At 40.5% G+C, this 70,512-nt stretch overlaps 6 protein-coding genes across 20 annotated transcripts; all 6 read right to left on the reverse strand.

Annotated features, from left to right (window-relative positions):
• Positions 1-261: 261 nt before the first annotated feature.
• On the reverse strand, positions 262-927 carry LOC131416731 (keratin-associated protein 4-8-like). Of its 4 annotated transcripts, XM_058559395.1 has the most exons (3): positions 842-927; positions 516-751; positions 262-395 (listed from the first exon to the last, which is right to left on the reverse strand). In XM_058559395.1, exons 1-3 carry the CDS (start codon positions 925-927, stop codon positions 262-264), a joined length of 456 nt encoding a protein of 151 aa, XP_058415378.1. The 4 variants fall into 4 exon arrangements, with proteins under 4 accessions (XP_058415378.1, XP_058415375.1, XP_058415376.1 ...); XM_058559392.1 differs by having other exon boundaries at positions 262-796; XM_058559393.1 differs by having other exon boundaries at positions 262-412; positions 488-927.
• An 11,526-nt stretch (positions 928-12,453) lies between these two features.
• On the reverse strand, positions 12,454-13,028 carry LOC131416732 (keratin-associated protein 4-8-like). The gene has a single exon (XM_058559396.1). The coding sequence runs from the start codon at positions 12,952-12,954 to the stop codon at positions 12,454-12,456; it is 501 nt and encodes a 166-aa protein (XP_058415379.1). The 5' UTR covers positions 12,955-13,028.
• A 7,921-nt stretch (positions 13,029-20,949) lies between these two features.
• Positions 20,950-21,645, reverse strand: LOC131416733 (keratin-associated protein 4-12-like). 6 transcript variants are annotated; one of them, XM_058559397.1, is made up of 2 exons: positions 21,566-21,645; positions 20,950-21,505 (listed from the first exon to the last, which is right to left on the reverse strand). In XM_058559397.1, exons 1-2 carry the CDS (start codon positions 21,643-21,645, stop codon positions 20,950-20,952), a joined length of 636 nt encoding a protein of 211 aa, XP_058415380.1. The 6 variants fall into 6 exon arrangements, with proteins under 6 accessions (XP_058415380.1, XP_058415385.1, XP_058415383.1 ...); XM_058559402.1 differs by having other exon boundaries at positions 20,950-21,379; positions 21,560-21,645; XM_058559400.1 differs by having other exon boundaries at positions 20,950-21,469; positions 21,560-21,645.
• Positions 21,646-33,021: 11,376 nt separating this feature from the next.
• Positions 33,022-33,621, reverse strand: LOC131416735 (keratin-associated protein 4-6-like). Of its 4 annotated transcripts, none has more exons than XM_058559410.1 (2): positions 33,573-33,621; positions 33,022-33,443 (listed from the first exon to the last, which is right to left on the reverse strand). In XM_058559410.1, exons 1-2 carry the CDS (start codon positions 33,619-33,621, stop codon positions 33,022-33,024), a joined length of 471 nt encoding a protein of 156 aa, XP_058415393.1. The 4 variants fall into 4 exon arrangements, with proteins under 4 accessions (XP_058415393.1, XP_058415391.1, XP_058415392.1 ...); XM_058559408.1 differs by having other exon boundaries at positions 33,022-33,467; positions 33,570-33,621; XM_058559409.1 differs by having other exon boundaries at positions 33,022-33,429; positions 33,535-33,621.
• A 6,074-nt stretch (positions 33,622-39,695) lies between these two features.
• On the reverse strand, positions 39,696-48,500 carry LOC131416734 (keratin-associated protein 4-7-like). 3 transcript variants are annotated; one of them, XM_058559404.1, is made up of 2 exons: positions 48,211-48,497; positions 39,696-40,041 (listed from the first exon to the last, which is right to left on the reverse strand). In XM_058559404.1, exons 1-2 carry the CDS (start codon positions 48,495-48,497, stop codon positions 39,696-39,698), a joined length of 633 nt encoding a protein of 210 aa, XP_058415387.1. The 3 variants fall into 3 exon arrangements, with proteins under 3 accessions (XP_058415387.1, XP_058415388.1, XP_058415389.1); XM_058559405.1 differs by lacking the exon at positions 39,696-40,041 and adding an exon at positions 48,015-48,112 and having other exon boundaries at positions 48,170-48,497; XM_058559406.1 differs by lacking the exon at positions 39,696-40,041 and having other exon boundaries at positions 48,015-48,500.
• Positions 48,501-60,024: 11,524 nt separating this feature from the next.
• On the reverse strand, positions 60,025-67,037 carry LOC131417473 (keratin-associated protein 4-2-like). Of its 2 annotated transcripts, XM_058560941.1 has the most exons (2): positions 66,815-67,037; positions 60,025-60,451 (listed from the first exon to the last, which is right to left on the reverse strand). In XM_058560941.1, the coding sequence occupies exons 1-2, from the start codon at positions 67,035-67,037 to the stop codon at positions 60,090-60,092; spliced, it is 585 nt and encodes a 194-aa protein (XP_058416924.1). In that variant the 3' UTR covers positions 60,025-60,089. The 2 variants fall into 2 exon arrangements, with proteins under 2 accessions (XP_058416924.1, XP_058416925.1); XM_058560942.1 differs by lacking the exon at positions 66,815-67,037 and having other exon boundaries at positions 60,025-60,711.
• Between the last annotated feature and the right edge of the window lie 3,475 nt (positions 67,038-70,512).

Genomic DNA, 70,512 nt, shown 5'->3' on the forward strand with positions numbered 1-70,512 from the left:
CAGAAAATTCCTAGAAAAAAGAAGTTAGGGGAATGATTTCACCAATGGTTGGGGTGAAGGGTGAAATCTGTTGTGTATAAGTGCTCCGGGCCATGTCCGTCTTCTGCGACAGCAAGACCTGGCTCCCCGATGGAATCATGAGACCACATTCAGCTGAGTGACATCGACCGGGCTCCGTGTGACCTAACGGCCAGCACAAAAGGAGAGTCTACATCTGTGGGGACAGAGGTAAACAGAGATGGTGATCACGGGGCAGGGGGCTCAGCAGCAAGGGGAGGGGCAGCACACAGGGCGGGGGCAGGTGGAGATGACACACGTGGGGCGATAGCAAGTGGTGTGGCAGGAGACCCGACCACCGACTGGGCGCAGGCAGCAGGAGGGGCGGCAGCAGCTGGAGCCACAGCAGCTAGAACCACAGCAAGAGGGCCGGCAGCAGCTAGAAATGGAGCAGCTGGGGCGGCAGCAGCTGGAGCCGCAGTTAGAGGGCTGGCAGCAGCTGGAGAGGCAGCAACTAGGGCGACAGCAGGTGGGCTGGCAACACACAGATTGGCTGCAGCTGGGGCGGCAGCAGCTGGAGATGCAGCACTGGGGCCTGCAGCAGCTGGACACACTGCAGCTGGGGGGAGAGCAGGTGGTCCTGCAGCAGGTGGGCTGGCAGCAGCTGGGACGGCAGCAGCTGGAGATGCGGCACTGGGGCCTGCAGCAGCTGGACACACTGTAGCTGGGGCGAGAGCAGGTGGGCTGGCAGCAGCTGGGGCGGCAGCAGCTGGAGAGGCAGCACTGGGGCCTGCAGCAGCTGGACACGCTGCAGCCAGAGGGAGAGCAGGTGGGCTGGCCGCACACAGGCTGGCAGCAGCTTGGGCGGCAGCAGGTCTCCTGGCCACAGCCCTGCTCAGAGCAGATGGAGCCACAACAGGAGCTGACCATGGTGTCAACTGACGGAGCAGGGTCCACAAGTGGGTAGCAGTGGGTTTCACAAGAGTGGTTTTTTGAGTTTGAGTGTCTCCTTAACCCTGTCCCCTTTTATACTCTGCTGAGTAGCTGATGTTACTGTGAGCAACACTCTTTCCTTGTTGTTTTTCCTTCTGGGAAGTCAATTAATATTACTAAGTAAGTTACTAATTGTGTTTATCAGGTTAAATATGCCAATATCTAAGAAAAGCATCATTTCCTTCTACAGTGTTATGATTCATTGAATCTTGTTAATCCAGGTGAAACCACTTTCCTGTTTCTTCCTCTTCCTAATGTGTCTTCCAAGTGGGAATATATGATATTCTACTCCTGAGTTCTTACATGTATCACTTTTTTCCTTTTCTGTGTATGACTCTATGACAATACTTTGAAGGATGGCTATCACAGAGCCATGTCTCTTTTTTTTTTAAACTATGACTGAGTCCATCAATTTCTTTTTTTTTTTTAATTTTTTGTTTATTGCAGTAACATTGGTGTATAACATTGTATAAGTTTCAGGTGTACATCATTATACTTCTATTTCTGCATAGATTACATCATGTTCACCACCGAAATACTAATTACAACCCATCACCACACACTTGTGCCATATTATCCCTTTCGCCCTCCTCCCCACTCCCTTCCCCTCTGGTAACCACCAATCCAATCTCTGTCTGTATGTCTTTGTTTATTGTTGTTGTTATCTACTACTTAATGAGGGAAATCATACGGTATTTGACCTTCTCCCTCTGACTTATTTCACTATGCATAATACCCTCAATGTCCATCCGTGTTGTCACAAATGGCTGGATTTCATCGTTTCTTATGGCTGAGTAGTATTCCATTGTGTATATATACCACATCTTCTTTATCCATTTGTCCCTTGATGGGCACTTAGGTTGATTCCAAATCTTGGCTATTGTGAATAACGCTGCAATGAACACAGGGGTGCATGTATCTTTACGCATTGGTGTTTTCAAGTTCTTTGGATAAATACCCAGCAGTGGAATAGCTGGATCATATGGTAGTTCTATCCTTAATTTTTTGAGGAATCTCCATACTGTTTTCCATAGTGGCTGCACCAGTTTGCACTCCCACCAGCAGTGTATGAGAGTTCCCTTCTCTCCACATCCTCTCCAACACATGTTGTTTCCTGTCTTGTTAATTATAGCCATTCTGACGGGTGTTAGGTGATATCTCATTGTAGTTTTGATTTGCATTTCCCTCATAGTTAATGACTTTGAACATCCTTTCATGTGTCTGTTGGCCATCTGTGTATCTTCTTTGGAGAAATGTCTGTTCAGGTCTTTTGCTCATTTTTTAATTGGGTTGTTAGTTTTTTGTTGTTGAGATGCATGAGTTCTTTATATATTTTGGAGATTAACCCCTTATCCGATGTATGGTTTGCAAATATCTTCTCCCAATTGTTAGGTTGTCTTTTCGTTTTGTTGATGGTTTCCTTTGCTGTGCAGAAGCTTTTTAGTTTGATGTAGTCCCATTTGTTTATTTTTTCTATTGTTTCTCTTGCCCGGTCAGACACGATGCTTAAAAATATGTTGCTAAGACCGATGTCGAAGAGCGTACTGCCTATGTTTTCTTCTAGAAGTTTCATAATTTCAGGTCTTACATTCAAGTCTTTAATCCATTTGGAGTTAATTTTTGCGTATGGTGTAAGGTAAGGGTCTACTTTCATTTTTTTGCATATGGCTATCCAGTTTTCCCAACACCATTTGTTGAAGAGACTTTCTTTTCTCCAGTATGTTCTTGGCTCTTTTGTCAAAGATTAGCTGTCCGTAGGTGTGTGGGTTTATTTCTGGGCTTTTGATTCTATTCCATTGATCTGTGTATCTGTTTTTGTGCCAGTACCATGCTGTTTTGGTTACTATAGCTTTGTAGTATTATTTTGAAATCAGGGAGTGTGATACCTCCAGCTTTGCTCTTTTTTCTCAGGATTCCTTTAGCTATTCGGGGTCTTTTGTTCTTCAATATAAATTTTAGGATTCTTTGTTCTATTTCTGTGAAAAATGTTGTTGGAACTTTGATAGGGATTGCATTGAATCTATAGATGGCTTTAGGAAGCATGGACATCTTAACTATGTTAATTCTTCCAATCCAAGAGCACGGAATATCTTTCCATTTCTGTGTGTCTTCTTCAATTTCTTTCAGCAATATTTTATAGTTTTTGGTGTACAGATCTTTCACCTCTTTGGTTAAGTTTATTCCTAGGTATTTTATTCTTTTTGTTGCAATTGTAAATGGGATTGTATTCTTAATTTCTCTTCTTGCTGCTTCCTTGTTAGTGTATAGAAATGCAACTGATTTTTGTATGCTGATTTTGTATCCTGCAACTTTACCATATTCGTTTATTACTTCTAAAAGTTTTGGTGGGTTCTTTAGGGTTTTCTATATACAAAATCATGTCATCTGCAAATAGTGACAGTTTCACTTCTTCCTTTCCAATTTGGATCCCTTTTTTTTTTTCTTTTTCTTGCCTGATTGCTCTTGTTAGGACTTCCAGTACTATGTTAAATAGGAGTGGTGAGAGTGGGCATCCTTGTCTGATTCCTGTTCTTAGAGGGATAACTTTCACTTTTTCACCATTGAGGATGATATTAGCTGTGGGTTTGTCATATATGGCCTGTATTATGTTGAGGTACTTTCCTTCTATACCCATTTTATTCAGAGTTTTTATCATAAATGGATGCTGGATGCTGTATCTTGTGAAATGCTTTCTCTGCATCTACTGAGATGATCATGTGATTTTTATTCTTCATTTTATTAATGTGGTGTATTACGTTGATTGATTTGCGAATGTTGAACCATCCCTACATTCCTGAAATAAATCCCACTTGATCATGGTGTATAATCTTTTTAACGTATTGTTGTATGCGATTTACTAGTATTTTGTTGAGGATTTTCGCATCGATGTTCATCAGTGATATTGGCCTGTAATTGTCTCTTTTTTTTGTGTTGTACTTGTCTGGTTTTGGTATCAGGGTAATGTCAGCTTCGTAGAATGAGTTAGGGAGCTTTCCCCCCTCCTCAATTGTTTGGAAGAGTTTGAGAAGGATAGGTATTAAGTCTTCTTTGAATGTTTGGTAGAATTCACCAGGGAAGCCGTCTGGTCCTGGACTTTTATTTTGGGGGAGGTTTTTGATTACTGTTTCGATCTCCTTACTGGTGATTGGTCTATTCAAATTCTCTACTTCTTCTTGATCCAGTTTTGGAAGGTTGTATGATTCTAAGAATTTATCCATTTCTTCCAGATTGTCAAATTTTTTGGCACATAGTTTTTCATAGTATTTTCTTACAATCTTTTGTATTTCTGAGTGTCTGTTGTAATTTCTCCTCTTTCATTTCTTTTTTTTGTGTGTGTGTGTGTGAGGAAGATCAGTCCTGAGCTAACATCCATGCTAATCCTCCTCTTTTTGCTGAGGAAGACCGGCTCTGAGCTAAAATCTATTGCCAATCCTCCTCCATTTTTTCTTTTCCTCAAAGCCCCAGTAGATAGTTGTATGTCATAGTTGCACATCCGTCTAGTTGCTGTATGTGGGACGCGGCCTCAGCGTGGCCGGAGAAGCGGTGCGTCGGTGCGTGCCCGGGATCGGAACCCGGGCTGCCAGTATCGGAGCACACGCACTTAACTGCTAAGCCACGGGGCCGGCCCTCCTCTTTCATTTCTGATTTTACTTATTTGTGCCTTCTCTCTTTTTTTCTTGGTGAGTCTAGCTAAAAGTTTGTCAATTTTGTTGATCTTTTCAAAGAACCAGCTCTTGGTTTTATTAATTTTTTCTATTATTTTTTAGTCTCCATTTCATTTATTTTTATTATTTTTTTATTTTATTTTTTATTTTTTTTATTATTTATTTTTTCATTATTTATTTATTTTTATTTTCTATTATTTTTAGTCTCTATTTCATTTATTTTTATTATTTTTTTATTATTTTATTATTTTATTATTATTTTCTGATTTTTATTATTTCCCTTCTTCGACTGATTTTGGGCTTTGTTTGTTCTTCTTTTTCCAGTTCCTTTAGGTGCATTGTTAGATTGTTTACTTGAGATTTTTCTGTTTGTTGAGATAGGCCTGTACTGCTATAAACTTCCCTCTTAGAAACGCTTTTGCTGTATCCCATAAATTCTGGCATGTCGTATTTTCATTTTCATTTGTCTCCAGGTATTTTTTGATTTCTCCTTTGATTTCTTCGTTGACCCAATGGTTGTTCAGTAGCATTTTGTTTAATCTCCACGTATCTGTGGCTTTTCTGATTTTCTTCCTATAGTTGATTTCCAGTTTCATACCATTGTGGTCAGAAAACAAGCTTGGTATTATTTCAATCTTCTTAAATTTATGGATACTTGTTTTGTGACCTAATATGTGATCAATCCTGGAGAATGTTCCATGCGCATTTGAAAAGAATGTGTATTCTTCAGTTTTTGGATGGAATGCTCTGTATATATCTACTAGGTCCATCTGTTCAAGTGTGTCATTTAAGGCCAATGTTTCCTTATTGATCTTCTGTTTGGATGATCTATCCATTGGTGTAAGTGGAGTGTTAAAATCCCCTACTATTATTGTGTTACTGTGTATTTCTGTTTTTATGTTTGTTAATAATTGCTTTATATATTTAGGTGCACCTACATTGGGTGCATAGATATTTACAAGTGTTATATCCTCTTGTTGGATTGTTCCCTCGATCATTACGTAATGTCCTTCTTTGTCTCTTTTTACAGTTTTTGTTTTAAAGTCTCTTTTGTCTGATATGAGTATTGCTACCCCAGCTTTCTTTTCATTGCCATTTGCGTGGAGTATCTTTTTCCATCCCTTCACTTTCAGTTTGTGAGTGTCTTTAGGTCTGAAGTGTGTCTCTTGTATGCAGTATATATATGGGTCTTGTTGTTTTATCCAATCAGCCACCCTATGCCTTTTAATTGGAGCATTTAGTCCATTGACGTTTAAAGTAGCTATTGATAAGTATATACTTACTGCCATTTTTTAACTTTTTTTTTCTCAGTGTTTTAGTAGTCCTCTGTTCCTTTCTCCTTCTATACAGAATTGATGGTCTCTTTAGTTTGACCTCTGTCTGAAAGCTCTACTCTTTAACTCCCCTCCTCCCTCATTTTATGTTTTTGATATCACATCTAACCTCTTTTTGTGCATTTGTATCCATTACCCTCTTATCATGGAAATAGATAATTTTTCCTATTTGCGGTCTTCTTTTTTCCCTGTAAATCAGTACCTTTAACATTTCTTGTAGCACTGGTTTCTTGTTGACAAACTCCTTTAATTTTTGCTTGTCTGAGAAATTTTTGATCTCTCCTTCCGTTTTGAATGATAACCTTGCTGGGTAGAGTATTCTTGGCTGTAAGTTTTTTTCCTTTTAGCACTTTAAATATATTGTGCCACTCTCTTCTAGCCTGTAAGGTTTCTGCTGAGAAGTCAGCTGATAGCCTTATGGGGTTTCCTTTGTATATAACTTGTCTTTCTCTTGTAGCTTTTAGGATTCTCTCTTTATCTTTAATTCTGGACATTTTGGTTATGATGTGTCTTGGTGTGGGCCTCTTTGGGTTTATCTTGTTTGGGGCTCTCTTTGCTTCCTGTACCTGGATGTCTGTTTCCTTCCTTAGGTTAGGGAAGTTTTCATCTATTATTTCTTGAAATAGATTCTCTGCCCCTTTGTCTCGCTCTTCTCCTTCTGGGACACCTATAACACAGATGTTAGTGCACTTAATGTTGTCCCAGAGGTCCCTTAGACTGTCCTCATTTTTTAATTCTTTTTTCTTTTAGCTGTTCAGCTTGAGTAATTTCTTCTAGTCTTTCGTCCAGCTTGCAGATCCGTTCTTCTGTATCCTCTACTCTGCTTTTGAGTCCCTCTAGTGAATTTTTCATTTCCAGTATTGTATTCTTCATTTCTGATTCATTCTTTTTTATATCTTCCATTTCTTTGTTGACATTCTCACTGAGCTCATCTATTCTTCTCCCCAGATCAGTGAGCATCCTTAACACTCTTTGTTTGAGCTCTCTGTCATGTAGGTTTCTCATTTCTGTTTCACTTAGTTCCTTTTCTCGGGTTTTGTCCTGTTCCCTTACTTGGAATGTATTCCTTTGCCTCCTCATTTTGCCTCTTTCCCTGTGCTTGTGTCTACGTATTAGGTAGGTCAGTTACATCTCCTGCTCTTGGATAGGTGACCTTATATAAGTGGCCTGATAAGCCAGATAAGCCATACTCTTTGTCCTATAGGCACTTAAATTACATATATTAAAAAGCGTGATTTGGGAAAATATTCAAAGCATCAAAGGAACAGGGTCTAAAACAAGCATTAGGTATATAATCCAAGTATTTAAGTCCCATGTACTTTCAGTGAAAAGTGAGTTAATATAGACAGCTACTGTTTGTGAGTGCTTGCCACGTGCCAGATATTCTGCTGAATGTTTTATAATTATTGTCTTGATCTTTCCTCTCAAAGAGCGATGAGGTACTCATTATTCTCTAAGAGTCATACAGAAGTGAGTTAAGGTTGTTAGATCTTGTAATAGTCTACAGTGTAAGCAATACTACTTCCACACCTTTGATTGTGCTCTTATACCTCCTTAGAGCCTTCCTTCTCCCACATCAACTCAGCAATTTCTTGCTTTTCCTTAAGTTCCAGCCCAGATGCCTCCTCCTCTCTTCTGTTTTCCATGACATACGTTTTATTTTATTATTATTATTTTTTTTTTTGGTGAGGATGATTAGTCTTCAGCTAACATCTGCTGCCAATCCTCCTCTTTTTGCTGAGGACGATTGGCCCAGGGCTAACATCCTGCCCATTTCCTCTACTTTATATGGGACACTGCAACAGCATGGCCTGACAAGAGGAGCATATGTCTGCGTCCAGCATCCAAACCCCCGAACCCCGGGCTGCTGAAGTGGAGCATGGGAACTTAACCACTACACCACGGGGCTGGCCCCATCACATAGATCCTTTTAAACCTCGTCTGTTCCTCCTTCATGCCTGATGTCACATTGTGGAACACTCAGACTTCACACATCCGACTCGACTCTAAATGTATTTGTCTGTGGGTCTCCAGCTGGATGGTAAACACCTGAGGTGGACTCTTGAACCATCTCTTGTTATCATCATGCGTGGAATGGAATACTCCATCGCTGTTTTCTTTTTATTTCTAGGAATCTCTTCTTACATTTAAATTTTCTTTTGTAATTATGCAAAGTATTTATGGTTCCAGAATAAATTCTGCAAAGTGAAGCGTCTTTAAGGAAGTCTTGCTTCTACTCCTGTTCCTTCCGTGTGTGCCCTCCCTCCCCCACAGATAGTCGACTTTATCTAAGGTTTTCCTTCCAACCGCTATTTTAAATATAAATGTATTTGTGTTTGCATATTTGTAGCTCTTTTTTTCTTAGATAAATGGTTGTATACTAACACACTTTGCTCCAATTTGCTTTTTTTCACTCAACAGTTGATCCCAGAGCTCACTTCACAGCAGGGTGTTCAGATAGTCTTCATTCCATTTTCAGCCACAAAGAAGTCCACTCTGTGGACGTAATATAGCTTGTTCAGCCAGTCCTCTATCGATGGACATTCGGGTTGTTTCCAGGCTTTCACTATTAAAATAATATCGTGCACTTGAAAACAAGGAGTTTTTTTTTTCGAAGAGGGGTTGCGCGTTTGATGCGTGTCTATAAGATCTACCTTATTGATTTTGTTTAGTTATTTCATACTCTTATTAATTTTTCTCCACATGTTCTCTCTTTAAATACAAAGTGCGTTCAAGTCTTCAGTTATTGGTTTGTTTCTTTTTTATTCTCGCATCACCTGTAGGTTCCCTTTCTGAAGTTTAGCTGTGCCGTTATATTTTCATGGTGGCCTTTACCATAATAAACTATCCCACCCTGTCTCCTGTAATCTTTGTGTGTGACTCTAACTTGTTTGATATCAAAATTGTGGCCCCTGCTTTCTTTCGTTTGCATTTTGTATGATGTATCTTCCTCTATCTTTTTTTTTTTTTTTTGGTAGGGAATAGTAGCCCTCAGCTAACATCTGTTGCCAATCCTACTCTTTTTGCTGAGGATGATGGGCCCTGGGTTAACATCCGTGCCCATCTTCCTCTACTTTGTATGGGACACCTGCCACAGCATGGCTTGATAAGCGGTGTGTAGGTCCGTGCCCAAGATCTGAACCCGTGAACCCCGGGCCGCCGAATCACAGCACACGAGCTTAACCATACACCAGCGGCTGACCCCTGTCTTCCTCTCTTCTTTTACATTTAACTCTCTGAAGCTTGTTGTTTTAGTTGTATCTCTTGTCTACAGCATAGTATTGGGTGTTTACTTTTTAGCCAATCGGAAATCGTTTTCTTTTTGCCTGTGAGTTGAGCCTATTATGTGTGTTGCTATGATCATTGATCAATATGTTTGGCTTTATTCATGTAGTTTTATTGTATATATAGTGATATACATATATAATATAATAAACAGTGATATATATAATAAATTGTGATATACAACATATAGTGAATTATATACTATAATATACATGTTAAATACATCTCTATCTCTGTATCTCTGTATCTAACCTTTCACTATTTGTTTTAGTCCCTCTCTCTTTCTCTCTCTCTCAGTGTGTCTTTTGATATATAGAAAGATTTGTATTTTGTACTAACGGTTACCTTCATATAAATATCTGTATATAATACCCCGTGAGTCTGATTTTTTGGCTATTGTCAGCTGATTCTCTACTTTCAGAAACATTGAAATCACCTAGTTACTTCTTCATCCCCTGCTCCTTCAGCATCAGATTTGAACCCCCAATTAATACCCAGAGGCAGTCAGCAAAATTTTTCCACTTTATGTATTCTCTCTCATTTTCCTCCATTTTTTGATAATTGTACTACATCTACGTGGTCAGTATGTAGCCGTTACACATCATATTGCCTGTCTCATGTTCATCACTCATTTTTACTTCTACAAATAATCCGTATGTACATCATGTGTATGTACATATACAAATGTACATCTATCGAATGCCCTCTGCTAGTCCTCGTGTAGATGTCCCTCCAGTATCTTCACTCATTTAGGTTGTTGTAGCTCGTTCACTAGTAAATTCCTCAGGACAGGCCATGGGGAGAATATTCACTGAGGTCTTCCATATTCACAGTGGTTTATCTGTGGCCTTTATACCTGGAGTTCAGTTTGGCTGGATATCAAATCCTTGGCTCCCATTTTCCTTCTTCAGTGTCTTTAAAATGTTAGTCCATTGACTTCTGACACAAAGTGTTGCCATCAAAATGTGTGAACACAATCCAGTTCCCTTTTCCTTATAACTGACATGGGTTATTTGCCTAGATCTTCAATGATTTTTTTTTCTTTTTCTTCAAAATCCAGTAGTTTTAAAACCCTGTGTCTCAATTTTGAGCATTGTGGGCTGATTTTTCCAGATGTATCCAAGTGAACCTTTATTTCAATTACAGTTCTTAGTCTTCATTGTGTTTCATAGTTTTGTTTTTCTTCCTTGAATATCTATTATAAATACTCTCTGCCTATTTTGTATGTCACATTTTCCTGCAAAACCCTTTACTTCTTTCTTCATTTCATTAACAAGATTGCTTTGGAAATTCAGGGTCCTTTGGATTTCCATATAAATTTTAAAATCAGCTCAAAGCATCTATTGAAAAGTGTCCAGGGATTTTGATCAAGATTGCATTGAGTCTTTAGATTGTTTGAGGGAGAATTGCCATCTTAACAAGATTGAGCCTACCAATCCAGGAATGTGGCATATATCTCCATTTATTTAGATCTTCTTTAATTTCTCTTCATAAAAGTTTGCAGCTTTAGGGGAAGAGGTCTTCCACATTTTTCTGAGTTTTTTTCTCCCAGCATCCTATGTTTTTGATGCTTTTGTAAATGGAATTGCTCTCATTAAAATTCAATTATGTCGTTTTTTGTTGCTAGTATGTAAAATACAGTTAATTATGTACACGGACCTTATATCTCATGTCCTTGTTAAATTCACTTATTGGTTTCAGGGGTTGTTTTGTAGTGTGGAATCCAACTTTCTGGTAAGTTCTCACTCCAAGTGAGTAACTCATGCTTTATCTCCATTCTCTTTCTCATCAGTAAGCCTGCCCCCTAGCTCCCTCTCTAAACTTTGGCTTCAGTGGGGCTCTGGGTTTGAGGGGTAGAGTACATCTTAGTAAAACTGTCCTTTAGGGGACGTGTCCCCATTTGAACCACAGATACCGGCATCTAAAGAAAAGCTCCATGGGTTCAATCTTATTCATATAAATAAAAGCACAGGGGAAAATATTGTGTACAACCCAGAGTGCACAAATGTGTAGAAAAATACTGAAAACTAAACATATCAAACAGAGAGTTTTGTTGAGAAACTCCTCTAGAATGTCGGCTCCACTAGTGCAGAGAGTTTTGGGTGTGTTGGTCTCCACTGTCACCCCAGCGCCTTGAACAGTGTCTCCCAGGTAATAAATGCTCAATAAATACTTTTCAATTGAATGAATGAAGAGATGGGCACTTGGGAGGATGAATGAAAGCAGACTCACTTTTCAGTGAACACATTGGGCCCCCATTTCCGCATAGACACAACCGACGGGAGCTCAATACTGCTCGCTGACGTGGTCATGCAGCGTGTAATTCGCCACGGTTTCCACCCAACACGTTGTCTTATCAAGGATGCTTCACTCGTCTAGATAACCTGCCTGCCCTTTGAGTGCACGCGGATTTGAAACCTCCTATTGAAAGAAAAACTGAGACGGAACTGAGGTCCTGTTGTAAATAGGGGGCAGAATCAGCGCACACTTGGTTGCTCGTGGATGACCCCACGTCGTGGAGAGCAGGTCTGATAGAAACCTGCAGACTGTGCTGAACAGCACTTTGCGTAGCTATGACAGCTGATGCGACACATGGAGCGTGTGTTGTGTTCTTTCTGCTTTTATATACGTGGAGTCCTCCAAACTCCTAGTTTTCACTTTTGTGTTCTTCGCCTGGGACGGATTCATACTCTTAGGTGATTTGCTCGTGAAATAAGAAGGCATCTAGGAAAGAATCAGGCACTAAAAAATGGAACCTTTTATGGAGAAGTGACAAGAACTTGTTGTGTGTCCTGCAGGTGTAGGTCAGATACACTTGTCTAGGAACTAAAGACAAAATCTTAAGGGAGCGACAATCACACTGAATTTTTAATGCAGGAAAGTGTAACTTTATTTCAGTAGAGAAATAGGTTAGGTTACAGAAAATTCCTAGAAAAAAGAAGTTAGGGGAATGATTTCACCAATGGTCGGGATGAAGGGTGAAATCTGTTGTGTATAAGTGCTCCGGGCCATGTCCGTCTTCTGCGACAGCAAGACCTGGCTCCCCGATGGAATCATGACACCACATTCAACTGAGTAACATCGACCGCACTCCATGTGACCTAACGGCCAGCACAAAAGGAGAGTCTACATCTGTGGGGACAGAGGTAAACAGAGATGGTGATCACGGGGCAGGGGGCTCAGCAGCAAGGGGAGGGGCAGCACATGGGGCGGGGGCAGGTGGAGATGACACACGTGGGGTGATAGCAAGTGGTGTGGCAGGAGACGCGGCCACAGACTGGGCGCAGGCAGCAGGAGGGGCGGCAGCAGCTGGAGCCACAGCTAGAGGGCTGGCAGCAGCTGGAGAGGCAGCAACTAGGGCGACAGCAGGTGGGCTGGCAACACACAGATTGGCTGCAGCTGGGGCGACAGCAGCTGGAAATGCAGCACTGGGGCCTGCAGCAGCTGGACACACTGCAGCTGGGGGGAGAGCAGGTGGTCCTGCAGCAGGTGGGCTGGCAGCAGCTGGGACGGCCGCAGCTGGAGATGCGGCACTGGGGCCTGCAGCAGCTGGACACACTGTAGCTGGGGCGAGAGCAGGTGGGCTGGCCGCACACAGGCTGGCAGCAGCTGGGGCGGCAGCAGGTCTCCTGGCCACAGCCCTGCTCAGAGCAGACGGAGCCACAACAGGAGCTGACCATGGTGTCAACGGAAGGAGCGGGGTCCTCAAATGGGTAGCAGTGGGTTTCACAAAAGTGGTTTCTTGAGTTTGAGTGTCTCCTTACCCCTGTCCCCTTTTATACTCTGCTGAGTAGCTGATGTTACTGTGAGCAACACTCTTTCCTTGTTGTTTTTCCTTCTGGGAATTCAATTAACATTATTAAGTTACTAATTGTGTTTATCAGGTTAAACATGCCAATATCTAAGAAAAGCATCATTTCCTTCTACAGTGTTATGATTCATTGAATCTTGTTAATCCAGGTGAAACCACTTTCCTGTTTCTTCCTCTGCCTAATGTGTCTTCCAAGTTGGGGCTATCATATGATATTCTATTACTGAGTTTTTACATGTGTCACTTTTTTCCTTTTCTTTTATATGACTCTGTGACAATACTTTGAGGATGGATATCACAAGGCCAAGTCTATTTTTAAGCCAAAGTGGAAAAATGCATGCTACTGTCAGGTGGAGTGCTGATAAGGAAATGGGAGGAAACACTCATCATTGGGGTTACATACATACAATGGGGGGATCTGCGATATGGGGGGACTTGTGGACATTATACTTTTGTACAATGAGGAGAGACTGGGATCTGTTTCCTGGATGATCAGAGAGTCAGGAGGTTACAAAAGACGTTCCAATCTCATTGTATCCACTCTATCTCAAGAGTTTGTTTCTGTTTGCTTGTTTTTTGCTGAGGAAGATTTGCCCTGAGCCACCATCCGTGCCAGTCTTCCTCTATTTTTTAGCATGTGGGCCACCAGCACAGCATGGCCACTTTATCCCCCAGGAATCTTCACATATAATATGCTAAAGGTGAGTGGGTTTGACCTATCTTTTGATAGGCCAACATATGCAACGCATTCTGCGTTATATAGAAGATTTCATTTAAACCATCTTTCTCTTGTACACTTTCAATAATCTGAATTCAAGTCATTCTGCTTAGATGAAGAGGATATAAACAGAGCACGTACTATGTCCTATAGGCACTTAAATAAGATATATTAACAGCCAAGATTTTGGCAAATATTCAAAGCATCAAGAGATTAGGGTCCAAAACCAGCATTATGTATTTAAGTCCCACGTACTTTCAGTGAAAAATGAGATAATATAGACAGCTGCTATTTGTGAATGCTTGCCACATGCCAGATATCTGCTGAATGCTTTGTAATTATTGTCTTGATCTTTCTTCTCAAAGAACAACGAGGTACTCCTTGTTCTCTTAGAGTCACATGGAAATGAGTTAAGGTTGTTAGATCCTGTAATAGTCTGTGAAGTGTGAGCAGTACTAACTGCTCTCCTTTGATTGTGCTCTTATATCTCCTTAGATCGTTCCTTTTCTCACATCAGCTCAGCAATTTCTTATTTTTCCTTTAAGTTCCAGCCCAGATGCCTCCTCGTCTCTTCTGTTGTCCTTGACATACCTTTATTTAAACCTCGTCTGCTCCTCCTTCATGCCTGATATCACATTGTGGAACACTCAGACTTCACACATCAGACTCGACTCTAAATGCATTTGTCTGTGGGTCTCCAGCTGAATGGTAAACACCTGAGGTGGACTCTTGAACCATATCTTGTTATCATGCATGGAGTGGAATACTCCATCGGTGTTTTCTTTTTATTTCTAGGAATGTCTTCTTAAATTTAAATTTTTGAATTATGCAAAGTATTTATGGTTCCAGAATAAATTCTACAAAGTGAAGCGTCTTTAAGGAAGTATTGCTTCTACTTCTGTTCCTTCCGTGTGTGCCCTCCCTCCCCCACAGATAGTCGACTTTATAATCTAAGGTTCTCCTTCCCATTGCTATTTTAAATACAAATGTATTTGTGTTTGCATATTTGCAGCTCTTTTGTTTCTTAGATAAACGGTTGTATACTAACACACTTTGCTCCAACTTGCTTTTTTTCACTCAACAGTTGATGCCAGAGCTCACTTCACAGCAGGGTGTTCAGATAGTCTTCATTCCATTTTCAGCCACAAAGAAGTCCACTCTGTGGACGTAATATAGCTTCTTCAGCCAGTCCCCTATCGATGGACATTCGGGTTGTTTCCAGGCTTTCACTATTAAAATAGTATTGTGCCCTGAAAACAAGCAAGTGTTTTTTTTTTTTTTTTTTGAGGCAGGTGGTGGTTGAGAGTTCAATGCACATCTATAAGATCTACTTTATTGATTTTTGTTTAGGTATTTCATATTCATTAATTTTCTCCACATGTTCTCTCTTTAAATACAAAGTGTGTTCAAGTCTTCAGTTATTTGTTTGTTTCTTTTTTATTCTCACATCATCTGTAGTTTCTGTTTCTGAAGTTCAGCTGTGCAGTTATATTTTCATGGTGGTCTTTACCATAATAAACTATCCCACCCTGTCTCCCGTAATGCTTTGTGTGTGACTCTGACTTGTTTGATATCAAAATTGTGGCCCCTGCTTTCTTTCATTTGCATTTTCTATGATGTATCTTCCTCTATTATTTTTTTTTTGCTGAGGAAGATTGACCCTGGGCTAACATCCATGCCCATCTTCCTCTACTTTATGTATGGGAAACCTGCCACAGAACGGCTTGATAAGCGGTGCATAGGTCTGCACCCAGGATCGGAACGCGTGTAGCCCAGGCTGCCGAATTGGAGCACGAGAGCTTAACCATACGCCACCGGGCTGGCCCTTATCTTCCTCTCTTGTTTTACTTTTAACCTTCTGAAGCTTGTTGTTTTGGTTGTTTCTGTTGTTTAGAGCATAGCGTTGGGTGTTTACGTTTTAGCCTATCTGAAAAATCTTTTTCTTTTTCCCTGTGAGTTGAGCCTATTATGTGTATTGCTACGATCATTGATCAATATTTTTGGCTTTAAGTTTTATTATATATATAGTGATACACATATATAATATAATAAACAGTGATATATATAATGAATAATGATATGCAACATATAGTGAATTATGTATATTATAACATACATGTTAAATTATTCCATTTCTGGCTCTGTTTCTAATATTTCCCTATTTATTTTATTCTCTCTCTCTTTCTCTCTCTCTCTCAGTGTGTCTTTTGATGTATAGAAAGGTTTGTATTTTGTACTACCGGTTACCTTCATATAAATTTCTTTATATAATACACTATGAGTCTGATATTTTGGCTATTGTCAGCTGATTCTCTACTTTCAGAAACATTGAAATTACCTAGTTACTTCTTCATCCCCTGCTCCTTCAGCATCAGATTTGAACCCCCAATTAATACCCAGAGCTAATCAGCAAAATTTTTCCACTTTATGTATTCTCTCTCCTTTTCCTCCAATTTTTGATAATTGTACTACATCTACGTGGTCAGTACATAGCCGTTACACATCATATTGCCTGTCTCATGTTCATCACTCATTTTAGATCTACAAATAATCCGTATGTACATTGTGTATACACACATATATACCTATGTATGTCTATAGAATGCCCTCTGCTAGTCCTCGTGTGGATGTCCCTCCAGTATCTTCAGTCATTTAGGTTCTTGTTCTCGTTCACTAGTAAATTCCTCAGGACCGGCCATGGGCGAATATTCACTGAGGTCTGTCATGTTCACAGCAGTTTATCTGTGGCCTTTATACCTGGAGTTCAGTTTGGCTGGATATCAAATCCTTGGCTCACATTTTCTTTCTTCAGTGTCTTTAAAATGGAAGACTTCTGACATAAAGTGTTGCCATCAAAATGTGTGAACACAATCCAGTTCTGTTTTCCTTACAACTGACGTGGATTTTTTGCCTACAACTTCAATGACTTTTTTCCTTTTTCTTTAAAATCCAGTAGTTTTAAAACACTGTGTCTCAATTTTGAGCATTGTGGGCTGATTTTTCCAGGTGTATCCACATGAACCTTTGTTTGAATTACAGTTCTAGGTCTTCATTATGTTTCATAGCTTTGTTTTTCTTCTTTGAATATCTATTATAAATATTCTCTGCCTATTTTCTATGTCACTTTTTCCTGCAAAACCCTTTACGTCTTTCTTCATTTCATTTTTCAAGATTGCTTTGAAAAACTGAAAGCTATCTCTCTAAGAACAGGAACCAGACAAGGAGGCCCACTCTCACCACTGCTATTTAACATAGTATTGGAAGTCCTAGCCAGAGCAATCAGGCAAGAAAAAGAAATAAAAGGGATCCACATTGGAAAGGAGGAAGTGAAACTGTCACTTTTGCAGATGACATGATTTTATATATAGAAAACCCTAAAGAATCCACCAACAACTTTTTCAAGTAATAATTGAATAGGTAAAGTTACAGGATAAAAAATCAACATATAAAAATCAGTTGCATTTCTATACACTAACAACGAAACAGCAAGAAGAGAAATTAAGAATACAATCCCATTTACAATTGCAACAAAAAGAACAAAATACCTAGGAATAAACTTAACCAAAGAGGTGAAAGATCTGTACACTGAAAACTATAAAACATTGCTGAAAGAAATTGAAGAAGACACAAAGAAATGGAAAGATATTCTGTGCTCTTGAACTGGAAGGATTAACATAGTTAAGATGTCCATGCTTCCTAAAGCCATCTACAGATTCAATGCAATCCCTATCAAAGTTCCAACAACATTTTTCACAGAAGTAGAACAAAGAGTCCTAAAATTTATATGGAACAACAAAAGACCCTGAGTAGCCAAAGAAATCCGAAGAAAAAAGAACAAAGTTGGAGGTATCACACTCCCTGATTTCAAAATATGCTACAAGCTATAGTAACCAAAACAGCATGGTACTGGCACAAAAACAGACACACAGATCAATGGTATAGAATCAAAAGCCCAGAAATAAACCCACACATCTATGGACAGCTAGTTTTCAACAAAGGAGGCAACAACATACAATGGAGAAAGGAAAGTCTCTTCAACAAGAGGTGTTTGGAAAACTGGAAAGCCACACGCAAAAGAATGAAAGTAGACCATTATCTTACACCATACACAAAAATTAACTCAAATGGATTAAAGACTTGAATATAAGACCTGAAACCACGAAAGTTCTAGAAGAAAACATAGGCAGTATGCTCTTCGACGTCAGTCTTAGCAACATTTTTTCAAGTACCATGTCTGACCAGGCAAGAGAAACAAAAGAAAAAATAAACAAATGGGACTACATCAAACTAAAAAGCTTCTGCACAGCAAAGCAAACCATCAACAAAAGGAAAAGACAACCTAACAATTGGGAGAAGATATTTTCAAACCGTATATCTGATAAGGGGTTAATCTCCAAAATGTATAAAGAACTCATACATCTCAACAACAAGAAAAGCAACAACCCAATTAAAAAATGGGCAAAAGTCCTGAACAGACATTTCTCCAAAGAAGATACACAGATGGCCAACAGACACATGAAAAAATGTTCAACATCATTAACTATCAAGGAAATGCATATCAAAATACAATGAGATATCACCTCAAGCCCATCAGAATGGCTATAATTGACAAAACAGGAAACAACAAGTGTTGGAGAGGATGTGGAGAGAAGGAAACTCTCATACACTGCTGGTGGGAGTGCAAACTGGTGCAGCCACTATGGAAAACAGTATGGAGATTCCTCAAAAAATTAAGGATAGAACTACCATACGATCCAGCTATTCCACTCCTGGGTATTTATCTAAAGATCACTAAACACCAATGAGTAAAGATACACACACTCCTGTGTTCACTGCAGCATTATTCACAATAGCCAAGACTTGGAAGCAACTTAAGTGCCCATCAAGGGATGAATGGATGAAGAAGCTGTGGTATATATACACAATAGAATACTACTCAGCCATAAGAAACTATGATCCAGCCATTTGTGACAACATGGATGGACATTGAGGGTATTATGCACAGTGAAATAAGTCAGAGGGAGAAAGTAAAATACCGTATGATCTCCCTCATAAGTAGTAGATAATAACAACAACAAACGAACACAGAGAGACAGAGATTGGATGGGTGGTAACCAGAGGGGAAGTGGGGAGGGAGGAGGGCGAAAGGGATGATTAAGCACGTGTGTGGTGATGGATTGTAGTTAGTATTTGGGTGGTGACCATGAAAACATGATGTAATCTATGCAGAAATAGAAGTATAATGATGTACACCTGAAATTTATACAATGTTGTAAACCAATGTTACCACAATAAAAAAATTAAAAAAAAAATGATTGCTCTGGAAATCCTAGGTCCTTTCCAGGTCTATATAAATTTTAAAATCAGCTCTAAGCATCTACTAAATAGTGTCCTAGGATTTTGATCAAGATTGCATTGAGTCTTTAGATTGATTGAAAGAAAATTGCCGTCTTAACAATATTGACCCTACCAATCCAGGAATGTGGCATATATCTCCATTTATTTAGATTTTCTTTAACTTCTCTTCATAAAATGTTGCAGCTTTAGGGGCAGAGGTCTTCCACGTTTTTGTGTTTTTTTCGATCAGCATCTTATATTTTTGATGCTTTTGTAAATGGACTTGCTCTCATTTAAATTTAATCATGTCGTTGTTTGTCAGTAGTGTATAAAATACAGATAATTATGTACACGGACCTTATATCTCATGTCCTTGTTAATTCAGGAGTTGGTTTGTAGTGAGGGAGCCCAACTTTCTGGTTAGTTCTCGCCCCAAGTGAGTAACTGATGTTCTATCACCATTCTCTTTCTCATCAGTAAGCCTGCCCTCTAGCTCCCTCTCCAAAATTGTGGCTTCAGTGGGGCTCTGGGGTTGAGGGGTAGAGTACATGTTAGTAAAACCGTCCTTTAGGTGACGTGTCCCCATTTGAACCACAGATACCTGCCTCCAAAGAAAAGCTCCAGAGCTCAATCTTATTCACATAAATAAAAGCACAGGGGAAAATATTGTGTACAACCCTGAGTGCACAAATGTAGAGAAAAATATTGAAAACTAAACACATCAAAGAGGGAGTTTTGTTGAGAAACTCCTCTAGAAATTCGGCTCCACTAGTGCAGAGAGTTTTGGGTGTGTTGGTCTCCACTGTTATGCCCGCACCTTGAACAGTGTCTCCCAGGTAATAAATGCTCAATAAATACTTTTCAATTGAATGAATGAAGAGATGGGCACTTGGGAGGATGAATGAAAGCAGACTCACTTTTCAGTGAACACATTGGACCCCCATTTCTGCATAGACACAACCGACAGGAGCTCAATACTGCTCGGTGACGTGGTCATGCAGCCTGCAATTCGCCACGATTTCCACCCAACACGTTGTCTTATCAAACCTCCTATTGAAAGAAAAACTGAGATGGAACTGAGGTCCTGTTGTAAATAGGGGGCAGAATCAGCGCACACTTGGTTGCTCGTGGATGACCCCATATCGTGGAGAGCTAGTCTGATAGAAACCTGCAGACTGTGCCAAACAGCACTTTGCGTAGCTAAGACAGCTGATGCGACACATGAAGCGTGTGTGGTGTTCTTTCTGCTTTTATATACATGGAGTCCTCCAAACTCCTAGTTTTCACTTTTGTGTTCTTTGCCTGGGACGGATTCATACTCTTAGGTGATTTGCTCCTGAAATAAGAAGGCATCTAGGAAAGAATCAGGCACTGAAGAATGGAACCTTTTATGGAGAAGTGACAAGACCTTGTTGTGTGTCCTGCAGGTGTAGGTCAGACACACTTGTCTAGGAACTGAAGACAAAATCTTAAGGGAGCGACAATCACACTGAATTTTTAATGCAGGGAAGTGTAACTTTATTTCGGTAGAGAAATAGGTTAGGTTACAGAAAATTCCTAGACAAAAGAAGTTAGGGGAATGATTTCACTAATGGTCGGGTGAAGGGTGAAATCTGTTGTGTATAAGTGCTCCGGGCCATGTCCGTCTTCTGCGACAGCAAGACCTGGCTCCTCAATGGAATCATGACACCACATTCAGCTGAGTGACATCGACCGCGCTCCGTGGGTGACCTAACCGCCAGCACAAAAGGAGAGTCTACATCCGTGGGGACAGAGGTAAACAGAGACGGTGATCACGGGGCAGGGGGCTCAGCAGCAAGGGGAGGGGCAGCACACGGGGCGGGGGCAGGTGGAGATGACACACGTGGGGCGATAGCAAGTGGTGTGGCAGGAGACCCGGCCACCGACTGGGCGCAGGCAGCAGGAGGGGCGGCAGCAGCTGGAGCCACAGCAGCTGGAGCCACAGCAGCTAGAACCACAGCAAGAGGGCCGACAGCAGCTAGAAATGGAGCAGCTGGGGCGGCAGCAGCTGGAGCCACAGCTAGAGGGCTGGCAGCAGCTGGAGAGGCAGCAACTAGGGCGACAGCAGGTGGGCTGGCAACACACAGATTGGCTGCAGCTGGGGCGACAGCAGCTGGAAATGCAGCACTGGGGCCTGCAGCAGCTGGACACACTGCAGCTGGGGGGAGAGCAGGTGGTCCTGCAGCAGGTGGGCTGGCAGCAGGTGGGCTGGCAGCAGCTGGGACGGCAGCAGCTGGAGATGCGGCACTGGGGCCTGCAGCAGCTGGACACACTGTAGCTGGGGCGAGAGCAGGTGGGCTGGCAGCAGCTGGGGCGGCAGCAGCTGGAGAGGCAGCACTGGGGCCTGCAGCAGCTGGACACGCTGCAGCCAGAGGGAGAGCAGGTGGGCTGGCCGCACACAGGCTGGCAGCAGCTTGGGCGGCAGCAGGTCTCCTGGCCACAGCCCTGCTCAGAGCAGACGGAGCCACAACAGGAGCTGACCATGGTGTCAACGGAAGGAGCGGGGTCCACAAGTGGGTAGCAGTGGGTTTCACAAGAGTGGTTTCTTGAGTTTGAGTGTCTCCTTACCCCTGTCCCCTTTTATACTCTGCTGAGTAGCTGATGCTACTGTGAGCAACACTCTTTCCTTGTTGTTTTTCCTTCTGGGAAGTCAATTAATATTACTAAGTAAGTTACTAATTGTGTTTATCAGGTTAAATATGCCAATATCTAAGAAAAGCATCATTTCCTTCTACAGTGCTATGATTCATCGAATCTTGTTAATCCAGGTGGAACCACTTTCCTGTTTCTTCCTCTTCCTAATGTGTCTTCCAAGTGGGAATATATGATATTCTACTCCTGAGTTTTTACATGTATCACTTTTTTCCTTTTCTGTGCATGACTCTACGACAATACTTTGAAGGATGGCTATCATAGAGCCATGTCTCTTTTTTTTTTAAACTAAGACTGGGTCCATCAGTTTCTTTTTTTTTTTTTAATTTTTTGTTTATTGCAGTAACATTGGTTTATAACATTGTATAAGTTTCAGGTGTACATCATTATACTTCTATTTCTGCATAGATTACATCATGTTCACCACCAAAATACTAATTACAACCCCTCACCACACACTTGTGCCAAATTATCCCTTTCGCCCTCCTCCCCACCCCCTTCCCCTCTGGTAACCACCAATCCAATCTCTGCCTCTATGTCTTTGTTTATTGTTGTTATTATCTACTACTTAATGAGGGAAATCATATGGTATTTGACCTTCTCCATCTGACTTATTTCACTTTGCCTTATACCCTCAATGTCCATCCATGTTCTCCCAAATGGCTGGATTTCATCATTTCTTCTGGCTGAGTAGTATTCCATTGTGTATATATACCACATCTTCTTTATCCATTTGTCCCTTGATGGGCACTTAGGTTGATTCCAAATCTTGGCTATTGTGAATAACGCTGCAATGAACACAGGGGTGCATGTATCTTTACGCATTGGTGTTTTCAAGCTCTTTGAATAAATACCCAGCAGTGGAATAGCTGGATCATATGGTAGTTCTATCCTTGATTTTTTGAGGAATCTCCATACTATTTTCCATAGTGGCTACACCAGTTTGCACTCCCACCAGTAGTGTGTGAGAGTTCCCTTCTCTCCATCCTCTCCAACACATGTTGTTTCCTGTCTTGTTGATTATAGCCATTCTGACGGGCGTGAGGTGATATCTCATTGTAGTTTTGATTTGCATTTCCCTCATAGTTAATGACTTTGAACATCTTTTCATGTGTCTGTTGGCCATCTGTATATCTTCTTTGGAGAAATGTCTGTTCAAGTCTTTTGCCCATTTTTTAATTGGGTTGTTAGTTTTTTGTTGAGATGCATGAGTTCTCTATATATTTTGGAGATTAACCCCTTATCCGATGTATGGTTTGCAAATATCTTCTCCCAATTGTTAGGTTGTCTTTTTGTTTTGTTGATGGTTTCCTTTGCTGTGCAGAAGCTTTTTAGTTTGATGTAGTCCCATTTGTTTATTTTTTCTATTGTTTCTCTTGCCCGGTCAGACATGGTGCTTGAAAATATGTTGCTAAGACCGATGTCGAAGAGCGTACTGCCTATGTTTTCTTCTAGAAGTTTCATAGTTTCAGGTCTTACATTCAAGTCTTTAATCCATTTGGAGTTAATTTTTGCGTATGGTGTAAGGTAAGGGTCTACTTTCATTTTTTTGCATATGACTATCCAGTTTTCCCAACACCATTTGTTGAAGAGACTTTCTTTTCTCCAGTATGTTCTTGGCTCTTTTGTCAAAGATTAGCTGTCCATAGATGTGTGGGTTTATTTCTGGGCTTTTGATTCTATTCCATTGATCTGTGTGTCTGTTTTTGTGCCAGTACCATGCTGTTTTGGTTACTATAGCTTTGTAGTATATTTTGAAATCAGGGAGTGTGATACCTCCAGGTTTGTTCTTTTTTCTCAGGATTCCTTTAGCTATTCGGGGTCTTTTGTTCTTCAATATAAATTTTAGGATTCTTTGTTCTATTTCTGTGAAAAATGTTGTTGGAACTTTGATAGGGATTGCATTGAATCTATAGATGGCTTTAGGAAGCATGGACATCTTAACTATGTTAATTCTTCCAATCCAAGAGCACGGAATATCTTTCCATTTCTTTATATCTTCTTCAATTTCTTTCAGCAATATTTTATAGTTTTTGGTGTACAGATCTTTCACCTCTTTGGTTAAGTTTGTTCCTAGGTATTTTATTCTTTTTGTTGCAATTGTAAATGGGATTGTATTCTTAATTTCTCTTCTTGCTGCTTCCTTGTTAGTGTATAGAAATGCAACTGATTTTTGTATGTTGATTTTGTATCCTGCAACTTCACCATATTCGTTCATTACTTCTAAAAGATTTTGGTGGATTCTTTAGGGTTTTCTATATACAAAATCATGTCATCTGCAAATAGTGACAATTTCACTTCTTCCTTTCCAATTTGGATCCCTTTTATTTCTTTTTCTTGCCTGATTGCTCTGGTTAGGACTTCCAGTACTATGTTAAATAGGAGTGGTGAGAGTGGGCATCCTTGTCTGGTTCCTGTTCTTAGAGGGATAGCTTTCAGTTTTACACCATTGAGGATGATATTAGCTGTGGGTTTGTCATATATGGCCTTTATTATGTTGAGGTACTTTCCTTCTATACCCATTTTATTCAGAGTTTTTATCATAAATGGATGCTGTATCTTGTCAAATGATTTCTCTGCATCTACTGAGATGATCATGTGATTTTTATTCTTCATTTTATTAATGTGGTGTATTACGTTGATTGATTTGCGAATGTTGAACCATCCCTACATACCTGGAATAAATCCCACTTGATCGTGGTGTATAATCTTTTTAACGTATTGTTGTATGCGATTTGCTAGTATTTTGTTGAGTTTTTTGCATCGATGTTCATCAATGATATTGACCTGTACTTGACTTTTTTTGTGTTGTCCTTGTCTGGTTTTGGTATCAGGGTAATGTCGGCTTCGTAGAATGAGTTAGGGAGCTTCCCTCACTCCTCAATTTTTTGGAAGAGATTGAGAAGGATAGGTATTAAGTCTTCTTTGAATGTTTGGTAGAATTCACCAAGGAAGTCGTGTGGTCCTGGACTTTTATTTTTGGGGAGGTTTTTGATTACTGTTTCGATCTCTTTACTGGTGATTGGTCTATTCAAATTCTCTATTTCTTCTTGATCCAGTTTTGGAAGGCTGTATGATTCTAAGATTTTATCCATTTCTTCCAGATTGTCAAATTTGTTGGCACATAGTTTTTCATAGTATTCTCTTATAATCTTTTGTATTTCTGTGGTGTCTGTTGTAATTTCTCCTCTTTCATTTCTTTTTTGTTGTTGTTGTTGTGAGGAAGATCAGCCCTTAGCTAACATCCATGCTAATCCTCCTCTTTTTGCTGAGGAAGACCGGCTCTGAGCTAACATCTATTGCCAATCCTCCTCCTTTTTTTTTCCCCCAAAGCCACCGTAGATAGTTGTATGTCATAGTTGCACATCCTTCTAGTTGCTGTATGTGGGACACGGCCTCAGCATGGCTGGAGAAGCGGCGCGTCGGTGCATGCCCGGGATCCAAACCCAGGCTGTTAGTAGTGGAGCGCGCGCACTTAACTGCTAAGCCACGGGGCTGGCCCTCCTCTTTCATTTCTGATTTTACTTATTTGTGCCTTCTCTCTTTTTTTCTTGGTGAGTCTAGCTAAAGTTTTCTCAATTTTGTTGATCTTTTCAAAGAAGCAGCTCTTGGTTTTATTAATTTTTTCTATTATATTTTAGTCTCTATTTCATTTATTTCTGCTCTGATTTTTATTATTTCCCTTCTTCGACTGATTTGGGGCTTTGTTTGTTCTTCTTTTTCCAGTTCCTTTAGGTGCATTGTTAGATTGTTTATTTGAAATTTTTCTGTTTGTTGAGATAGGCCTGTATTGCTATAAACTTCCCTCTTAGAACCGCTTTTGCTGTATCGCATAAATTCTGGCATGTCATATTTTCATTTTCATTTGTCTCCAGGTATTTTTTGATTTCTCCTTTGATTTCTTCGTTGACCCAATGGTTGTTCAGTAGCATTTTGTTTAATCTCCACGTATCTGTGGCTTTTCTGATTTTCTTCCTATAGTTGATTTCCAGTTTCACACCATTTTGGTCAGAAAACATGCTTGGTATTATTTCAGTCTTCTTAAATTTATGGATACTTGTTTTGTGACCTAATATGTGATCAATCCTGGAGAATGTTCCATGTGCATTTGAAAAGAACGTGTATTCTTCGGTTTTTGGATGGAATGCTCTGTATATATCTACTAGGTCCATCTGTTCAAGTGTGTCATTTAAGCTCAATGTTTCCTTATTGATCTTCTGTTTGGATGATCTATCCGTTGGTGTAAGTGGAGTGTTAAAGTCCCCTACTATAATTGTGTTACTGTGTATTTCTGTTTTTATGTTTGCTAATAATTGCTTTATATATTTAGGTGCACCTACATTGGGTGCGTAGATATTTACAAGTGTTATATCCTCTTGTTGGATTGTTCCCTCGATCATTACGTAATGTCCTTCTTTGTCTCTTTTTACAGTTTTTGTTTTAAAGTCTATTTTGTCTGATATGAGTATTGCTACCCCAGCTTTCTTTTCATTGCCATTTGCGTGGAGTATCTTTTTCCATCCCTTCACTTTCAGTTTGTGAGTGTCTTTAGGTCTGAAGTGTGTCTCTTGTATGCAGTATATATATGGGTCTTGTTGTTTTATCCAATCAGCCAGCCTATGCCTTTTAATTGGAGTATTTAGTCCATTGACGTTTAAAGTAGCTATTGATAAGTACATACTTACTGCCATTTTTTAACTTTTTTTTCCCTCAGTGTTTTAGTAGTCCTTCTCTGTTCCTTTCTCCTTCTATACAGAATTGATGGTCTCTTTAGTTTGACCTCTGTCTGAAAGCTCTACTCTTTAACTCCCCTCCTCCCTCATTTTATGTTTTTGATATCATATCTAACCTCTTTTTGTGCATTTGTATCCATTACCCTCTTATCATGGAAATTGATAATTTTTCCTATTTGCGGTCTTCTTTTTTCCCTGTAAATCAGTACCTTTAACATTTCTTGTAGCACTGGTTTCTTGTTGACAAACTCCTTTAATTTTTGCTTGTCTGGGAAATTTTTGATCTCTCCTTCCATTTTGAATGATAACCTTGCTGGGTAGAGTATTCTTGGCTGTAAGTTTTTTCCTTTTAGCACTTTAAATATATCGTGCCACTCTCTTCTAGCCCGTAAGGTTTCCGCTGAGAAGTCAACTGATAGCCTTATGGGGTTTCCTTTGTATATAACTTGTCTTTCTCTTGTAGCTTTTAGGATTCTCTCTTTATCTTTAACTCTGGACATTTTGATTATGATGTGTCTTGGTGTGGGCCTCTTTGGGTTTATCTTGTTTGGGGCTCTCTTTGCTTCCTGTACCTGGATGTCTGTTTCCTTCCTTAGGTTAGGGAAGTTTTCATCTATTATTTCTTGAAATAGATTCTCTGCCCCTTTGTCTCGCTCTTCTCCTTCTGGGACACCTATAACACAGATGTTAGTGCACTTAATGTTGTCCCAGAGGTCCCTTAGACTGTCCTCATTCTTTAATTCTTTTTTCTTTTAGCTGTTCAGCTTGAGTAATTTCTTCTAGTCTTTCGTCCAGCTTGCAGATCTGCTCTTCGGTATCCTCTACTCTGCTTTTGAGTCCCTCTAGTGAATTTTTCGTTTCCAGTATTGTATTTTTCATTTCTGATTAGTTCTTTTTTATAATTTCCATTTCTTTGTTGACATTCTCACTGAGCTCATCTATTCTTCTCCCCAGATCAGTGAGCATCCTTAACACTCTTTGTTTGAACTCTCTGTCGGGTAGGTTGCTCATTTCTGTTTCACTTAGTTCCTTTTCTCGGGTTTTGTCCTGTTCCCTTACTTGGAATGTATTCCTTTGCCTCCTCATTTTGCCTCTTTCCCTGTGCTTGTGTCTACGTATTAGGTAGGTCAGTTACATCTCCTGCTCTTGGATAGGTGACCTTATATAAGTGGCCTGATAAGCCAGATAAGCCATACTCTTTGTCCTATAGGCACTTAAATTACATATATTAAAAAGCGTGATTTGGGAAAATATTCAAAGCATCAAAGGAACAGGGTCTAAAACAAGCATTAGGTATATAATCCAAGTATTTAAGTCCCATGTACTTTCAGTGAAAAGTGAGTTAATATAGACAGCTACTGTTTGTGAGTGCTTGCCACGTGCCAGATATTCTGCTGAATGTTTTATAATTATTGTCTTGATCTTTCCTCTCAAAGAGCGATGAGGTACTCATTATTCTCTAAGAGTCATACAGAAGTGAGTTAAGGTTGTTAGATCTTGTAATAGTCTACAGTGTAAGCAATACTACTTCCACACCTTTGATTGTGCTCTTATACCTCCTTAGAGCCTTCCTTCTCCCACATCAACTCAGCAATTTCTTGCTTTTCCTTAAGTTCCAGCCCAGATGCCTCCTCCTCTCTTCTGTTTTCCACGACATACGTTTTATTTTATTATTATTATTTTTTTTGGTGAGGATGATTAGTCCTCAGCTAACATCTGCTGCCAATCCTCCTCTTTTTGCTGAGGACGATTGGCCCAGGGCTAACATCCTGCCCATTTCCTCTACTTTATATGGGACACTGCAACAGCATGACCTGACAAGCAGAGCATATGTCTGTGTCAGGCATCCAAACCCCCGAACCCCGGGCTGCTGAAGTGGACCATGGGAACTTAACCACTACACCACGGGGCTGGCCCCATCACATAGATCCTTTTAAACCTCGTCTGTTCCTCCTTCATGCCTGATGTCACATTGTGGAACACTCAGACTTCACACATCCGACTCGACTCTAAATGTATTTGTCTGTGGGTCTCCAGCTGGATGGTAAACACCTGAGGTGGACTCTTGAACCATCTCTTGTTATCATCATGCGTGGAATGGAATACTCCATCGGTGTTTTCTTTTTATTTCTAGGAATCTCTTCTTACATTTAAATTTTCTTTTGTAATTATGCAAAGTATTTATGGTTCCAGAATAAATTCTGCAAAGTGAAGCGTCTTTAAGGAAGTCTTGCTTCTACTCCTGTGCCTTCCTTGTGTGCCCTCCCTCCCCCACAGAGAGTCGACTTTATAATCTAAGGTTTTCCTTCCAACCGCTATTTTAAATATAAATGTATTTGTGTTTGTATATTTGTAGCTCTTTTGTTTCTTAGATAAATGGTTGTATACTAACACACTTTGCTCCAACTTGCTTTTTTTCACTCAACAGTTGATCCCAGAGCTCACCTCACAGCAGGGTGTTCAGATAGTCTTCATTCCGTTTTCAGCCACAAAGAAGTCCACTCTGTGGACGTAATATAGCTTGTTCAGCCAGTCCCCTATCGATGGACATTCGGGTTGTTTCCAGGCTTTCACTATTAAAATAATATTGTGCACTTGAAAACAAGGAGTTTTTTTTTCGAAGAGGGGTGGAGCGTTTGATGCGTGTCTATAAGATCTACCTTATTGATTTTGTTTAGTTATTTCATACTCTCATTAATTTTTCTCCACATGTTCTCTCTTTAAATACAAAGTGTGTTCAAGTCTTCAGTTATTGGTTTGTTTCTTTTTTATTCTCGCGTCACCTGTAGGTTCTGTTTCTGAAGTTTAGCTGTGCAGTTATATTTTCATGGTGGCCTTTACCATAATAAACTATCCCACCCTGTCTCCTGTAATGATTTGTGTATGACTCTAACTTGTTTGATATCAAAATTGTGGCCCCTGCTTTCTTTCATTTGCATTTTGTATGATGTATCTTCCTCTATCTTTTTTTTTTTTTTTTTTGGTAGGGAATAGTAGCCCTCAGCTAACATCTGTTGCCAATCCTACTCTTTTTGCTGAGGAAGATTGGCCCTGGGTTAACATCCGTGCCCATCTTCCTCTACTTTGTATGGGAAACCTGCCACAGCATGGCTTGATAAGCGGTGTGTAGGTCCGTGCCCAAGATCTGAACCTGTGAATCCCGGGCCGCCGAATCACACCACACGAGCTTAACCATACGCCAGCGGCTGGCCCCTATCTTCCTCTCTTCTTTTACGTTTAACTCTCTGATTCTTGTTGTTTTAGTTGTATCTCTTGTCTACAGCATAGTATTGGGTGTTCACTTTTTAGCCAATCGGAAAATCGTTTTCTTTTTGCCTGTGAGTTGAGCCTATTATGTGTGTTGCTATGATCACTGATCAATATGTTTGGCTTTATTCATGTAGTTTTATTATGTATATAGTGATATACATATATAATATAATAAACAGTGATATATATAATAAATAGTGATATACAACATATAGTGAATTATATACTATAATATACATGTTAAATACACCTCTATCTCTGTATCCCTGTATGTAACCTTTCACTATTTGTTTTAGTCCCTCTCTCTTTCTCTCTCTCTCTCAGTGTGTCTTTTGATATATAGAAAGATTTGTATTTTGTACTAATGGTTACCTTCATATAAATATCTTTATATAATACCCCGTGAGTCTGATTTTTTGGCTATTGTCAGCTGATTCTCTACTTTCAGAAACATTGAAATCACCTAGTTACTTCTTCATCCCCTGCTCCTTCAGCATCAGATTTGAACCCCCAATTAATACCCAGAGGCAATCAGCAAAATTTTTCCACTTTATGTATTCTCTCTCATTTTCCTCCATTTTTTGAAAATTGTACTACATCTACGTGGTCAGTATGTAGCCGTTACACATCATATTGCCTGTCTCGTGTTCATCACTCATTTTTACTTCTACAAATAATCCGTATGTACATCATGTGTATGTACATATACAAATGTACGTCTATCGAATGCCCTCTGCTAGTCCTCGTGTAGATGTCCCTCCAGTATCTTCACTCATTTAGGTTGTTGTAGCTCGTTCACTAGTAAATTCCTCAGGACAGGCCATGGGGAGAATATTCACTGAGGTCTTCCATGTTCACAGTAGTTTACCTGTGGCCTTTATACCTGGAGTTCAGTTTGGCTGGATGTCAAATCCTTAGCTCACATTTTCCTTCTTCAGTGTCTTTAGAATGTTAGTCCGTTGACCTCTGACACAAAGTGTTGCCATCAAAATGTGTGAACACAATCCAGTTCCCTTTTCCTTATAACTGACATGGGTTATTTGCCTAGATCTTCAATGATTTTTTTTTCTTTTTCTTTAAAATCCAGTAGTTTTAAAACCCTATGTCTCAATTTTGAGCATTGTGGGCTGATTTTTCCAGGAGTATCCAAGTGAACCTTTATTTGAATTACAGTTCTTAGTCTTCATTGTGTTTCATAGTTTTGTTTTTCTTCTTTGAGTATCTATTATAAATACTCTCTGCCTATTTTGTATGTCACATTTTCCTGCAAAACCCTTTACTTCTTTCTTCATTTCATTAACAAGATTGCTTTGGAAATTCAGGGTCCTTTGGATTTCCATATAAATTTTAAAATCAGCTCAAAGCATCTACTGAAAAGTGTCCAGGGATTTTGATCAAGATTGCATTGAGTCTTTAGATTGTTTGAGGGAGAATTGCCATCTTAACAAGATTGAGCCTACCAATCCAGGAATGTGGCATATATCTCCATTTATTTAGATCTTCTTTAATTTCTCTTCATAAAAGTTTGCAGCTTTAGGGGAAGAGGTCCTCCACATTTTTCTGAGTTTTTCTCTCAGCATCCTATGTTTTTGATGCTTTTGTAAATGGAATTGCTCTCATTTAAATTCAATTATGTCGTAGTTTGTTGCTAGTATGTAAAATACAGTTAATTATGTACATGGACCTTATATCTCATGTCCTTGTTAAATTCACTTATTGGTTTCAGGGGTTGTTTTGTAGTGAGGGAGCCCAACTTTCTGGTAAGTTCTCACTCCAAGTGAGTAACTGATGCTTTATCTCCATTCTCTTTCTCATCAGTAAGCCTGCCCCCTAGCTCCCTCTCTAAACTTTGGCTTCAGTGGGGCTCTGTGTTTGAGGGGTAGAGTACATCTTAGTAAAACCGTCCTTTAGGGGACGTGTCCTCATTTGAACCACAGATACCTGTATCCAAAGAAAAGCTCCAGAGCTCAATCTTATTCATATACATAAAAGCACAGGGGAAAATATTGTGTACAACCCTGAGTGCACAAATGTATAGAAAAATATTGAAAACTAAACACATCAAACAGGGAGTTTTGTTGAGAAACTCCTCTAGAATGTTGGCTCCACTAGTGCAGAGAGTTTTGGGTGTGTTGATCTCCACTGTTACGCCCGCACCTTGAACAGTGTCTCCCACGTAATAAATGCTCAATAAATACTTTTCAGTTGAATGAATGAAGAGATGGGCACTTGGGAGAATGAATGAAAGCAGACTCACATTTCAGTGAACACATTGGGCCCCCATTTCTGCATAGACACAACCGACAGGAGCTCAATACTGCTCGGTGACGTGGTCATGCAGCCTGCAATTCGCCACGGTTTCCACCCAACACGTTGTCTTAGCAAGGATGCTTCACTCGTCTAGGTTACCTGCCTGCCCTTTGAGTGCGTGCGGATTCGAAACCTCCTATTGAAAGAAAAACTGAGACGGAACTGAGGTCCTGTTGTAAATAGGGGGCAGAATCAGCGCACACTTGGTTGCTCGTGGATGACACCCATGTCGTGGAGAGCAAGTCTGATAGAAACCTGCAGACTGTGCTAAACAGCACTTTGCGTAGCTAAGACAGCTCATGCAACACATGAAGCGTGTGTGGTGTTCTTTCTGTTTTTATATACACGGAGTCCTCCAAACTCCTAGTTTTCACTTTTGTGTTCTTTGCCTGGGACGGATTCATACTCTTAGGTGATTTGCTCCTGAAATAAGGAGACGTCTAGGAAAGAGTCAGGCACTGAAGAATGGAACCTTTTATGGAGAAGTGACACGACTTTGTTGTGTGTCCTGCAGGTGTAGGTCAGACACACTCGTCTAGGAACTGAAGACAAAATCTTAAGGGAGCGACAATCACACTGAATTTTTAATGCAGGGAAGTGTAACTTTATTTCGGTAGAGAAATAGGTTAGGTTACAGAAAATTCCTAGAAAAAAGAAGTTAGGGGAATGATTTCACCAATGGTTGGGGTGAAGGGTGAAATCTGTTGTGTATAAGTGCTCCGGGCCATGTCCGTCTTCTGCGACAGCAAGACCTGGCTCCTCAATGGAATCATGACACCACATTTAGCTGAGTGACATCGACCGCGCTCCGTGTGACCTAACGGCCAGCACGAAAGGAGAGTCTACATCTGTGGGGACAGAGGTAAACAGAGATGGTGATCACGGGGCAGGGGGCTCAGCAGCAAGGGGAGGGGCAGCACACGGGGCGGGGGCAGGTGGAGATGACACACGTGGGGCGATAGCAAGTGGTGTGGCAGGAGACCCGGCCACAGACTGGGCGCAGGCAGCAGGAGGGGCGGCAGCAGCTGGAGCCACAGCAGCTAGAACCACAGCAAGAGGGCCGGCAGCAGCTAGAAATGGAGCAGCTGGGGCGGCAGCAGCTGGAGCCACAGCTAAAGGGCTGGCAGCAGCTGGAGAGGCAGCAACTAGGGCGACAGCAGGTGGGCTGGCAACACACAGATTGGCTGCAGCTGGGGCGGCAGCAGCTGGAGATGCAGCACTGGGGCCTGCAGCAGCTGGACACACTGCAGCTGGGGGGAGAGCAGGTGGTCCTGCAGCAGGTGGGCTGGCAGCAGCTGGGGCGGTAGCAGCTGGAAATACAGCAAGAGGGACGACTGCAACTAGAAATGCAGCAGCTGGAACCACAGCTATTGGAGCCACAGTAAGAAGCGTGGCCGCAGTTAGAGATGCAGCAGGGGTGACAGCATATCTCCTGGCTGAGGCCACGGCCACAGCTGTGGTCACAGCAGATGGAGCCACAACAGGAGCTGACCATTTTGTCAGAGGGTGGAGGTTACTACGAGAGTGAGGTTAGCGAATGTGAAAAGCCCTCTGCTGCTTGTCCTCTTTTATACTCTGCTGAGGCTGCTGCAGCCATGGCTTACACTACTTCCTAGTTTATTTTCCTAAAGAAATATGAGTCATTAAATTAGATCATTATGTTTTTCTCGTTGAATATTCTAAGATGAAGAAAAATAAGATTTCCTTTTCCTGGTGTGTTAAGATTTTCCATCTGGTCCTTCCCAGAATTACCTTTCCTATTTCCTAGTTTGTCAAGAGGGCCCATCACGTGGCCTCAGTCACTGGTATTTACCTACGATCTGTGTATCACTCCACGATGCTGTTTGCATGAATTGTTCTCTCAACGCCGAGATCTCTTTCGATCTCAAACGAGAGGCAGAATTATAGTAGGCAAATAGAAAGAAAAATGATCATCTTTGTGAGTTACCTGTGTGCCATGAGGAAGACATCTGTGAGTCATGAATGCTCATTAGACAGTGAGCTCTCTGGCCGCTTCAAAGTACGCGCTAAGTGCTACTTCCTGTGCTTAATTTGAGACCCTTATCCATGACTTATTGTTTTTAAATACTAAAAGGCATTTGGAGTGATCTTGAAGGGACTCTCCCTTGCCCAATATGGGCCAACTCGAGCACCAAAATGAATACTGGCCGTAACAGATTTTAACCTATTAAATTAAAAAAGAATCCGTGAGTCCATTCTGAGAATAATTAAATAAAGAAATTAAAAAAGATGAAAAATTTATCCATGACAGTAGAATGTCAACTAAGAAATGTAGAAGGAAAAATGGAGTTACAAAATCACCATTTACAACCCTTATAATAAAATTTGATTCAAGTAAATAGCATCATGATGCTATAACTATTGGGTGAAAGTTTGATGGGGAACAGGGTATTTGCACACTTTCAAAATATTTCCGCATTGATTATTTATTAATTTCCAAAGGAAACATCCTAACTTGACTGTGGAGAAACTTAAGAACACAGCCTTAACCATGGGATCGATGTTCACATCATTAATAGTGGGACAAACTGACGTGTGTCTTCTTAAGTCAGACACTGAAATCACACATCAATAGTGTAGTATTCCTATCAAAATGTGTCTTCTGAATCTAATTATGAGGAAACATCAGACAGACACAGACTAAGAAATATTCCACATGACTGGCCTGTTTTCTTAAAAAATATCAGAATCATCTATTATAAAGACAGACGGAGGAAGTGTTTCAGATTTAAGGTGATTAGAGACATAGTATCTAAATGCAATACATGGATATGGATAAAAATTTCTCTGTAGGACATTATTGTTACAACTGGCAACATTTAGATATGAAATATATGTTAGATAATAGTAATGCATCAACATTTAATTCAATTAATATCTATACTGTGGTCATGCAAGAAAATGTCCTTAGTCTTAGGATATAAGTCTATCATCTCTCTCTCTCTCTCTCTTTCTCTCTCTCTCCCCCCCCAACTCCCATGACCTATATCTATCTATTGAAATAAAACAAAATATGGCAAAATGTTGAATCTAGGTGAAAGCTATATGGTATAAGGGAGTACTTTGTATTACTCTTGGAACTATTCTGTAAGTTTGACATTATTTTTAAAAATACACAAAGGGATTGAGATTGAAAAAATCTTTTTCTACAGTGTTTAGTATATTAAGAGCGAGTAGTTTGTGTCTTCGGGGAGAAATACTAAAGTATATGATAAATTTTACTTTATAGGAGCTTCTACTATAGGAACTCTTTTTTTTTTTTTTTTTTTTTGTGAGGAGATCAGCCCTGTGCTAACATCTGCCAATCCTCCTCTTTTTTTGCTGAGGAAGACGGCCCTGGGCTAACATCTGTGCCCATCTTCCTCCACTTTATATGGGACGCCGCCACAGCATGGCTTGCCAAGCAGTGCGTCGGTGCGCGCCCGGGATCTGAACCAGCGAACTCCAGGCCGCCGCAGCAGAGCGCGCGCACTTAACCGCTTGCACCACCGGGCCGGCCCCTATAGGAACTCTTTTTTATATTTCTAACTAATGCAGTAAATCTTTCATCTTTCCTAGATCCCTGACAATAAAGTACTTCTGGTAACATGGCTGGTTAAGGTAATATGGACAAATATACCTTCTGGTACAAGCAAATCGAAACGTTTGAGAAATATTTTTTAGGTATTTAATTTACATAGCTGAACTTGGAAAAAGAGAAGAAAAAATATCATTTTCCAGAAACAAAAAGGAATCTCAAACTGAAAACAGTAGCTGATGTCCTGTGGCCTATGAAGGTTTGGTATCTAGAAGCAGGCTCTCAGAATTGGAGGCTGGTAGATAAAACCCAGGCAGAGGCAAGAAATGGGACCTCAAGCTGTCACAAGGCAGGGTCCAGGAAGGGAGATCTCTGTATAAAGTTTACGTTCTTAAAGTGGCACCTTGTGAGTAAAATGGGGACAAGAAAACCTTGGTCTCCTCACAAGGGATTGCAAGTGGTAATCAAGGCTCTTGGGAACATCTAAACTACAGCAACATCACCAAACTTTTTCATTTACACTATATGCATAGTGAAGGAATCTCAAGGTGAGAAACTGACTATTACAAAATAGTGAATGTCCTTGAAATCATCAGAAACAAAAGCAAAAATCATAGCACACAGGAATAACTTCCATTAGAGAAAAACTCAAAATAAAAAAGCATTAACCATGAAGAGATATAAATCTCTAAGAAACCAAAATAGACTGCATGGGATGTCCACAGGAGAAAATGTTATAAAATATACAAGAAAATAATCCATCATGAGTGGCACAGTAACTATAGGAAAAGGAAATATAACCCCAAGAACTTAGATAATTGAAGATTCTGAAGGAGAGTAAATAAATTGGGGTTCAAAGAGGTTCTTGAATCTGTAGCTTGAAGTCTGTCATCAGTTTTGTCAAATTGCCCACCAGTGTCTCATTCTTTATAGCTTCTGCCCTCTTCTCTCTTCTCTCATCCTGGGACTCCCATGTATGTGTATGTTGGACCTTTTCACTGTGCTGCATATGTGTCTTATCCTCTTGTCTTTACCTTTTTTTCTCTGTATTTCAACGTGGATATTTTCTACTTCCAATTTACTCTTCCTCTCTTCTATTCTGTCTAATCTGTTAAATCCATATATTGAATTTGGAATTTCAGTTTTTCAGTTCTAGGTTTTTCAGTGGCTTTTTGTTTTTACAGATTCCAGTTCTCTGATGAAATTCAACCTTTTTAAATCTATTATTTCAAACATATTAATCATAATTATTCTAAAGTTAGTGTTAACACCTATATATGGATCATCTTTTGTCTACTTGTATTGTCTTTTTCTTGTTTTTAGTAATTTTTTTGGTTCTTTTCTTCTGACATACTTGGTAATTTTTTTTGTATTGAATGCCAGACATTGTATATATGAAAAACTGTAGAGGCTTGGGTAATTTCTTCTTCCACCTGAAAGGATTTCATCTTCTTCTTAGATCGGGGGCCCTCAAATCCTGCCCGCACAGGTCAATTCCTAATGCTTACCAACAACTATTTTCCTACTTTTATCCAATTCTCAGTTGTCCTAATTGAGAGGTTTGGTCTGATACTAGCTGTTTGTCATTCCTGGAAGCAGAATTCTGTCCTTTAATTTTTCAAGTGGCCACTCTCTTTTGGACCCTGCCCTCAACTGGTTGTCTTCCTACTTCTCTGGCTATTCCTTCTAGTCTCTTGTGGTTGATGCTGCTCCTCTTTCAACTCACAAATGTTGGAGTGTCCCACAGCTCAGGTCACAGATGTCTTCTTTTTAGATACTTAATGTCCAATGACCCGGGAAACCATATACAGTCCCACAGCATTAAAACCCATTTTAGATTTGTAAGCACCTCTCTCACATATTGTGTTTGGTAACCTATAAGATGACCCCCAGTGATCCCTGCCTCCTGGTACTCATGTCCTTGTGTAATCCGCTCCCCTTGAGTATGAGCTAGACATTGTGATTCACTTTGAATGAATGGAATACAGCAGTGGCAAAGGTATGTCACTTTCAAGATTAGGTTTATATAGGAAGACTGTGCCTTCCATCTTTGGATTTCTTTCTATTTCTCTCACTTTCTCAGATCACTCACTCTGGGGGAAGCCAGCTGCCGTGTTGTGTTAGCAGTCCACAAGGTGAATAACTGAGGCCTCCTGCCAACAGCTGTGTGAGTAAGCTTGGAAGTGGACTTTCTTCCCTTCATATGAATGTAGCCCTGTCCAACAACTTGCCTGCAAGCTCATGAGAGAACCTGACATGCCTCTTCTGGATTTCTAACCCTCAGAAAGTGTGTGAGAGAATAAGCTGATAAATTTGAGGATAACTTGTTACACAACCTTAGGTAACTAATATACACACCAATTCCATATATGTGAAATTCTCCTGGATTTTCCATGAAGGCAATCATATTATCTGCAAATAATGACAGTGGTTTTTTGGTCATTTTCTTTCCAATTTTTCCACTTATATTATTTTTCTTTAAATCTTTATTGTGAAAAAAAGCACTGATAGAGCCCCTCCCCCCACCAAAAGAAAAAAAAAGAAAACAAAAAATTTTTTATGCTGAGACCAACTGAAGGTGCAATCAATTCTCATCTACCATCTCAGATCCATTAGGAGCTCTGTGCATTGAGTGGGGTTAAGGAATAATTCCCCTACACAAGTGAAATTACTTTCTCCTTAATCATTATTATTCATGTAGTAGAATTCATGGAAGTTAAAGATATTCATGATTCAATACCACTGTACTACTTAGTAGCCCTACGACTCTTCGAATATGTGTTTAGTACAAAGCTTTCTAAATATTTCTCCTATTTTCACTAGCGTGAATTCATCAGAAATTTATTTTTACATTTTTTTACCCTAAGACCGAGTTCATAGGAATCTGGGAGTGTTCTGAGTCTACCTAAGAACAAAACTAGTTCATTAATTGGTTTCTTGTCAGTCCCCACATTCCTCAAAGAATTTATTGACAAAGTGCTCCAGACCATGCTAAATACACATCCCAGAAAAAGTCATTCAGATAGGAGAATATTAAAATTTGGATATTTTGCATTTCCTGCTATCCCTAAATTTCTCAGGAAGGTTGATATTCCCAAAAGATAATTATTTTGTTGTCAATGGATGGAGATGAAATTAGAGAAGCTGAGAATGTAATAAATCGAGTTACGTGAGAGACGAATAAACTCTAAGGTGGACCCTCTGGTTTTCCAAGAAAAAGAGACAAGGGAAGAATAAGAGATGGGTGAGGGAGGAAGAAAGAGAGAGGGAAGGAGAATGGAGGGATGAGGCAACTAAGAGAGGAGTGAACTGTAGAGAAAGATAGGCTTCTAAAATATTTAAGAAAGGTTTGTTGTGGGATATAGCCCTTCTCCTTCATACTCCTAAAGATTTTAAATTAAAATCTTTATTATTCTTCAATGCATTTGGAGACATCTATGTATTGTTGTTATTTATGGGTTTGTTTGTTTGTTTAAGTGTTGCCACGTGTTGAGATTTTCCTGAAGGTGAGAGCAGGAATTGGAAAGTCTGATTCAATTGTATGAGGGATGTAATTTCCCAGGAAATGAGGACAATCCTTACAAAGCAGCAGAAACAAGAACATGGTATTTCTAGGCCAGGAAAGAGGAGCTTTATTCAGAAGCAGCAACAATAAGATACAGCAATCTCCCTGTAAAAGAAGATAGAGAATGGAGCCCCCAGACTTTCAGATCTGAGGTTGTGACATCAGTACCCCTACAGGCCCTGCAGGAATTTCCCTGTTTGGGACAGGATGACCTGGCACTCAGAAGTCAAAAGGTCTGATGTTGAATTTGGGCGATTCTATTAATTTCTTGCTATAAATACCACCTAATTTCACACTCTGGGTCCACATGGAGAAAAGGTCAACAAAGGAGAGAGTTTGGCCTGAGGTCACGATGTGGACACACAGTTGGCGGGAATGGCTTCTCTTAGGGCATCTATGAGGTGCATCTATGTCTGCTTCTGTGATGAGTGAGACAAAGGGGAGAAGGTGGGTTCAGGGCAGGAGTTCAGCAGCAGGAAGAGGTGCAGCATGTGGGTTGGGGGCAGGTGGAGATGACACAGGTGGGGCGATAGCAAGTGGTGTGGCAGGAGACCTGGCCACAGACTGGGCGTAGGCAGCAGGAGGGGCGGCAGCAGCTGGAACCCCAGCTGCTGGAGCCACAGCAAGAGGGCCGGCAGCAGCTAGAAATGCAGCAACTGGGGTGACTGCAGGTGGGCTGGCAGCACACAGATTGGCAGCAGCTGGGGCGGCGGCAGCTGGAGATGCAGCACTGGGGCCTGCAGCAGCTGGACACACTGTAGCTGGGGCGGCAGCAGGTGGGCTGGCAGCAGCTGGGATGACAACAGGTAGTTCTGCAGCAGGTGATCTGGCAGCAGTGGGGGCGACAGCAGGTCTCCTGGCCACAGCTGTGCTCAGAGCAGACAGAGCCACAACAGGAGCTGACCATGGTGTCAGAGGGTGGAGGTTCTGGGTGGGTTTCCAGGAGAGTGAGGTTCTTGAGTTTGGAAGTCTCTTTGTGACACATCCCCTTTTATACTCAGCTGAGGGACTTCTGTGATTATGAAAAGACTGTTTCCTTCTTTTTGTTTATGTGACTACAAATGCAATTAGTAAATGATATCACTGTATTTTTCTAGTAAAAACTCTCAATGTATAGAAAATAATTACTTCCCTTTTCTCAAGTTCCCCAGTGTTCGCACGTGAATCTCCTCTTCTGTTTCTTCCTTTGTTTGCAGTGTCACGTGTCTTCAATCCCTGGGTATCATTTGACACAGGTGGGTCACTGTCTCTTGTCTGTTTCTCACCTTGATATGATGTTGGGAGACCTTCCGATGGGATTAGGATCCCTACTGGAAAAGTCACGTTTCAATCAGATGGAATTCTAATAGGAAAAAAGGAAGTAAGCTCCTCTTCTTGAGTGTGAGAAATGAGGAAACTTATGATTCGCTGTGCAGATACCAGGAGTCATTTAGCTAACGAAATTCCTAGGACATTCCAAGCTGTGTTATTTCTCATCATCCTGGTGCACTTTGAAACAGTTAGCAGCAACTCAGTGTTTTTAAGTAGCCAAGAGTCATCTGGGGTTAATCAGTGTTGATCTTCAGAAATGTCTTCTAGGCTGGGAAAGAGTACACTGGGACAATAGTTTTTGATCTGCCTTTTGAAATATCAAAATACGTCGTGGTTGTGCTTTATGGATGTTTTATTAAAATATTTTTCAAATATTCTGAGCTAAAACATCTAGAAGTTCTTATAGTAGTACCACTTATGTTTAAGATTTTCTTAGAAGCATTAAGGGGAATATAAATGACATATTCATTATCTTATGTATACTTACATAGAAATTGCATCCATAAAGTGTTTTATAACCAAAGCCACATATGATTATGCTCCTAAATAAGAGGTCTTCTTTAGTGCCACAGGCATTCAGGAGAAAAAAATATTCAAGGAAAGAACAAATTACCTTCACGACATTCAGTCTTCCTGCAGTCTCTTGTGAGCTCAGCATTCTCCTGGTTAACTTTTACTGGTTAAGTTCAAATGCCATCTTCCTCCAGTATCTTCCATAGCGTCACTCAGAGTAAAGACCTTCCTCCATTGCACTTCCTTTGTGCTTTGTATATGCACGGGCTCTATCATATTATTCTCTACCAGAAATGCATCTATGTGTCTGGCTCCCTCTACAATATAAACTCCATTAGAGCAGGGACTATGCTTTATTCATCTTTGTACCCCCAAGGGCTGAAATAGAATGAGTTTTTGATAAAGGAGATGTCTGTTTAATGAGTAAAGATTTTGTCTAGGTCATCAAAGAGGACACGGTGACCTTGAGAACACATTATTCACACAGATGGACGGAAAGAGGATTCAAAAGAAAGAACAACAATTGAGATTGGGAAGAACCCTGGCTTATGATGATGAAAAGGATATGTCTGCAAGGTCTATTTTAAGAAGTAGTGAGAGAGAAATTGAGATTGCTAGAATGAGGAGAGATTGTGTGTGGAGATCTTTTAAAAGCCTTTAAGCAGGGATGTAATATAATATATATGCCCTATACAATTTATTTTAATGTATGATCTGCCTTTATAAATGCCAAAATACACTTGGATTTCTGAGAGAAACATTGTTTAAAGGTTGAAATGGGGCAGGGTGAGAAGTGTGCTGGATGGTAATGAGCATAGCAGTCATTTCAAAGAAAGAATCAGCAGAGACTTGGACCAAACTGAAAACAGAGTTATAAGGAAGATCTTTCATAAAATTTATAAAACATACCTCAATCTATTTTTTATATGTTTCATAACTTTTATGTGTATAATTTATGCCCTCTACCTCCTAAAAGCCAATAATTTAAAACTTTTAAAGGATAAATAAGTCAGACAGGACTTGTGCTAAAAAAGAAGAACTAAAGCCATTTAGAGATAAGGAAGAGATATTTGCATCAAAAGACAAGAATGGGATATTTGGCACAATTATGCACTAAATATATCCATTGTCCTCAGGAGACTAAGCAAATGAAAACGTAATGGATGATGGAATTCCTGATTTTCTTTCCTTCCTTCTCCAAACCTGAGTGCTGTACGCTGAACACTTTGCTGGATGCTGGAAGAATGACCAGCATGTTATACAGTCGTCCTAGTGCTTTACACACATTAGCTTGTTTACTCGTCTCAACAACCCAGTGCAGCAAGTTTCATTATAATCCCTCCTTTACAGACGAGGAAACTGAAGCACAGGGAGGATTAAAACCAGTAAGCAAGGAAGCTGTGATTTGATCCCAGCCAGCCCAGCACTGGAGTCCACGTTTTTAACCGCTACGCACACTGCCTCTCTGAAAAATCAGATGTGAAACAAATTGTCTTTATCTTCATGTTGCTCCAGGTTATCAGAGCAGCGTGTGTTATTAACATACAAATACGGTGCATGAAACTTACACCGAGTCTTTCAACACCCCACTGTCAGCAAATGTCTGTGGACCTGTATTCTGGGGAACTGCAGTCAAATTCCCTTTCATGGGCCTAAGGACCCCTTGACATTCACTATTCATATCTTTTCCTATTTGTTTTTGGAAATTAGCTATGACAGTTGTGTATTTTTCTTAAATAATTCAAACTAAAATCCGTAGTCCCTTTCAGATGGTAAGTTATTTATGTTGCAATGAAGCAGAAGAACATAGAACACTTAAACAATTCCCTTGTTTAAGGCCCCCAACATGCTTGCTCGCTATTTAATTTCTCTCTAAGAGCATAAAGAAAGTACATGCTTAATAAAGCTACCTCAAACGAGGTAATTGAATTATGATTTGATGCCACCATAGCCCACCGTTTTTCCCAAGGGTCTAGAAACCTTTTCTCCATCCCAAGTCTCCCCACTGTTTGGATCAGCCCTCTGGTCACGCTCACTGAGCTGGGCTGTGGGTTGCAGCCAATCCCTCGGTGTCCACCCCTGTGTCCATATGTGCTGCAGCAGGACCACTATCGCTAAGATATGAAAAGAAAAGAATCCCCTTTGGAAGGAGTGCAGGAAAAGTTTGAATGTTGCTCAGCATTGTCTTGGATAGGGAAGAAGTGGAGAGTAAAAATGAAACAAAATAGTCTCTGGAGAGAGGTTTTTATATTTTGCATCTTTTATATATATTTTTTTAATTTTATTTATTTGGTTTTTTCCCCCCAAAGCCCCAGTATATAGCTGTATGTCATAGCTGCACATCCTTCTAGTTGCTGTATGTGGGACGCGGCCTCAGCATGACCGGAGAAGCGGTGCGTCGGTGCGCGCCCGGGATCCGAACCCGGGCCGCCAGCAGCAGAGCGTGCGCACTTAACCACTAAGCCAAGGGGCCGGCCCCGCATCTTTTATATTTTAAATTTTAATTTAAATGTTTTGAATATCATCTATATTCACATGTTAAAAAGTCAAAAGACAAAGTGAAAGATATCCCTCCCACCTTTCTTCACAGTCACCCAGGTCGCCTCCTCGAAGGCAGCCAGACTTGACAGTTTCTGTGAATCCTTCTGGAGATATATAGCACACAAGAAACAAATAGTAAGATTTACCCACTTCTTTCCTTTCGACAAGTAGTGGCATCCCAGCCATGCTCTTCCAGCTTTGCTGCTTTCGCTTGAAGCATTCAGAGAGCGTCTACACAGCTTTGCTATTCTTTTTCATTTATAGTTGCACAGTATTCAATTTATGAATGTGCCATAATTTATTTAACTAATCTCCCATTACTGGGCTTAGTTAGTTTCCAATCTTTTGATATTATGTGCAACGCTGCAATGAAGAAGCCTGTTTATACATAATTCCACACACGTGAACATTTTCTATAGGATAAATTCCCACAGATACAGAACTGCTGAATCAAAGAGTATGCACTTATTTATAATATTTGTTAGATAACGCCAACTTCACCTTCCACAGAGATTGTACCAATTTACATTTCCATCAGTAATGAGTGAATGCTTGTTTTTCCCCATTTTTGTTGACACAATGATACACATGTTACACGGATACATAGACACATATGTAGACATGTGTTGATATATATAGACATCTATCTATCCTAGTCAGTATGACAGAGAGTTGAAAGTTTCTCCATGTGATTTTAATTTGCATTTCTCTCATTGTAAATGAGATTGAACAGCTCTTCAGATGTTTAAGAGCTATTAATATTTCCTTTTCTGTAAAGAAAATTATAGGAAATTTTCTGTGTTATCTGTAATTTGTATTTTTATGTTTTCCTACTGGGTTTAGCCCTTATACATTGATTTTTATAAAAGCTCTTTATATATTATAAAAATTAGCCTTTTTATATAATGTGAATTTCAAATATTTTTCCTAGTTAGTCTTCCTTCTTTGACTTTGCTTATGTGGTTTTTGCCCCACAGGTGTTTACTTCTGGTACAGTCAAATTTATTAATCTTTTCTTTTATGGCCTCTGAGGTTGGTGTCATACTTTGAAAGGCCTTTCCGGTTGTAAATTTGCATAAACATTGTCCCACAGTTTCTTCTAAGTTCAAAGTTTCATGTTTTATATTTTCAAATGTCTGATCCATTATGAATTTACAAAGATATATGATATGCAGTTTAAATATTTTTAAATCTGATATGAACAGAGCCCATCACCATTTATTAAACAATACATTTTTCCCCCACTGATTTAAAATGCTACCTTTTCATTTACTAAATTCCTTTATGTATTTGAGTCAATTTCTGGACTTGCTTTTTTAATTCATTGATGATTTCTCATGCACTGGTACCATAGTCATCAATGTATAATATTGACTTGCTCTTAATGGTTACAAGTCCAAGGCCACCTCACTAGATGAAGGCAATATGCTAGTGAACTCAAATATCTGTGTGTCAAAACAGTACATGTATACCAGGCTCCCCGCCATGAGAAAGTAAATTGTACTTGGCTGGACCCTCAAACTGGCGTTGTAAAGAATGCGTTAGCCGAGTTTGGAATGGCATACCAGTCTTGCTATGCTTGTTGCACTTCCTATAAAGTTCTTATATATTAGTTACAGCTGAAGCGATCAGAGGCTTGATCTTGTTTAATGACTGAGAGTCCGCTGTTAACCTCTGGGAACTGTCTTCCCACATACCGGCCAGACAGGACTGTTAAAAGGGAGTTTGTAGGAAATAAAACACTTGCTTCAGCTATTTCCTTAATAAGAACAGTCCTGTCTTGTTGCTTTTATGGAATTCTATATTGCTTAGTGTTTGCTACCCAGGAGAGCGTGAGCAATTCCGAAGGTATATGTTGAGCATGGCCAAATAAAACTGAGTGAAGGCAGACTTAGTTGATGCTCCGTTCACTTAAAATCCAGCCCAGCTATGCATTCAGGTGAAGTTGATGGGACCACAGAATAATCACTCCAGTCCCCCTTTGCCATTCATAACTTTATCTCTACCACGGTTTTCTCTACCACAATATCCCCTGTATCACTTTTGGAAGTTTTAGAGCACTGTTACTCTCCCTGATGGCAATTACTGTCCATGGAGTGCCTGCATGCAGGAATCCTAAGAGGTTGTGCATGCCACCATCTGGTTACTTCACCCAAACCACTGCATAGGCCTCAGGCCTAGGAGTAACTGTTCCTCACTATTGTGAACCCTGGATACTGAACGATCCCTCATTGCTTTCCCTAAACTCTATCCATATCTTTGTAAATAGTCCTTTTTTCACCCAGATTCAATGTGCCATCTCGTTCCTGCTGTGACTCAGTTCTTGTTGTAAAAACAGGAAATTATAAGCTTCATATACTTTAATGCTGAAAAAGACAATATAGAACCTATATACTTTGATTTAGCTCTGGCTAATAAAGCGTAATGTTAAAACCAGAGCCTGCATCCTATAATTAACAGTTATTAAAGAAGAACCTACGGGAGGATAAAAGACATGTTAATTCTAGTGTATAAAAGACAAGGCTATATCCTGTAGAACATTTCAGAGCATAGTGAAAAAGGTAAAGCTGAAGATGTCTGTGAGACATTTCTATGACAAGAATGTAAAACCCAACCTGTGTCGGGGTGAAACCCACTTTATATGCAGTTTGTGTCTTGACACTTTCAAACTTTTCGGGGGGTGGGGCCGGCCCAGTGGCACAAGTGGTTAGGTGAGTGTGCTCCACTTTGGCGGCCCGGGGTTCGTGGGTTTGGATCCTGGGTGTGCACCGACACACTGCTTGTCAAGCCATGCTGTGGTAGCATCCCATATAAAGTAGAAGAAGATGGGCACAGATGTTAGCTCAGGTCCAATCTTCCTCAGCAAAAAAAAGAGGAGGATTTGCATCGGATGTTAGCTCAGTGCTGATCTTCCTCACAAAAAAAAAAAACAACTTTTTTTTAAATTTTAGAAATAACAACTGACTCTTAGTTACACTTTAAGTTATTTGGAAATATAACACAGCTAATATGTAATATTTTACTTTGAATTTAAAATGTTTCTAATATACTTCAAATTATGAGCCAAAACTTATAGACCTTTATATTTGTATAAACGTGATGTTATTGTATATATTGTGACACATTTTCACAGCTAAAGAGGATCATTCTTACCAGAGAGAACTAAGTCTTATGGTCTCTTAAGACCAAGCCAGGTGATGAAAGCCTAAAATGGGAGAGTAAAACCATCAGGAAGATGGAGAAATCTCAGTAATATGAAGGGCTAAAATTATGACGGAGTTTCAGTCTGGGAATACTAAAATTTTCAGCATTGATTAATAAAAAGTTTAAAAATTTTTTATGGAAAAGTTGCCACAGACTTCATAAATTGCCAGAAGTCTGGATTTAGAAGGTACACTTAGTATTCTGAAAGAGAGTATTACATTTAGAGAGGAAAGAAGGGGGAAGGAAGGAAGGAAGGAGGGAAGAAAGGAAGAAAGAGAAGGAAGGAAGAAGGGAGTGAGAGAGAGGAAAAAGTACCTGAGCACAGTAGAACACCCAAAATTTACACAACTAATAATAGAACGTACTGGAAGTAGAAATATAGTCAAGTGAAATTTAGATGACTTTATGATGTTCAACTCACTGGAGTTTTTAAGGGACATTTGAAACATACATCAAAACTTAATTTTGAGTTATAGCGGGCAGTGAAAAAATTATACACACTTTCTTTGCTGTTCTGTCAAAGGGAACACTACGCTAATTTAATATTCTAGCCAAGGGTAGTGTTTCAATAACAATAACAATAAAATGATATTTATTGAGCGCTTACATTATGCACCCAACTCTGTGCTAAGTGCCTTATGTGGAGTCTGTCTTTGGACCTTTGAAGAACATAATGTATTACCCTCATTTCACAGAGAAGAAAACTGAGGCTTGAAGAGGTAAAGTAACTTTGCCCATGCCATACAACTAATGTCTAGTGGAGTCTCGATTCCAACATAAGCAGCTGCTCTTGAATATGCCCCGCTGCATTTGAAGCAAGATGGTCCTTGGTGTGAAGTGATAGGTAAAGACACATACACACATGTACACGTGCATGTACACACCAAATCATTAACAAATCAGGGGATTTCAGTAGCAGGGGAAATGGCTGTTTATTAAGAACACATGGAAACAACGTCATACGAGATCATCACAATCAGTGTATACTTAGGATGAAGACATTGCTGGTCTGAAAATAGATGCATTTGGGCCTGGGTTAAAATCATTTGACAAATGTGTTTTCATCCATCATTTCCTAGAACTGAACACCAACTCTGAATGCCAAATCAGAAGGGTTGGCAGCTAAGAGTCCATTCCCCAATCACTGTTTGGCTCCAACACATTTTATATGGCTTGTGTGGACATCCATAGTGTGACAAAGATTACAGGCAGAGATTCAGCAGCAGGAAGAGGCACAGCACGCAGGACGGGGGCAGGTGGAGATGACACAGGTGGGGGGGTAGCAAGTGATGTGGCAGGAGACCTGGCCACGGACTGGACGTAGGCAGCAGGAAGGGCAGCAGCAGCTGGAACCACAGCTACTGGAGCCACAGCAAGAGGAAAGACAGCAGCTAGAAATGCAGCAGGTGGGCTGGCAGCACTCAGACTGGCAGCACTGGGGCCTGCAGCAGCTGAAACCACAGCAGGAGGGGCGGCAACAACTAGAAATGCAGCAGCTGGGGCGGCAGCAGGTGGGCTGGCAGGACACAGACTGGCAGCAGCTGGGGTGGCAGCAGCTGGACACACTGCAGCTGGGGTGGCAGCAGGTGGTCCTGCAGCTGGTGGTCTGGCAGCAGCTGGGGTGGTAGCAGGTCTCCTGGCAGATGCCTTGGCCACAGCTGTGCTCAGAGCAGACGGAGCCACAACAGGAGCTGACCATGGTGTCAGAGGGTGGATGTTCTGGGTGAGTTTCCAGGAGAGTGCGGTTCTTGAGGTTAGAAGTCTCCTTGTGCTACTGCCTCTTATATACTGCTGGAAGAGGGTGAGTTGTCAACGCAATTTCTTTGTTTTTCTTTACTTAACATTTAAGTAATTATCAGATTACACAATAATGTTTATCTAGTTAGTGGTTTAAACTTGGAAACAAAATTTTCTTTTCCAGATGTGATAAATTCTACCTGATCTGCTTTTCCTCCTGATTCTCATCTGCTGGCATCTTCTAGACCACACTCTCCTCATCTTCCTCCACAGTGGGCTGTCATGTGATATTCGGCATTTGGAATTGCATTTCTTACTCTCCCCTCCTGTATCCCCTACCAGGAAGCAACTCAGGCAGGCATATTTCTGGTTGTGCATTTCTTCCAGTGGCCAATGGGGAAGAAATCCCATCAGCATAGTATGGCATCTGGCATGGACAAGAGGAAAAGGCCCTACTTTGTGGGTCATTTTTGAGCAATGAGGAAGGGGACAGCTGTAGGTGTAAGGGACACTGGTGACCTCTACACCACTGGAAGGGATTTCCTCGGATGTTTCAAACTTTGGATCATGTTCCATATTCTAAAACCTTGGCAGGCAATTTATCTGTATGATTCCTGTTACTATATCTCATAGTTTTAAGCTGTTACTTTGCTGTCTTATATATTAGATCTTTCCACTGGTCTCTTAGATTCTGGAAGACATAGCCTCATTTTTATTCCTTATTTCATTCTTAATTAAAAATATTTCCTCAATGGAGAAGAAAAAGTTGAATAATCAGAATGTGCCTCTTTTCAGAACTAGGAAATCTACAGAACAAATTTTTTGGGTAAATTTGAAATGTGAATGGATTTTAGTAAATTCAACCTTATTTAATTACTATTTCTACGTATTCTCTATTTATGATAGTCCAACTTGAGCATACATCAGATTCATCTGGAGGGCCTGTTAAAAATGCTTGGAAGTGCTCCCAGAGTTTCTGATTGCAAGTTGGAGCTTGAGGTTCTGTATTTCTAACAAGTACCCAAATGACGTTGATGTGGAAGATCCAAGGACCACACTTGGAGACCTACTGCTTTATTCTGTTCAATCGAGCTTTGAAGAAGTGCCTATAGTAAGTTCCTGCCTTATTTATAAAGCAGATTTGTTGAGTGGATAATCTGAGAGACACACGTTGCCAGTCACTGGAGTTACAAATGTGGTGTAGAGTCTCTTCTTGAGGAATTTACAGTTTAGTGGGAAGACCACACACACACATACACACACAAACTGTAACACAATGTGGTAAAGCAACATCAAAGAGCTCATAGCAGTGTAATTTAACTAAAAGAATTGCTCTTAAGGTAAATTAGCCAACATGACAATTTGGTAAAGACATAGATTTATTCATAAATAAATATTTCTAGTCACTGTTTTTAATTTAATTTTTATAATTTATTTTACATTTTAGGTAAAATTTACATACATTGAAATGCACAAATTCTAAGTGTCCTATTTGATGAGTTCTGATAAGTGAATACATCCATGTAACCCCGCCCCTATCAAGACAGGAACATTTCCATTATACCAGAAGTTTCCCATGTGTCACCCCAATAAACTCCCCACCACCATAAAGGCAACCACTATTTTAACATTTTTTTCACCATAGATTCGTTTTGATCTAGAACTTCAAACAAGTGATACATGGTATAATTTCTTTTCTGCCTTGCACCTTTAGCTTGGCACATGTCTGTGAGAATTGCTAAAGTTGATGTGTGTATCACTAGTTCATTCACAGCTGCACTAATGAAGTACCAAGGCTTAATTTTAACTGTTACCAATCAATTTCATGGTAGGGTGACCAGCCATCCCTGTTTGCCCACAACTGAGGACTCCCAGTGTTAAAATTAGGAAAGTCCCAGGTGAACAGAGACAAACTGATCACCCTCTGATGACATCCTTACATGTCTTAATTAGGACCATTTAAAGAGCAAACCCCTGTGATATTTTTATCACAATCACTTGCTTAGCAAACACTCGATTTACATGTTTTTATTTTATAGGCTTGCATTTGCAGAGCTAAAGAACATGAGACATTTAAACAATTATACTGTGAGGCAATGTGGTGTCTTGAGGGGAGAGATTTTCACTTGATTTGCTGTATAGGAGATGCTGAGGAAAAAATATACACATTAAAAGAGTTTTTGATTATTAGGAGCAAGTTTTCTATATAAATTCAGGAAGATTAAGAAAACCCTTTGGCAACAGCTGCAATGGTAGAGTACATTCTTGTTATAGAGAAGTGTATAGAGAATCAGTCCCTAGACCAGTGGTTCACAAAGTTGGCTGCATATTTGGAATCAAACTGGTGCCTGCATCCCGCCCACGAAAATTCTGATTTGACTGGCTTGGTATATAGCCTGGGTGTCACAATTTTTTAAAGCTCCTCTCAGGTAACCTTAATGCACAGACAAGTTTGAGACCCACCTCCTTAAATGTCTCTATGAATTTGTATAATATTAAATTAGGAACGGAAGTAGCTAAAATAATAAAATAGAGTTGTAACATCTAAATAGTAAAGAAAATGATCCTGAATTTGAAGCGCTGAACTTTAAGCAATTTCTGACTGGAACATGATAATTCTCTTTACTCTTTTAGATCACTCTAACACCAAGACCACAGTCTTACCTGGATGAGAATGGAAAAATGGGGCATGAACCATGGCAGGAAATTACTATAGACTGTGCGCTGAATTTTTTTAAAACGAAAATTAAAACCAGGAGAGAAATCACTCTGTGTGCTCCTTGCAAAAATTCTTACCCATCGTCTGGTGAAGTAGAATTGATAGTTAACATCAGGGCCATACACACAAATTATGCAGTGTCTATGTAACATATACCTCTTTTATTACATAGAGTAGATGAAGTGTAATTTTTTTCTTTTGTGTATGTTTTTTCTTTTTAAACTAATTGTTTTGCTGTCTTTTAGAATTCCATAATGAAAACCTCAGTTAGATAAACATCAAGGAAATTTGAATGAAGTGGACTCAAGTGATATTTACAATCACCATTGAGGAAACTGCGTTGTGTCTCACAGGGAAACTGGGCACGTCATGTTAATTTATCCTTTAAAAATGGGATGAAAAAAGGCTTTTTTTTTTATCAGGAATGACATACGTTACCTTAGTACTCATCATCGCTTTTATAAATACCTGGTATGTATTTTATCTTTAGCTATGTACTACCACTAAGTGAATTATAGTGACTTAGTTATAATATGATCTAAATAAAGACACTTGTAACAGGCATGGCTAAATGATAGAGAATTTAACATATTTCCATTTAATTAGTTCCTTTATAATAAAAATTAAACTCTATTAAAATATTTGAATACTGGAATACTCATGTGTTTGGATGCTCTTGGATAGCAGATCTGAGGTGACACTGAGAGCTGGATACCCCAAAATGCCAACATGGCCCCCCATTTGAATACATTAATCCAGATCCACTGAAGGGAAATGACACAAATCAACCGGAAAGAGAAACACCAGGTTGACTGAAAAGAGAACACATCAAATCAATTACTTTATATCAAATCAGTTATTTACAATATCCACGCCCCACTGCCGGGAGAGCCCTGTCAATCGATGCGGCTGGGCAAGGATCACACGTCCTGGGCAAGGTGTCCCTTCCACAGGTGGAACTCTCACCAGGTCTCAGCTTCCAACAGTTTATATAAGCAGTTACAGAGTTTACAGAGCAAGCATCTAGTGTTTCCATGCACAAAATAGTTATCAGTGGCGTACGTGCATTGAGCCCCTTGGCTAACGTCCCAGCCCAGTAGTTGTGTACGTGCATTGTTTTCTTTGGTTATCATCCTAGCCCGGCACAGATGGCCAGTCCATCCCGTGCTGCGACGCTCCAAGAGCCTTGAACTGTTACAACTTGCAACTCTCTCCGTGGGAGAAAGGCCAGTTCCCGGGAAAAGGCCAGTTCCCACCACACAGAAAGCAGCTTTGTATTTCTTTGTGTGCTGGTGGCTATAGGTCAATGGAGCGGCCAAACATGGCTGTACTCATGTCAAGACATATTCGGCCGTGGCCGCCTCCATTAACCATAAGACACCATATGCACAGACAATGAACTTCGTACACAAGTACATAAGGCACATCCAAGAATCCAAAATCCAATGACTACAATAATTATAAAACTATCTCGCAATAAAGGACCCAAACCCCAAGGTAACCAATCAAATAACCCCTTAGAATATGAAATGTTATTAACTTGATCTTGCAAATCATGTACAGTATCAAAGGTAACATTAGATAAGGTAACACTTAGGCATAACAAACTAGCTTGTAGAAGTCCAGACCAGCCCCCATCACGGAGGGTAACAGAAGGCAGGGTAATAGAGAAATTATAACTAGTTTTGCGTGACTGATCAGATATAGGCTTGTACCGAGAGATTGCTTGATGTTTCTGAGACCAAATTTCTCGGCCATTCATAGTTCAGGTTATAGGTCCCACTGGTGTAGAGCAGTTGGTCTAACAGTAGAGGGTCAAATGTTGTCCTACAGAGGCATTAGTTTGTGTGTAGGTCAGCAGCAGACATGGAGCTGCAGCACAGCATAGCGAACACAACAGGAGTATCTATTCACGCAAAGAAACAGAATTTTTAGGAACATGATATAACTGTTTATTTCCTGGATATATAACTATGAGTGTTGCAGTGGGCCCTTGGGCCACTACTTCTGCGGCACGGGGAGCCGCATTGGGTGAATGTGTCACCCACACTTTTGCTCCAGGTTTCCATCCATCTGTAGACCCAAATCCTTGCATTCCTCTTTTAGTTAATTCACTTGGAGGCTGTCCTTGTGACACATTTGGAGTCAAGAGGGGAAGCACCAATAGTTGTCCCATTTGTTTCCCAGACTCTACAGTTAGTACTGTGTCACTACCATTATATAATATAAATTTTATTTTTCCTTGGTAATCTGGATCAATGACTCCTCCTAGTACATCAATACCTTTTGCTGCCAGTCCAGAGCGTCCTTTTAACAAACCAAAGGTATTTTTGGGAAATTGTACCCCTATCCCAGTAGGGACTATAGATTGCTTCTTAGGGGGCAATTGAATAGGATGAACAGTAGATAAATGCAATCCAGCCGCTTCGGCCGTGGCACGAAAAGGCGGTTTAGCAGACTGAGTCAGGGGCCAATAGGTTAAGGTCATAAGCTCATGGGTGGCGGTTGCTACTTCTGTAATCTTTGCCGGTAACAACCTTGACAGAGGAGTCTCATTAGGGCCTAGTGGCCTGTTATTTAACACATTTAGAGCAGTACTTAGATGGTTGTGCCACCCCTTTAATGAGCCATGACCAAGTTTCCTCAATTGTTGTTTAAGCAATCCATTCATTTGTTTTATGAGGCCTGCAGCTTGGGGATAATAAGGTATATGATAAATCCATTCTATATAATTTTCCTTGGTATAGGTTTGAATCAACTTACCTGTAAAGTGGGAACCATTGTCACTCTGAATTTGCCTTGGTGTTTCATAATATAACTTAATTGTATCTAATAATTTTATGGCACTCTGTTGGGTGGCCACTTTAGCTGGCATAGCCAATAAATAACCAGAATATGTATCAACAGCAGTGTAGGCATAAGTATATCCACAAGAATTTGGCAATGGTCCAATAAAATCTATTTGCCAGGTATGGGTGGGAAATAATCCCTTTTGGATATGACCTTGGTAGGGGTGTGGAACTCCCCGTTTATTTAACTGTTGGCGTAACTGACATTGTTGTACTGCAGTGGCAATATCATCATGGGTGACAAGGATTCCCCTTTGTTGTGCCCACCTGTATGAAGCTTGTTCTCCCAAGTGTCCACTCTTTTTGTGGACCCATTGTGCTAAGCCTGGGTTGTGCGTTGCACGAATCTGCACCAGCTGATCAGCATGAGAATTATGCTTTTGTTTTGCAGAAATTAAAGAACTGTGAGCATCAACATGAAATACAGTAACAATCGTGTTTTGACACCATAACCATATGTCTTTCCATAATTTCTTTCCCCATATTTCTTTATCATTAATTTTTCAATCATGTTTTTTCCATTGTGGCATCCACGTTGCCAAACTTTGTGCCACTGCCCATGAATCAGTATACATATGACATTGTTGCCCCTGTTCTTGTTGAAGTGCCTGATACACCGCATAAAGTTTAGCATATTGGCTACTCATATTATCTCCTGTGGTGACAATTGTTTGTTGGGTGGATGGGTTATAGGCAACTGCTTTCCATTTCCGTGAGCCCGATATCATTTTGGCAGAACCATCCGTAAACCAGGTATGTTTTTGTTGTTTTTCAGTCAATTGGTCATATGAGACACCCCATTTAACAGGAGATTCTGTTATATCAGTAATCAAATCAGGGACGGCCGCTTGAATAGCCGGAGTCACTTTGTTTAGCTCTCTGTAATCTACAGTCATTTTCCATGTCCCACCACTTTTTTTAACAGGCCAGATAGGATTATTCCAGGCTGTAGTTACTCTGCGAAGGACTTTTACAGCCAAATAATCTTCTATGGTCTCAGATATTTCTTGCTGTCCTCCAGGGATGCGATATTGTCTTTGATTGACCACTTGCGTGGCAGGTGGAATTTCTACTTCATGATGCAAACATCCCACAATTACAGCATTAATATGAAAAGACAAAGCTCTAATAGCAAATTGGTATTGTCCATCAGCCAAATTTAATGTCAATCCTTTTAGAATATCAATCCCAATTATATATTCTGGTATTGGCACAATCATAACTACATACGTGCACCGGGGTAGTTGCCCAATTTGCATAGAAAGATTAGTGGTAACTGCCTGGATTTCTTTTCCTCCCAATCCAGTTATCAGAATCGATGTTTCTTGAAACTTAGTTGGATTCCCATAGATAAGGGTGGCCTCCGCCCCTGTATCTATAAGTGCCTGCACACTAGTTGTAGATCCATTCTTCCAAAATATTTTAATTGGTACATGTGGTCTAATATCTTTTCTTATAGTGGCACTAATCGATACAGAGGTTTGGCCTTCCCCTCAATCACATAAGTCAGCAAGAAGAGGATCCGAGGGAGGAGGCGATGCACTAGGTGCAGTAGGCACTGGGTTGGAAGCATTCTCTATATTGTCCCTTCTATTCACTTGGTTTACATTCAGCCCTTTTTCTTTATATAGTTTCCATAATTCTTTAGTGTCAACTCCATCAATCTGGTCTTTGGGTACTCCTGCCCGGAGTAGGGCCAAAAACATATCACCTCGAATCATTTTATCCTTTTTAAAGAATGTTTCTCTTTTTTCCCTTCCTGGAGAGTTTTTAGTTGTCTGCCGGTCTCCCAAGTCTGCTAGCTGCATAATCTTATCTGCAAGTGTTGCTATAGGGTTTTCAGTTTCATTCATGAGAAGGGTTGTAATTATTTGTTTGTATGCCGGAGGTGTAGTTTTTATCAACTTGTTTCGCACCTGGACACTTAAAGTCATTTCATTTAAAGCTTCACCACAGCCCAGAAACACAGCCCGTTTCATGGTTTCTTCTCTCATCTTTTGGACACAATCTTTTAAAGTATACCACGGTCTCTTAGTGTCCGGCCACATATCCTCCGTGGGGTATTTATCTTGAGCTCCTTTTACTGCAAGAGCCAATAAAGTTGTACCATCAGTGTCTTGTCCACGATCATTTGGGGGGTGAGCATTCATGCTCCAATCTCTGAAAGCTCCCCGTATTACTGGATCATTGGACAAAATTGCAAATTTAAAAGCATCTCCTGCGTCCAGATTAATTCCTGTAGCGCCCATATCATATAGGCGAACTAGCCAGGTTATAATGGCTTCTCCAGGCTTTTGTGTAGCCCGGGCTAAAATATCAGAAATTTCTTGTTGGTTAAAATCCTCAATCACATCTTTCCTTACAGAATGATTACCATCCATTTCCATCCGCCGACGGCGAAGAGGACGTGCCTCTGTGCGTTTCGGCGGTTTTTCCTCTTCCTCACAATCAGTTTCAGAATCATCATCCCAGATATCACCATCCCGTGTGTCCGGGTCCCACTTAGGACCGGCCGATGCTATGGCCATATGAACTTTTAGTTTATTTACCTTTCCTCTCCTCTTTCTATATTTATATTTGGCAACTCTTACAGCAGCCTTTTCTGCTATAGCTTGGTAGTTACGAGCCTGATCTCCCAGTGCATGATATTGACATTGAATCATAGCCAAGCGAAACTGCAAATCTGAATTTTCTTTTTCCAAGAGTGCCTTCTCTTTCTGTATCTTATCCCTATCTTCTATAGCCCCGCGATAAGCAGTCAACAAACACCAACCTCGCCGTGCCAAAAAAGAAACATCATCTTTCTTTTTCCTTTCCACCGTCTGCAAAGCTTTGGTCACATCCAACGGTTTAAATCGTCGCAGACGAGCATCCCAAGCTTCACATAACCCTGACCTACGAGCCCACTCCCCAGCCAGAGTGCAAAAGGGAGGGTCCTCCCATCCTGGAATTTCTTCCACCTTGGCTTCAGTTACCTTTCATTTGAATAGGAAAGGCATCTCCTTAATCGAATCCTGCTCACAGCGCCAATTATGTTATGAGAGGTTCGGGGATTCGATCGGAGACGTAAAAGACACTTTCCACTCCAAACAAATGGACTGAAGGTATATTTTATTATATAGAGGATAGTAAAGGCGATAGTCCGCAAACAGATCCAAATAGGTCAAATAATAAGAGGGAAAAAACACCAGCTCGACTGGAAAGGGAAAACATCCACATCGGCTGAGATAGCAGCAGATCCGAATAGGTCGTATAATAAGAGGGAAAAACATCAGATCGATCGGAAAGGGAAACACCAGATCGACTGAAGAGAAATGACACAAATCAACCTGAAAGAGAAACACGAGGTTGACTGAAAAGAGAACACATCAAATCAATTACTTTATATCAAATCAATTACTCACAATATCCATGCCCCACTGCCAGGAGAGCCCTGTCAATCGACGCGGCTGGGCAAGGATCACACGTCCTGGGCAAGGTGTCCCTTCCACAGGTGGAACTCTCACCAGGTCTCAGCTTCCAGCAGTTTATATAAGCAGTTACAGAGTTTACAGAGCAAGCATCTAGTGTTTCCATGCACAAAATGGTTATCAGTGGCGTACGTGCACTGAGCCCCTTGGCTAACGTCCCAGCCCAGTAGTTGTGTACGTGCATTGTTTTCTTTGGTTATCGTCCTAGCCCGGCACAGATGGCCAGTCCATCCCGTGCTACGACGCTCCAAGAGCCTTGAACTGTTACAACTTGCAACTCTCTCCGTGGGAGAAAGGCCAATTCCCGGGAAAAGGCCAGTTCCCACCACACAGAAAGCAGCTTTGTATTTCTTTGTGTGCTGGTGGCTATAGGTCAATGGAGCGGCCAAACATGGCTGTACTCGTGTCAAGACACCTTCATTCCCAGTGATCCATTTGGGGGAATTTATGCCTCCCTCCCCCATAATTGTAGGCTCTGTGCATCTAGAGGTCCCCGCTGTAAGAGGGGGACGTTACCTCGAGGGGACATAGTAAAGGTCTGATCGGAATTAAAGCTATGACTGTCACCTTATTGCTTTGGGCTTCTTGTGCCAGGGGATCAGCAAGCAAAGAAAGGAGCTATGGGGGCAAGGAGGAATATATTTAGCGTTTAAGTGACCCACTGGGGGCATTCTTGGTATTCCTAATTCCAGTTCTAACTGCACATGGGGAAGTACAACAGCTGTAGCCTGATGAGGACATAGTAACCAAGGGCTCAGAGCTCTCAGAGATGGGCATCAAGGTCACTCCACTGGGCAAGTTACCTAGATCAGCAGAGGTGCTGCCCACTAACCCTCCTCTTGTGGGTTTCCCTAGAAATTGTGGCCAACCAGTTGGAGTGAGCTTAATGAGAGAAATACGCAGACATGAGCAGTGCCAGGGGGAGACTATACGACGTCCTATCCAGATCCCTTTTGCCATCAAGGCCCCATCCCCAAGCTAGCGTGAGTATGGACTGCTAGTGGCTCACGCCGTTCACCCGCACTCTTCCCCAATTAATTGTTCTCAGCCCAAAGGAGCCACCACACCTGGAGGTTTCTGCCCTCTCTGTCACCTCTCTCTACCAGGGGTGGTCCACAGTTGCTGACAACTGACGTAAGAGTACAAAGGCCCAACCACCTTTCCTCTAGGAGGGGCAGGTCTGTGGTACCATTCACATCCATCATCTGTGGGGTCAGATGATGAGAGAATTCAACTGGCTTAGCTTCTTCCACTACCCTATCCTGCTTCCCCAGTTTCTTACCGATTTCTCCTGAGAGCACTTCCTTATAAATCACTCGTGAGAGAATCCCTGTTTCAGGCTCTGCTTTTAGTGAATCCAACATAAGACACACAGCTTGGAGTGGTACCCCCTTAAACACAGCCTGCTTCCAGATGAGTGTTACTAACACGGAGAGCCACGTGACTTGTGGGAGTGTGTCTTTTCCCTCAGATATAATGATATGAAAAAAAAAAAACAGATTGAAGACTACTAGTCTAAAAAAAATTGTGCAAAACTTGTAAGAAGAGACAGCAAAATATTCAAAAGATTTAGAAGTTCAGCTGACAGTAAATTCAAGAGTTGACTGTGACACTGTAGTGACCATCCATATTGTATGAAAAATGTTTTGGAGGGCACCGACGATGAGATTTGGAACACATATGTCTTAGATAGGGTGCCTTCAAGAGCAGACCCAAAAAAAGGGGTTTGAGAACAAGTAGTTTATTTGGGAGATGATCCTAAGAAGCATTGTAGGGAACCTGGGAGGTGATCCTGGGAAGGGACAGAGGCCAATAGAGAATGATTTCATGAGCAGATTACTCCTGTAGGCAGCCGGGGTCCAATCCCACTGAGGACCTCTGGAGACTGGTACAACATGCCCCCACTCAAGGGGAAAGAAGCTAGGGTGTTTATCCATCAACTCCTGTCCACTGGTGGAGCACTGCTCCTAGAGACTTCAACTTCCCTACTTATGGCCCACCCAGAGACTGCTCCTTCAGCCAAAGTCCTCAGGCAGAGAGTTCCAGGTGCTTGCCGTAGGAAACTTCTTATATTAGAATGCGGAGTGCTGAAGGGCTAGAGGTAGAAACCGGAAATCACCTGCTGTAGTCTACTCCTTCTGCAGAGCAGAACAACAGAACAATTGTCAGCTAAGCATGACAATTCAAGAAAGAAAAATAATGAGATGCGATGCTCTTTTATGTGTATGCCTGGAAATTTAAGATTTATTTAAGATTTGGGAATATCTCTATATGAGAAAATCTGGCACAGAACAAATATATCAATTGGGATGATACGTTGGTTGACAGATTTTAGAGAAAATGTAAACTTTGTGTTCACTTGGGAGAGAGATAATAACATGGTGGGGGCAGTATATTTGGAAGCCAAACTCAGTCTAAGAATCAGCTGGAACTGAGGTTTTACGACTGGCCTCTCATAATTCAGCTCACAGATGGACTACATCAAGAAGTTTGATTGATGGTACAGTACAGGGCGCTCAGCAGCAAGAACCGCTAGAGCAGATAGGGCGGCAGCAGGTGGTCTGGCAACAGCTGGGGTGACAGCAGCTAGAAATGCAGGATGTGGGCCTGCAGCAGCTGGAACCACAGCAGGAGGGGCCACAGCAGCTGGAACCACAGCAGGAGGGGTGGCAGCAGCTGGAGATACAGCAGGAGGGACGGCAGCAGGTGGTCTGGCAGCAGCTGGGGCGACAGCAACTAGAGCTGCAGCAGCTGGGGAGGCAGCGGGTGGGCTGGCAGCACACAGAGTGGCAGCACTGGGGCCTGCAGCAGCTGGACACACAGCATCTGGGTTGGCAGCAGGTGGTCCTGCAGCAGGTGGACTGGCAGCAGCTGGGGCGGCAGCAGGTCTCCTGGCCACAGCCCTGCTCAGGGCAAAGGGAGCCACAACAGGAGCTGACCATGGTGTCAGAGGGTAGAGGTTCTGGGTGAGTTTCCAGGAGGGTGGGTTTGTAAGATTTGAAGTCTCTTTGCCCCAGGTCCCCTTTTATACCCTGCTAAGTGGCTGTTGTTTTCGGACGCAGCACTCTTTCCTTGTCATGGTTTGTCCTAGTAAATAGGCGATTATCAAATTAGGCAAGTTTGTTTTCCTGGTAAAACTTTGCAAGATGGATGGAAAACATTATTTTCTTTTCCTGATGCTTTAGGATTCATTCCGTCAGCTCTTCTTGAATCACTTCTTATGTGTCTGTCTTGCTTTAGCTTCCTCAAAGAAAGCTGTCACATGATGCCTTGCCTGCAGATAGTATGTGTGTTAGTCTAACTTGGCATAGCATATCATGTCTACCCTTGGGTGATGATAATTCTTATAGGCCCACATTCTCTTTGCTGACCTGGGAGGATAAAACTACATTTCAGTCTGATGGCTCATTCATTGTGGATCAGGTGGGCAGAGAAGGTTTGCATGTCAAACGAGATCCTAATAAGACTAATAGTCTTATTAGGACATATCCCCCTCCCCACAGTGAATCATAACCCATTTTCTAGACTTTCTGATAGGAAACAAATAACTGTTCTTAGGAGGAAAACTAAGTCGTGAAATTTTAGTGTGTCTTTTTTTTCCCTCATCTTCGTTGAGGTATGCTTAATATACAGAAAATTGCATGTTAAATGTATACACTTTGATGAGTTTGGACATATGCATACACCCCTAATACCATCACCACAATTAAGGTAATAAACACATCCATCACCTCCAAAAGATTTCTTGTGTCCCTTTGCTTTTTTCTGTGGTAAGAACACTTAGCACGAGATCTACCCTCTTAACAAGTTTTTGGGTGCACCATGTGGTATTGTTAACTATAGGCACAGTGCTGTGCAGCAGATCTCTAGACTTTATTCATCTTGCATAGCTGTAACTTTATACCCATTGAACCTATTTTCTCCTCCCTGCAGTCCCTGGAAACCAACATTTTATCCTCTGCTTCTATGAGTTTGACTATTTTAGATATCTCATTTAAGTGGAATCATGCAATATCTGCCCTTCTGTGACTTACTTCACTTAGCATAATGTCTTCAGGTCCATCCCTGTTGTCCAAAATGGCAGGATTCCCTTCTTTCTTAAGGCTGAATAATATTCACTTCCATTAATGTATCAGTGTTGACATTCAAGATTTAATGGCGGTAAAATGTTGGCAGTAAGTGTGGGCTTGTACTGGAGTCACTGTCATGTGAAACAGCTACGTCTTTTTCATTACAAACTGCTTCAATCTCTTCTTATAGATGTGCAGTGGTTATTTTAGACCAGCAACTCTCAATCTCTTTTTCTACCCAATACCAGGATTAACATGGTTCATTTCGGTGATAATATTATAACTGAGGAAGAGGTGTTGAGGGTGAATACAACCTGAGGGTGTGTGTACATAGCTCAAATAAATTCTCCCAAGAAGTTTAGATATATTCACTCCTCCCAAATCTCATGTGCCGTGTTGCATTAATAACTATTCTTTTAGATCTTAGAAAGGCTCTGACATTTCATCTAGTTAGGTTTAGTCTCTTGTGCAAGGATGTTTAAAGCATTTGGAACCGTGATTCTGTCTTTCAACATAATCAGTCTCCCCCAACTTCACAGCCTCCAAATATTTTTGATAAACATATTTTCTGAAAAGACTCTTGACAAAGCTGAGATTTCCATGGCTCTGTTCTCAGAAAGACCAGTTCAAGACAGGCATAGCTACCCGAAAACCACCCTATAGTTGAAAATGATACATATTTAGAAGAACATAGTACAAAGACAGGATTTTACAGTGAGGCTTCTCCCTCCCTCTCTGGGTTTCCTTGACCCCCAAGGGGAAAAATGTATATAAAGATCCAACCGATGAACTGGCAGTACCCCTCACTTTTTGAAACACTAGTCAGCTAGTCATATGGTTGCTGCATGTGAGAGATTGGCTCTCCCCAAATGACTGCAACAGGCTGATATAGGATAAATGAGTGGCTCATGGAAAGAAACAAATTTTGACTCACCATGGAATGGCTCCCGCCATACATAGCTAGCGGAGGGATTTAAGTGCAAGCTGGTGTTGCAGAGGAAGACTCAAGAACCAGATGGAAGAGATTGGATGAAATGACTTTGAGGATCCCTCTCTACCTTTAGGGGCTTATAAGTCTAATAAACCAAAGTCCTTATGACCCTTTTTTGTTCCTAGCCGGTTTCTACTCCTGCCCTGGCCCTAATTTCTAGGTTGATACAACCAGGATGCTAACAACCTGGGCTCCTGATTGGACTTCTGCTTGGAGGTTTGGCTGGTGTTCTGAGCCTGCACTGTATACAACCCCGATGAACCAGAGGCAGCATTTTATTGGAAATGTCTGAGCCTCTTCTGTCACAAGAAGATGAGGAAACAAAAGCAGTTTCCAAGTTGTTGTGGGGGCAAAGACCCTTGAAAGCCCCATTACAGAGTGCGAAAATAACTCTAAGATTTCCATAAGACCTTGTATTTTGGGAAAAGAGGGTTGTCCCCAAGAAGCCTTGATGAATGGGGCTTACTGGTGACTCAGTAGAGATCATTTTTATTTACATTAATTGGCTATTTTTTTCCTTCATAGTCTGTGTGTATGCGTATGTTGTTTAGAATAAGCTTAAGATATGTTTGGAAATCCTGCATGATTTCTTCTAGCACTTGAACTATTTCACTTTTGGATTGAGTTTTTCATCCAAATGAGATTTGTTTTGGCGTAGTGAATGAAGTAGTCTTTCTCTCCTTCCTTTCTTTCTTTCTTTATCCACAAGTCGACAGCTGTCCTACACTATTTTTAAATAAACCTCTTTCCATAGCGATTTTAAACTGCCACTTTTATCGTGAACTTAATTCCTAAAGGCTTTTAGGTCTATTTCTGGACTCTATTCAGTAGCATACCTCACTGGGTTGGAGGGTCTGTAATACGACTTTCAGTTCTACAAACCCATAAATTTATGACTATTTTTTCAATTCCCTTTTACTTGACTACTCATTGTTCTCCTTTCTTCCTCTTATGTGTGTTCATGTTTATGTTCTAGAATTTATAATTGTTCTCAAATTTAGTCATGTAAAATCACATTTTTAAGAGTATTCACTTTTATAGGATATAATAAGCATCCCTTTGTTCATCCAAAAGAAAGAGTTAAAAATAAAATACCCAGCCATAAACGCCCAAAAGATAATCCTGTCTGAGATAAATTATGACTTAGAAAAGTTTTATAGCACTCTTGGGAAATTATTTTTCCCTACAGCTATATTGGTAGTTAATGCTAAATCCACCAATGCCCCCTAAACGCTGAACATAATTAAGTAGGCTACAGAAATAAATACAATCTGTGCTTCTATTTTTAGCAACATATTTTACCTGCTTCATGCCTGTCTGCCTTTCAAAATTTAAGTGAGGCGTAAACTGATGGTTATACCAAAAAAGTATTATTTTGATTCTCAGAAGAAAAGAGTGATTCTCTTGCAAGAAAGACTAAAATATTAGAACCTTTTACTCCAAGAAGAAAATAGATAGGTTTGTGATGAAAGTTTTAAAAGCCATAAGGTACAAGAGATAAAGAAATGTAAAGACATACATACTAAACCCAACACTATTAGAATTAGACAGCATGTCTTACAACTGAAAAGTGGCAATGTTTGCCTGCAAGTAGGAAGCTCCAATAAATTTTTGCAAATAAATAAATGAATACATGCATACTTACATACATATATAATTCTGAACTTGAAAGAGCCCAGATGTCCTTCAACAGGTGAGTGGTTGAAAAAACCAAACTGTGGTACATCTACACTGTGGAATACTGCTCAGCAATAAAAAGGAACAAGCTATTTGACTGAACAACTTGCACGATCTCAAGAGAATGATACTGAGTGTAAAAAGCCGATCACCAAGGTTATATTCTGTAAGATTCCATTTGTAGAACATGCTTGAAATAAAATTATAGAGCTGGAGAACAGATTAGTAGTTGCCAGGGGTTATGGATGCTGAGTAAGAGGGAGTGAGGAGCGGGTATGGTTAAACAGGAGTACCGTGAGAGGGCCTTATGGAGACATAACAGCTCTGTATCTTGATTGTGATGGTGGTTTCCCAAATCTATACACACGATAAAATTGCATAGCACATACACACACACACACACACACACACACACACACACAAGTGCATGTAAAACTGGTAAAATCTGAACAAATTCTATGGACTGTACCAATGTCAATTTCTGAATTTTGATATGTACTACAATTATATACGATGTGACCATTGCAGAAAATTGGGTAGAGGGTACACAGGACTTTGCTGCCCTTTTTTTTCAACTTTCTATGAATCTATAGTTGTTTCCAAATAAAATTTAAATAAAAAAAACAAATGAAGCTAATTGGAAGTAAAAGGGAGCATGCTTTTATTTGTCTACCATGCACCTTTATCTCAATGTTTATAACAAGTTTCTTTGCCTTCAATCAATCAAATTTTTATTTGAGAAATGAAAGGATTCTAGTAGATATGAGATAAAATCTGAAAATTCTAGTCTGCTGCCTTGAAGTCAGACACATATAGTTTTTTAAAAAATTATTATTATTATTATTTTTTGGTTAAGTATAAGAACACAACATAAGATATAACCTCTTGGAAAATTTTAAGTGTACCGAAACAGTATTGTTAGCTCTAAGCATTATGCAGTATCATAGATCTCCAGAACTTACTTATCTTTCATAACTGAAACTTTGTGCCCTTTGACCAACATCTCTCCATTTCCTCCTTCCCTAGCAATCACCATTCTACTCTCTGCTTCTATGAGTTTGACTGTTACAGATTTCATGTATAAGTGAGATCATATAGTATTTGTCTTTCTGCATCTGGCTTATTTCACTTAGCATAATGTCTTCCACGTCCATCTGTTATTGTCAAAGTCAGGATTTCCTTCATTTTTAAGGCTGAATAATATTCCATTGTATATATGCACCACATTTTCTTTATCCATTTATCTGCCGATGGACGCTAAGCTTGTTTCCATAGCTTGGCTACTGTGAATAATGTTGCAATAAACATGGGAGTGCAGGTATCCCTTTGAGATTCTGATTTCAATTCTTTTGGATAAATACCCATAAATGGGAGTGCTGGATCCTATGGTAGTTCTATTTTTAATTTTTTGAGGAACCTCCATACTGTTTTCCATAATAGCTGTACCAATTTACGTTCCCACCTACAGTGTACCAGGGTTCCGTTTGTCTGCATCCTCATCAACATTTGTTCTCTTTTGTTTATTTTAATAATAGCCATCTTAACAGGTGTGAGGTGATATCTCATTGTGGTCTTGATTTGCATTTCCCTCTTGATTAATGATATATGACAACATTGGTAGGTGGGTATTGCGATTCTTTCTTTATAGCAAAGCAATCCTAGGTTGAGAGAATTTAAGTAACATGTCCAAGATCACAGCTGGTATTCAGTACAGTCAGAATTCAGATCTAACTCTAATTCCCAAGTCCATGGGCTATCCTCTGTACTAAGCGGCCTCTATTTAATTGGTTTAAATCAATTCATGGATTACAGTTTACTGAAGATTCTTTTTTTTGGCAGCAGTTATAATCTATAACTATATGTATATGTTATATGTATTACATATATTATACGTTATTAGGTTCAAAGATGCCTTCCTTTAAATCTTTTTTAATTTCTGCTCTGCGACTGAATTCTTGTCTGGATAAAAACTCATTGGTGAGTGCCAATTTAACTTTTCTATTGTAGAGTCCCCTGAGAACATGTACTCCTGTGTTGTGCAGAAAAAGAGACAGCACTATGCATTGAATATTTCATTAACAAGAAATAATGAGAGATGAGCAATTTTAGTGCCTTTGAATGCTAAAACATTTTATTGGGGAACATCAAGCAATTCTACATGAAAATGAATTCCATATAAAAACATTAGAAAGAAAAAATCTAGAAGGGAAACATTTGAAGACTCCTATATTTTGAATCAGAATTAGGAATTCTAAAACAATTTAATGCAAAATCTGACTGTAAATTCCGATTCACTAGTAATAAGATGTTTCTACAAAAGAGAATAAATAATAATATAGAGACCAAAAGTTTCCAAATCAGTCCATGGGTCTGTTTGTAAATTCATAATATTAAGGAAGTGCCACATGTTTTATTGAATTAGACACTCTCTGCCTGGACTGAAGGATGGGGACAAGGAAGTTCATGAGTCCAGAGCAGGACACTCAGCAGCAAGAACCGCTGTAGCAGCTGGGGCGGCAGCAGGTTATTCTACAGCAGGTGGTCTGGCAGCAGGAGGGACGGCAACAGCTGGACACACAGCAGCTTGGGCGGCAACTGGTGGTCCTGCAGCAGGTGGTCCTGTAGCAGGTGGGCTGGTAGCAACTGGGGGAGCAGCAGGTCTCTTGGCAGAGGCCTTGGCCGCAGCTCTGATCAGAGCAAACAGCGCCACAGCAAGAGTGGACCATGGTGTCAGAGGGTGAGGTTCTGGGTGGGTTTCCAGGAGAGTGTATTTCTTGAATCTGGAAGTCTTCTTGCTCCGGGTCCCCTTTCATCCTTTGCTGAGGGAGGTCTTTCCTTGTTATTGTTTACCCAAATAAGTAAGCAATTGTTAAATTAGGCAATTATATTTTCCAAGTTGGGTGGAAAGCATCGTTTCCTTTTCCTGATGGAGTAGGATTTATCCCATTGACTCTTCCCGCACCACATCTCAACTGTGTTTCTATGTGTGTACCATCTTCATTCAGATGCTGGTTAAATATTCTAAGCTGAGCGTGTTGAGTCTCTCTTCCTGAATCATCTCCTGTCATTCCTTCCTTGAAGGCATCATCTATGTTTATAGATACTGCAGCTCCTGCCATAGAGCAGTTGTCGTGCGGACTTTGAAATGGGGGAGTCCAGCTGTCACTTTTTCCCACCTGTGGATCTTACCACCCCCTCAATTTGTGCAGCATTCCTTGTATAAAAGAGACTTAGTCACAGGTCCAATCCAGATATAAGGAAATCTCCGAAGGATGGAATCTTAACGTGGAAAAACAAGATAAAATCCACCAGTGTGGTTAGTTGTGAGCAAAAATGGTCAGGCGGGAAGTCAGGACCATCCCCGGGCCACCCAGACTGTGTTCTCATCTCACTTCCTGGACTTGAAAATATTGGCACATTTCCTCTTCGTAAAGGACAAATGTGTCTGGAATAGACATAGCCCTTCAGGAATCACCACTGGAATTGATAACCGTGTTTATGTTACTGAAAATTTTTATATTTATATACAAAATAGAATATACCCTGTAACCTCAATTATGTAAAAAGGACATAGAAAAATAATTGACATATTTACCAGAAATAGTAGTAGTAATTATCTCTGGCTGATAGGCTCATGGAAATTTTTAATTTTCTTCTTAACACTTTTATCTCCTTTTTCTTTGATGACTTGTTTTTCTTTTGTAAACACAAAAAAAATTAAAGGAAACTTTGTCAAGCTACTACACTATTTAGAGATCTCTACCATGACTCTCCAGGGCTGGGGGTTAGGGGGTTCCAGGCCAGCATGGTGCTCAGCCAGTAGCACCAGTTCAGCTGTACTGGTTCTTAAGGTATTGAAGTTCCGTTGGTAAACAGCCCCTGCCCTGAGCTCCCTGGGTGTCCCCCTCAATGCCACATCCCTGTGATCCAGCAAGAAAAAGTTAAAGACAAGAATCTGAGAGAAGGCTTTAGGCTCCTCCTCTAGGGCTAAGCCTGAAGTCCATTCTGACCTAGTTGGTGACTTTGAACTACTGGTTTTCAAATATTTTTAATCTCACTCCTGCCGCAGAATGCCGATTCACAATCCTGAGGCTGCCCAGTGGTACATTTCACAAGGGGGCATTCGACAAACACATACGCCTTTAAACCGCTTGGGAGGCAGGACAGCAATGCCTCACCAGGGGGAAGGGGCTTGCTATGAACTGGAAAAGGAAGCCCGGAGTCCTAGGCAGGAGGCAAGGTACTAGACTTCATTCTCAGTTCAGCTCTAGATAGTCTGACTCAGAAGGTTTCTGGGGAGGAGCCTAGACTCCCCCTCTTTATTCTTTATAGTCTCTGAGGTAATTCTGATGCAGAGCTAGAGTTTCAAACACCAGAATGAGATGCCTAAGTTTGAAGTGCAGCTGTAGCAACTGGGCAACTTAAAGAATGAGGCAGAGGCACATGTGGCACTGACAGAAATGGAGCACAGTATGGGCGGGTGCTGGGGAGGAAAAATAATTTTCCCTCTACCCTTCTAGGTTCCTGGCTGAATGACCCTGTATTAAAAGACAGATTTAAAGGAGAAAAACAAATAGAAGTTTAAGAACATCTATACCTCCTGTATACGTGGGAGGTACCCAAGAAAATTGAATAACTCCACAAAATGGCCCAAGCCACCACCTTAAATATTATCTCTAGCTAAAGAGAGAAGATGTTCGGGTGGGGCAGGTTGGGGGCAGGGTGGGGGTGGGGACTAGTTACGGAAGATTACCAGGGTAAGAGTTTCTAGAGATTTAGAGTTATCCTTTTCTTCCTGGTACAGAGAGAGATACCCTTACAAATGGAGATTTCCCTTATAAATGTAAGTATCTTTTACAAAAAGGTATCTTCTACTCAGTTTTCAGAGCTTCTCCTGTGTCTACTGGTTCTTAAAAATAATCAGCCTAAAATAATCCTTATGCTTAAGAGGCATATTTTGGGGTGGCACACTGCTTCCCCTTAGAGTAATAGATGCAAATAGCTAAAAGACATAAGAAAAGATGTTTAAATCAACTTGTAATTAAGAACATATAACTTAAAACAACCGAATACTATTTTCTCTTTTCAGGTTGGCAAAAAAAAAAATTAATAAGATTGATCATAGCCAAGGCTGGTGATAATGTGGAGAAACTGGAAGGTTTATAAATGTATGGTGAAAGTGTAAATTGATGCCACTCTTTGGAGGATGAGTTGGCAACAGTTTTGTTAAAAAAAAGAGATCATGGGCCCAACACAGCCTGACTCACTCTAAAAGCCCATGATATCAAACCTAGATTTAATACCTAATCTAATTGCAGTTCTGTTACCACCCAAGAGAGGTTGTCTGCCCACTGCAAGACATGCCAATAGTCAAGAGGCAAGGTGGTAGGAGAGAAAGGGTTTTATTACAGCTTGCTAGCAAGAGGGAAGATGGCTGACTAATGTCCAAAAGAATCATCTTACAGAGCAAAGATTACAGGCCAGTCATGAAGGAGGCTGGTCTCCAGGTGGGGCAGACATCCAGTCTCCAGGTGGGGCAGACATCTGGTCTTCAGGTGGGGCAGACATCTGGTTTTCAGGTGGGGTAGATATCTGGGCTTAATTCCTGATAATCTTTTGTTTTACTGGATGTGCATCAGAGATTGGAGCAATACACGCTGATTTAGCTTAAAGATAGTAAGAACAAAATCTTTAACATGCATAGTAAAGATTACTGTTTACGTAAGTGATACCAACAGTTTCAACCTCTCCCTGAAATGTAATTTTAGTCAACCAGTCTGAAAGTTTCGGGTCAGCACCAATGAGGTCGTCTGCCATGTGGGCCCTCTCCATCCCCCCAGAGGAAGAAGAGGCAGTCTGTTTGATGAAATCCTTGCCATTCCCTTCCCCACAAAAGAAGATCTCCTGGGCTAAAAATAATCCCTTCTTTTCTTTTGCTAGTAGCTCCCTTGCCCCACCCTTCTTCCTATAAAAGCCTCCCATTTTGTACAGCTCCTCTGAGTGCCCTTCTAGTTGCTAGATGGAATGCTGCCTGATTCATGAATCACCAAATAAAGCCAATTAGATGTTCAAATTTACTTGGCTGAATTTTGTTTTTTAACATTATTAAAATTATAAAGGCAAATTTGTGGTCCAATAACCCCACTTGATAATCCTGAAGTCTATCCTTTCTTATCTGCCTTTGCTACAGCTTCTCCTTCC

This window comes from Diceros bicornis, chromosome 18 (genome assembly GCF_020826845.1).
Source record: "Diceros bicornis minor isolate mBicDic1 chromosome 18, mDicBic1.mat.cur, whole genome shotgun sequence".
Classification (NCBI taxonomy): domain Eukaryota; kingdom Metazoa; phylum Chordata; class Mammalia; order Perissodactyla; family Rhinocerotidae; genus Diceros; species Diceros bicornis.

Coding starts and splice junctions, on each gene's coding strand:
- LOC131416731 (XM_058559391.1), bottom strand. CDS start 927: ATGGTCAGCTCCTGTTGTGGCTCCATCTGCTCTGAGCAGGGCTGTGGC.
- LOC131416732 (XM_058559396.1), bottom strand. CDS start 12,954: ATGGTCAGCTCCTGTTGTGGCTCCGTCTGCTCTGAGCAGGGCTGTGGC.
- LOC131416733 (XM_058559397.1), bottom strand. CDS start 21,645: ATGGTCAGCTCCTGTTGTGGCTCCGTCTGCTCTGAGCAGGGCTGTGGC. Junction 21,506..21,565: donor TGCCGCCCAAGCTGCTGCCA/GCCTGTGTGCGG, acceptor CAGCTGCTGCAG/GCCCCAGTGCTGCCTCTCCA.
- LOC131416735 (XM_058559407.1), bottom strand. CDS start 33,621: ATGGTCAGCTCCTGTTGTGGCTCCATCTGCTGTGACCACAGCTGTGGC.
- LOC131416734 (XM_058559404.1), bottom strand. CDS start 48,497: ATGGTCAGCTCCTGTTGTGGCTCCGTCTGCTCTGAGCACAGCTGTGGC. Junction 40,042..48,210: donor TGCCAGTCTGAGTGCTGCCA/GCCCACCTGCTG, acceptor CACCTGCTGCAG/AACTACCTGTTGTCATCCCA.
- LOC131417473 (XM_058560941.1), bottom strand. CDS start 67,037: ATGGTCCACTCTTGCTGTGGCGCTGTTTGCTCTGATCAGAGCTGCGGC. Junction 60,452..66,814: donor CTGCTGCCGCCCCAGCTGCT/ACAGCGGTTCTT, acceptor AGACCTGCTGCC/GCCCCAGCTGCTGCCAGTCC.